Below are 72089 nucleotides of genomic sequence, written 5' to 3'. Positions count from 1 at the left end.
ATCTTATGGAACAGTGGGGACTGTGAAGCAACACAAACATAGGCACAACACATGCATACACACACATGCTAACATATGCAATATACACACACGTACACATGCATTTTGTGTTGTAGATATGTGTTGGTGGAGTATGGGCCTGAAGGCACACACTTAATGTGTTGTGAATTCTGTAATGGATGTATTGTAATGTTTATAAAATTGTATAACTGCCTTCATTTTGCCGGACCACAGGAAGAGTAGCTGTTGCCTTGGCAGCAACTAACAGGAATCTATAATAAATACACATAATAAAGATGTTGAATACTTATTGACTCAAGACATTTCAGCTTTTCATCTTTAATTAATTTGTAAAAATGTCAAAATAACATATTTCCACTGAAATCTTGAGCAATCACGGTTCATGTACATTTTTGATCAACTTTAATTTACTTGATTAAAATGCAAGATGAAATCAATAAGTGTTTTATTATACTCCATTAATATGTTCAAAGAACAAGACAGCTGTCTATTGGGGAGTTCCTTTTGACTGTTTAAAAGTGACATAAAAGGGTGACAACTCCATAGTTTACAGCAAAAAAATGATTATTGCTGCTGTCTATTATTTAATGTGACTATAAATCAAATGTAAAAAATAAATAAAAAATCAAAGCATTATATGAGGACTTTAGTCTCTTTTTAAGAGAATTGTGTTGCATGTTAAAATATGGCAATTCTTATTTGTTTTGTCAACATGCGACATCTATCAACTAGCCTATAAGGAATCTTCAAGAATGACCGAGAGAAAATGGTAGGTGTGTACCTCCAGTAAAAATAATAGCCAATATCTTAAAACACATTTATGTCTGGACATAACTGTTTGGTAAATGAATTGTACCATTGAATATGTGAGGTTATTCAGGTTAACCTTAATTGTGGGGTGGCAGGTAGCCTAGTGGTTAGAGAGTTGGACTAGTAACCGAAAGGCTGAGAGATCAAATCCCCGAGCTGACAAGGTTCTGCCCCTGAACAAGGCTGTTAACCCACTGTTCCTAGGCCGTCATTGAAAATAATAATTTGTTTTTAACTGACTTGCCTAGTTAAATAAAGAAAATTAAATAGAATGTATCCCAAGAAGTCCAGTAATACATAATACATTATGTTGAAAGGAAATAGATCCAATCCATCTCATCACCCCTGTCTTACCATTTCTGATTTCAATATTATCAGATAGTTTACAGGTAATTGTTAATCCCAAAAATATTCTGAATAATGGGATTATTTGAGTTTTGCACCTAACACATGATCACTTCCCTGATGCATAAGTAGGAGTATCCTATAGGTGTATGAGGACAAGTAAAGCATCAACTCCAGAATTTTCTTGGGGGGGGGGGACTTTTGACCGATAGTAGTATCTTTCGATTAGTGTCCACTATTTGTTTCCTCTTCAGCCATATTGGTCCTGGTTTAGCCTATATCCCAGGCCCAATGGTTGTTGGTGTAATGCCATTTTCATCCATTGGGGTAATGACTCTTTCATGTGTGATTTCAAGGCTCGATTTTTTGTTGACCCACATAATGATGGCAACTATAAGGATAATCGCGGCCATGACTCCAACAACAGCAATGAGCTTCCAGGAGGCCTTGACGTTGTCACATTTCATCTGCTTCTGCACCTTCATTGCGGTCTTGTGGAAGGACTTGCTCTTAACAAACAAACAAACAAAACCAACCAATCAAGTACCAAAGTCAAAATACACTGTTATGACAATGTAATGTATGTAATATAATGTAATGTATGTAATGTAATGTAGAATGTAATGTATGTAATATAATGTAATGTATGTAATGTAATGTAGAATGTAATGTATGTAATGTAATGTAGAATGTAATGTACATTACAATGTAATGTAACACCACTGTCTATCTTGAACAGCAAAAAGGACCTCAGGTTAGTGGCAGGCAGGCCAGAGTGAGGTCTGAACAGCTTTTGTGTGAAAACATTCACTCTAAAACATTTATCTGAATTGGAAGCGTATGTCTAAAACAAATTTGCAATCCCAGTCTCACCTTCAGTTCCCCAGCCCTTTCGTCAAGGTCCTGCACTTTCTCCTTGCGTTCCTCAGTCTTCTCCATGTTGTCCATCATGTTGACCTTCACCTCCTCTGCCTCCTCCTGAACCTGGCGCTGCTGGTTGTTATTCTCAGGCTGACAGAGATGGAGCATGAAATAAATCAAACTTTATTTAAAAAAACTGTTTTGTGGTGCAATATGTGGTATCCATTTTCAACCCAGTTCATATGAGTTTTCAACACAAAATACGCAGGATTGTTATGATATATATATATATATTGAAAACATTGCGATTTAACAGAACTGTATGACACAAGCGCTTGCGATGTTTTTAACATCATAAGAATCCTGTGTATTTTGTGTTGAAAAGTCATGTGAACTGGGTTGAAGCACATATGAACTGGATAATGCATTTACCGCACCACAACAACATGTTTACTGTAAACATAATGATGCCTCCTGCTTGTAACTGTCGCCCTTTTTTCAGGACAATCTCATAATTGAATCAAGACATTGATATCATCCTCAGAAATGTTGAACATCTCACTAAACCTGTAACCACTTGGAATAGAATAGCTAACATAGTTTAAATGTGCCTTGTAATTTAAGAGAACCTCTTTGACAGCCAGAAGAAGTGATAGAATGTGAGTTTCGCACCAGGGTGAAATTTCTCCTAGGTACAGATCTAGGATCAGCTTCCACTCCCTCGATCCTAACCTTTACCATTAGTGAGTGAAATGCAAGAAACTGACCCCAGATCAGCATCTATAAGGGCAAATTCACCCTACTTTTTTGTTTCTGACAAAAAAGATTACAGTGGTCAAGGTTGGAATTTTGCACTCTAAAAAAAGGAAGAACTGTAAACCAAGCAAATCACATTTTTATTTATCACATGCGCCGATTACATTGGGTGTAGACTTTACCGTAAATGCTTGTTTACGAGCCCTTTCCAACAATGCAGTTAAAACAATTATAACAAAAACAGTAACACAAGGAATAAAATACACAAGAATTAAGCTATATACCAGTACCAGATCAATGTGCAGGGGTACAATGTATTTGAGGTAGAAGTGTACATGAAGGCAGAGTAAAGTGACTAGGCATCAGGATAATAATAAAGAACAGAGTAGTATTAGCATATGATGACTGTCATCATTTTTTTTTTTACCTTTTTCTCCCCGATGAAACTCCCTAACAGGCTCAGAGAGGCAAAGGTCAAGTCATGCATCCTCTGAAACATGACCTGCCAAACCACGCTCCTTAACACCCACCAGCTTCACCCGGGAAGCCAGCCGCACCAATGTGTCAGATGAAACACCATTCAACTGACGACTGCCTGCAGGGGCCCGGCCCGCCACAAGGAGTCGCTAGAGCATGATGAGCCAAGTAAAGCCCCCCCTGGCCAAACCCAGACGATGCTGGGCCAATAGGGCCGTGCACAATTGAAACTCATGGTCACGGCAGGTTGTGACACAGCCTGGGAACGAACCTGGGTCTGTAGTTACACCTCAAGACCTGTGACGCAGTGCCTTAGACCGCTGAGCCACTCGGGAGGCCCTTCAGCTATCATTTTTATAAATGTATTTTACTACAGCAAAATAATGCGTGGGGTGGTATTTATTTATGTTTTTATTTAACTAAATATTAGGATAAAAAATACCCCCTTTCAAATATATTGTATCTATGTATTTGTAAAATCAATTCTACATTTGATTGAACTGTGTTGGTTCTGAACTCAAATTAATATTATCGTCAATATGTTGTCTGTGTTTAATTAACAGTAAGTAAATCTTATGATTACATTTGTGGTGTGGTAATGTGTCATCAACGACTTCCAGGTAGCCTAGGATATATGCTGGGGTGTTAATAAGCTAAAGTGGCTTCCTCTGTCCGTCTCCTCTCCATCATCTGCATAATGTCTGAAAACTAAAATGTAGGATAAAGCCAAAGATATCATGTGGAATTTCATGTTACCTATCCAATGAGTTCTTTGAACTCACTAGGCTACAGGCGAAGGGACGGGTGAGGAGAGGAACCCACTTTAGACTATTGAGATGCACCCCCAGATGAATGCTCAAAGTAGCATTTAGCCTAAAACACGCATTTTATCAATTGTAAATGGTGTTATCTAAATGTTCTATATTATCACAAAATATAAACTAGGCTCTATGCATCCTCTTTGATCTCAAACGTAATTTCACAGAACATTATTCTGTCAACAAAGGCAAAGAGAAAGTGTAAGTAGCCCACGCATCTGAAGTTAAACTCAAAATTACAATAAGTTGGAAGGCCACATAAAACATTGTCACTTCTCCTTTTTCATTAATGTTGTAATGTTAATAGCTTACCATGTTTCTGCACGATTTTATTGTTATCCCGAGAATGAAAAACCTCTCTTTAAGTCAGTGCAAAGTCCAGTAGAAATTGCATTCTAGTCAGGAGGGATCATGCAGGCCTTCGCGACTTACTCACCCAGCCTCGTTCGTGATAGTGAACTGTTCTGCACATTATTTTGACAACATCTTTTATATGTGGCCTGCCTTGTCACTAAAGGAAGAGGAGGGAAACACTCCTCTCTGGTTGACCTTTCATAGGTAGTGTTCTATTGCAGCTTGAAAGAATCTCTGGGGAAAATGAAGTTCATCCATTCTATTATTTTCTATTGTACCGTTATTCTATTCTAATATTTAATATCTAATATTCTATTCTATTCTAAGTTATTCAATTATATTACTGTCAAATGCTATCGCATATAGCCTACACTTTATAGTCTGAATTGCAAGGTTTATTGCTGAATTTTTTTTCTTCTATTTGTTGAAAAAAGAAATTGAATTGTATTATTGTGTACTTGTTTGACATTTTACTGCATTGTCAGGAGCTAGTAACATAAGCATTTCGCTCCATCCACTATAACATCTGCTAAACTGTGTACATGACAAATACACTTTTATTTGATTTACTATTGCAGTAATCAAAGACCCAGGGGCCAATTATGAAATGGAAGGATCTCAATAAGGTAGCCTAAAAATACTTTTATAATTCAATGAGAATTATGCCAACAAATAAGACGCTTGTATACATCACACAGAAAGGGGATTCACAGAGTGTTTACACTACAAGCGGCACTTGCCGAGCCACACTAGCCTCGCCATCATGTGGGTGCTAAAACAAGCTACCAAGCAAGCTAGGTACTGCTATGTATCAACAGTCATTGTCAGACAATCCAGTTGGGGTTGGAAGCTATGGTGAGCTTCAATTGGTCATGTCACATCACGGATTTGAAAAAAGTTCTGCTTTCCCCAACTGTTCCGCTCCCTCGCCCATGCTGACATTGTTCAACGGCCCCCTTGCCCACTTCACTTCTCTCTTTCCTTCCATTGAAAGTGAATGGCTTCCGATGTTTCACCATGCGATGTCGCTTCCTAGTGTAATCGCACGTCTGAGCAGGGGAACGCAACCTTTAACTTATGATGTGGTTAGCTGATACGTAAGAAATGTGCCCAACATGGGTGCGCGAACAGCCCAACCAAAACGAACAAAAACGTAACACAATTGTCATATTTGCTCTTACTGTTCGACTGGGAAGCATGCGACAGGGTTAATACCTATTCTACAGTTTTAATTTAATAGTTAGGAAAATAATAGCCTACAGTACATTTATATAGGCAAACAAATAGGCCTATAACTACTGTACATACAGTGCATTAGGAAAGTATTCAGACCCCTTGACTTTCCACATTGTTTTACGTTACAGCCTTATTCTAAAATTGATTAAATAATTTTTTCTCCTCATCAATCTACACACAATAGCCCATAAGGACAAAGCAAAAACTGGTATTTTTACATTTTTGATAAAATAAACTGAAACGTCAAATTTATATAAGTATTCAGACCCTTTACTACTTTGTTGAAGCACCTTTGGCAGCGATTACAGCCTCGAGTCCTCGAGGCTACAAGTAATCACTACAAGCTTGGCACACCTGTATTTGGGGATTTTCTCCCATTCTTCTCTGCGGATTCTCTCAAGCTCTATCAAGTTGGATTGGGAGCGTCACTGCACAGCTATTTTCAGGTCTCTCCAATGCTCACTTTGGCCTGGCAACCAGCTCTAGGAAGAGTCTTGGATCCAAACGTCTTCCATTTATGAAGGATGGAGGTATCTCCCAAGTGTCACGGCGATCTAAGGCACTGCATCACAGTGCTAGAGGCGTCACTACAAACCCTGGTTTGATGCCAGGCTGTGTCGCAGCCGGCCACGACCGGGAGACCCATGAGGCGGCGCACAATTGGCCCAGCATCGTCCGGGTTAGGGGAGGGTTTGGCCAGCCGTGATGTCCTTGTCCCATCGCACTCTAGCGACTACTTGTGGCAGGCCGGGCGCATGCACGATGACTACAGTCGCCAGCTGTTTTGTGTTTCCTCCGACACATTGGTCCGGCTGTCTTCCCGGGTTAAGCGAGCAGTGTGTCAAGAAACAGTGCGGCATGGAGGGGTCGTGTTTCAGAGGACGCATGGCTCTCGACCTTCGCCTCTCCCAAGTCCTTACGGGAGTTGAAACGACGGGACAAAACTGTAACTACCTATTAGACACCACGAAAAGGGGTAAAGAGTAAGTAAAAATAAATAAAATGATGGAGGCCAATGTGTTCTTGGGGACCTTCAATGATGCAGAAATGTTTTGATACCTTTCCCCAGATCTGTGCCTTGACACAATTCTGTCTCGGAGCTCTATGGACAATTCCTTCAACCTCATGGCTTGGTTTTTGCTCTGACATGCGCTGTCAACTGTGGGACCTTATATAGACATGTGTGTGCCTTTCCAAATCATGTCCAATCAATTGAATTTACCACAGGTGGACTCCAATCAAGTTGTAGAAACATCTCAAGGATGATCAATGGAAACAGGATGCACCTGAGATTTAGACTCTCATATCAAAGGGTCTGAATACTTATGTAAATAGGTTTTTTATTTTTCATACATTAAAAAAAAATTATAACCTGTTTTTGCTATGTCATTATGGGGTATTGTGTGTAGATTGACGAGGAAAATATTGTATTTAATCCATTTAAGAATAAGGATGTAACGTAACAAGTCAAGGGGTCTGATTACTTTCTGAATGCACTGTATACATTAACATTTTGCTAACCCATAATGCAATTTCTCATCGACGCACAAATAGGAGGAGAAGAGTGCTCAAGCTTATGGCTGAGTTGTTAGTAAAGGAAGTAGAACCCAATCCTGCCAATTGTCTCACCCTGATCCGAGACTGATTTAGTTCTTTGTTCATAAACAAATCTTTATTTCTTGCCAACAAACATTGCCAATTTAGGAAACTACTGTATTTTTCAAATATAAGGTTAAATACAGTTGAAGTTGGAAGTTTACATGCACCTTAGCCAAATACATTTAAACTCAGTTTTTCACAATCCCTGACATTTAATCCTCGTAAAAAATCCCTGTCTTATGTCAGTTAGGATCACCACTTTATTTTAAGAATGTGAAATGTCAGAATAATGGTAGAGAGAATGATTTATTTAAGCTTTTATTTCTTTCATCACATTCCCAGTGGGTCAGAAGTTTACATACACTCAATTAGTGTTTGGTAGCATTGCCTTGAAATTGTTTAACTTGAGTCAAAAGCTTCCCACAATAAGTTGGGTGAATTTTGGCCCATTCCTCCTGACAGAGCTGGTGTAACTGAGTCAGGTTTGTAGGCCTCCTTGCTCGCACACGCTTTTTCAGTTCTGCCAACACATTTTCTATAGAATTGAGGTCAGGGCTTTGTGACTTTGTTGTCCTTAAGCCATTTTGCCACAACTTTGGAAGTATGCTTGGGGTCATTATCCATTTGGAAGACCCATATGCGACCAAGCTTTAACTTCCTGACTGATGTCTTGAGATATTGCTTCAATATATCCACATAATTTTCCTGCCTCATGATGCCATCTATTTTGTGAAGTGCACCAGCCCCTCCTGCAGCAAAGCACCCCCACAACCTGATGCTGCCACCCCAGTGCTTCAAGTTTGGGATGGTGTTCTTTGGCTTGCAATCCTCCCCCTTTTTCCTCCAAACATAACGATGGTCATTATGGCCAAACAGTTCTATTTTTGTTTCATCAGACCAGAGGACATTTCTCTAAAAAGTATGATCTTTGTCCCCATGTGAGGTTGCAAACCGTAGTCTGGCTTTTTGATGGCGGTTTTGTAGCAGTGGCTTCTTCCTTGCTGAGTGGCCTTTCAGGTTATGTCGATATAGGACTCGTTTTACTGTCGATGTAGATACTTTTGTACCGGTTTCCTCCAGCATCTTCACAGGGTCCTTTGCTGTTGTTCTGGGACTGATTTGCACTTTTCACACAAAAGTACGTTCATCTCTAGGAGACAGAACGCGTCTCCTTCCTGGCAGTATGATGGCTGCGTGATCCCATGGTGTTTATTGTTGCATACCATTGTTTGTACAGATTAACGTGATACCTTCAGGCGTTTGGAAATTGCTCCCAAGGTTGAACCAGACTTGTGGAGGTCTCCAACATTTTTTCTGAGGTGTTGGCTGATTTCTTTTGATTTTCCCATGATGTCAAGCAAAGAGGCACTGAGTTCGAAGGTAGGCCTTGAAATACATCTGCAGGTACACCTCCAATTGACTCAAATTATTTCAATTAGCCTATCAGAAGCTTCTAAAGCCATGCCATCATTTTCTGGAATTTTCTAAGCTGTTTAAAGGCACAGTCGACTTAGTGTATTGTATGTAAACTTCTGACCCACTAGAATTGTGATACAGTGAATTAGAAGTGAAATAATCTGTCTGTAAACAATTGTCGGAAAAATTACTTGTGTCATGCACAAAGTAGATGTCCTAACCGACTTGCCAAAACTATAGTTTGTTAACAAGACATTTGTGGAGTGGTTGAAAAATGAGTTTTAATGACTCCAACCTAAGTGTATGTAAACTTCCGACTTCAACTGTATATATTAAAAAACTCAAGGAAGTGGTCCAGGTCGTGAGGCAGCAAAGCATCCCCAAATCATCACACTAGCACCACCATGCTTGACCATCAGTATGAGGTTCTTACTGTGGAATGCAGTGTTTGGTTTTTGCCAGACGTAATGGGACCCACGTCGTCCAAAATTGACTCAAGTTTGCCAAAAAAGCACCTGGAAGAACCTGGATGATCATCAAGACTCTTGGAAGAAAGTTCTATGAACAGATATAACTTTCCACAGTAAGAACCTCATTCCAACGGTAAAGTGTGCTGGTAATGTGATGGTTCGGGGATGCTTTGCTGCCTCAGAAAATGGGCAACTTGCCTTAATAGAAGGAACCACGAATTCTGCTCTGTATCATATAATTGTGCAGGAGAATATCAGGCCATCCGTCTGTGAGCTGGAGCTGAAGCGCAGCTAGGTCATGCAGCAAGACAATGATCCAAAACACACAAGTCTACATGAAATAGTTAAAAGCAAGTGAAGTTTTGGAATGGCCTAGTCAAAGTCCAGACCTAATCCCAAATGAGAATTTGTGGCAGGACTTGAAACAAGCAGTTCATGCTTGAAAATCCACAAATGTTGCTGAGTTAAAGCAGTTATGCATGCAAGAGTGGACCAAAATTCCTCCACAGTGATGTGAGAGACTGATTAACAACTACAAGAAGCATTTGGTTGCAGTCATTGCAGCTAAAGGTTGTACAACCGGTTATTGAGTGTAAGGGGGCAATTTCACACTGGGAAATTGGGTGTTGCATAACATTGTTAAAGAAATAAATAAAACATTTATCACTTTTTTGGAAACTCAGGTTCCCTTTATCTAATATTAGGTTTTGGTTGAAGATCAGATAACATTCAGTATCAAAAATATGCAAAAATAGAGAATCAGAATGGGGGCAAATAATTTTTCACGGCACTGTATACACTACATGACCAAAAGTATGTGGACACCTGCTGATTCCAAAATTATTGGTATTAATATGGAGTTGGTTCCCCCTTTCCTGCTATAACAGCCTCCGCTCTTCTGGGAAGGATTTCCACTAGATGTTGGAACATTGCTTTGGGGACTTGATTCCATTCAGCCACAAGCATTAGGTTGGGCACTGATGTTGGGTGATCAAGCCTGGCTCGCAGTCGGCGTTCCAATTCATCCCTAAGTTGTTCGATGGGGTTGAGGTCAGGGCTCTGTTCATGTCAGTCAAGTTCTTGCACAATCTCGATAAACCATTTCTGTATGGACCTCACTTTGTGCACGGGGGCATTGTCATGCTGAAACAGGAAAGGGCCTTACCCAAACGGTTGCCACAAAAATGGAAGCATAGCATCGTCTAGAATGTAATTGTATGCTGTAGCATTAAGAGTTCCCTTCACTGGAACTAAGGGGCCTAGCCCAAACCATTTAAAACAGCCCTAGACCATGATTCCTCCTCCACCAAACTTTACAGTTGGCACTATGCATTTGGGCAGGTAGCGTTCTCCTGGCATCTGCCAAACCCAGTTTCATCCGTCAGAATGCCAGATGGTGAAGCGTGATTGATCACTCCAGAGAACGTGTTTCCACTGCTCCAGAGTCAAATGTCAGCGAGCTTTACACCACTGCAGCTGACGCTTGGCATTGCACATGGTGATCTTAGGCTTTTGTGCGGCTGCTCGACCATGGAAACCCATTTCATGAAGCTCCCGATGAACAATTCTCGCACTCGGCGGTCGATTTTATACGCCTGTCAGCAACGGGTGTGGCTGAAATAGCCAAATCCACATCCTATTGTATAGATAGATAGATAGATAGATAGATAGATAGATAGATAGATAGATAGATAGATAGATAGATAGATAGATAGATAGATAGATAGATAGATAGATAGATAGATAGATAGATAGATAGATAGATAGATAGATAGATAGATAGATAGATAGATATAGATAGATAGATATAGATAGAGCAGAATTAGGCCGATACCCACTAATTATCAAAATCCAGAAAAGAGCCGTTAAATTCTACAACCACCTAAAAGGAAGCGATTCCCAAACCTTCCATAACAAAGCCATCACCTACAGAGAGATGAACCTGGAGAAGAGTCCCCTAAGCAAGCTGGTCCTAGGGCTCTGTTCACAAACACAAACACACCCCACAGAGCCCCAGGACAACAGCACAATTAGACCCAACCAAATCATGAGAAAACAAAAAGATAATTACTTGACACATTGGAAAGAATTAACAAAAAAACAGAGCAAACTAGAATGCTATTTGGCCCTAAACAGAGAGTACACAGTGGCAGAATACCTGACCACTGTGACTGACCCAAACTTAAGGAAAGCTTTGACTATGTACAGACTCAGTGAGCATAGCCTTGCTATTGAGAAAGGCCGCCGTAGGCAGACATGGCTCTCAAGAGAAGACAGGCTATGTGCTCACTGCCCACAAAATGAGGTGGAAACTGAGCTGCACTTCCTAACCTCCTGCCCAATGTATGACCATATTAGAGAGACATATTTCCCTCAGATTACACAGATCCACAAAGAATTCGAAAACAAATCCAATTTTGATAAACTCCCATATCTACTGGGTGAAATTCCACAGTGTGCCATCACAGCAGCAAGATTTGTGACCTGTTGCCACAAGAAAAGGGCAACCAGTGAAGAACAAACACCATTGTAAATACAACCCATATTTATGCTTATTTATTTTAACTTGTGTGCTTTAACCATTTGTACATTGTTACAACACTGTATATATATAATATGACATTTGTAATGTCTTTTTTGTTTTGAAACTTCTGTATGTGTAATGTTTACTGTTAATTTGTATTGTTTATTTCACTTTTGTATATTATCTACCTCACTTGCTTTGGCAATGTTAACACATGTTTCCCATGCCAATAAAGCCCCTTGAATTGAATTGAATTGAATTGAATTGATAGATAGATAGATAGATAGATAGATAGATAGATAGATAGATAGATAGATAGATAGATAGATAGATAGATAGATAGATAGATAGATAGATAGATAGATAGATAGATAGATAGATAAACAGAGAGTACACAGTGGCAGAATACCTGACCACTGTGACTGACCCAAACTTAAGGAAAGCTTTGACTATGTACAGACTCAGTGAGCATAGCCTTGCTATTGAGAAAGGCCGCCGTAGGCAGACATGGCTCTCAAGAGAAGACAGGCTATGTGCACACTGCCCACAAAATGAGGTGGAAACTGAGCTGCACTTCCTAACCTCCTGCCCAATGTATGACCATATTAGAGAGACATATTTCCCTCAGATTACACAGATCCACAAAGAATTCGAAAACAAATCCAATTTTGATAAACTCCCATATCTACTGGGTGAAATTCCACAGTGTGCCATCACAGCAGCAAGATTTGTGACCTGTTGCCACAAGAAAAGGGCAACCAGTGAAGAACAAACACCATTGTAAATACAACCCATATTTATGCTTATTTATTTTAACTTGTGTGCTTTAACCATTTGTACATTGTTACAACACTGTATATATATAATATGACATTTGTAATGTCTTTTTTGTTTTGAAACTTCTGTATGTGTAATGTTTACTGTTAATTTGTATTGTTTATTTCACTTTTGTATATTATCTACCTCACTTGCTTTGGCAATGTTAACACATGTTTCCCATGCCAATAAAGCCCCTTGAATTGAATTGAATTGATAGATAGATAGATAGATAGATAGATAGATAGATAGATAGATAGATAGATAGATAGATAGATAGATAGATAGATAGATAGATAGATAGATAGATAGATAGATAGATAGATAGATAGATAGATAGATAGATAGATAGCCTCATCACTAGCTACCAATAAGCCATTTTAGGCTAATAATAATGTAGATAGCTTGTCTATCTTAGCTAGCATGCCTGCTGGCAAGGTTGGTAGACTTTAGAAAAGCCAGCAATTACTAAGGGCTCTTCCACTTATGATCCGGATCCTGGAGCGTTTGGTACCCTGATACGCGCTGTAGAGCATGTGTGTAGCGCAAATGAGCCCTGGCTGAAACAAATCCTGGTCCTGCTTGAGTAGCGGGCCAAAGTTCCAGAACCAGAGTACCCGGTATTGTGACACGGCAGCGCGAGTTACGTGGACAATTTTTTTGCCCGTTGTAAACAAGCTTGCTCGCTAACGTCATGTAGAATGTGCGTCTTTCTAAATCATTCCCGTGAAATTGTTATTTTCAGGTCTTATGAAAGCGAAACTTATTCTGTAGAACTCGAACAAACGCTCCAGGAAACCGAACCAGGGTACCGCATTTCATATGTGCAAACCCCCTAAATGAACTGAGTAAAACTCACATTCCTTTCAATCTTTTACCCAGATTTCAGCAGAGATGCAGAGAAGCATATTTAGTTTCTTTAAAAAAAGTACGGTCAGGAGGATACAGACTGCTCAAGAGGTATGCTTAGATATACAGAAAAATAAACATATTTTTTACATAGATTATGGCTCCAGATTGAAGGAAAGATCTGTTGCTAAATTCTCCACCTTCCGGACAGGGACCTAGCCCATCCCTCAGCCACCCTGTTATGGGATTTTTGTGAATAATGACTAAAATATGTATACATTTGACTTAGAATTAAACAGAATGAGAACGCTACAGAATACTACTATGTTACTGTATGAATGAATCTTATTATAATCATAATGCTGAATGTAATGTGTTCCTTGTTAGAAAGAATGGGTTTATCTTCAGACAGGCTTGAATGACGTGTCTACCCAGGGAGGGGAAAGACCTTGGGTTGGTGGCAGATTATTTAACAGGTGGCAGACAGTGATGAGAACGCTAACTATACTGCCATTGTATCCGAGAGGAGGATGGACATTAAAACCTATGACATCATCTTTATTATATAACCTGATGTAAATTGTAATATGATCAGTACTCTCGAGAATAAACGCTATTGATTGATTGATTTTAAGACTGGTTTCTGTCCATTTTATGCTGATAAGTATCTTACAAATTCTTATATATGGGCAGAGTGTATTATTGAATTGGTTGATAAACATATAGCAATTAAATTCCTTTAACACACCCTCACGTACTTTGTGCCCCCTCAGATTTTTGGGTTGCGTGACGCCCATGTTTGCATTCATTATGCTACCTTCCCTTGTGGTTCCATCACTGTATATTACTACTCACCACAGGACAAAATGCTGCCCCGGTAGTATGTAGTTTAGGATAAATCAATTAACTCTCTGGGAGCGATGATGTTCTACAGCTGACCAACTTCATCACACAACAGCCCTGCAGACAGAGAGAGATCAACTAAGCCATTGATTCCCATTGGATCACATGCCAATAAAGCCCTCTTATATAACCTAATAATTATAAAACTTGCTTTTCTTTTTCATCAATAATAGGGAATGTGACAATGGCGATATGGCTAAAGCACAGAATATAGGCGCAATGTGTTTTTATGCCCATTTAAAGGTTAATTACTGAAAGAAGGCTCATACTTACAGATAGCCATGAAACTCCTCAGATTACCTTCTCTATACCTTGACGTCTTTCTGCAATAAGACACCTCAAGATAGTGGAAAACCCATAGAAGCAGAAGAAACATTCTGGTGCAGGTGCAGTTTTGCACACACAATAAAAGCTTAGGAGGAAATGAAAGTAAAAGTGGTTTAAGACATGGTGTGTGGTATACATCCCCTTCATAGTTTGTCTTCCTTTTAACTGCATTTATTTCCAATCAATTAACTTTGAGCCAATATGAGGTGATAGACTGTGAAAATACTTTATCACCCACCAATTTCTTGGCTGTCCTCTACTCATTCTCATCCAGACTGTGGTATGAAATGAGGGTCTTCTGGAGTCTGGCTGTCCAAGCACTGGGGTCTTGCAAGCTTCTCATTTTGACCCTATTCAAAACAATGTCAAACATCAACCCACTGGGCACGAACTTGTTTCAACGTAAGTTGTCAATGTATTGTGACGTGGAACCTACTTGGGAAATGCTTTGGATTTGAAAAACTGTTTTGAGGGTGGAACTTCAACCACAGGATTGTGTCATCATGGTAACTACATTTCCACAAAGACCAACCTTGCATTCAAAATGTTACATTTGTACCTTTTACAAAACAACGTCAGATCTTCAATGTTATATCCACTATCAGAAAAAAGTATCCTACTGGAGAATTGATAAACTCAGCAAAAAAAGAAACTGCCCTTTTTCAGGACCCTGTCTTTCAAAGATAATTCGTAAAAATCCTAATAACTTCACAGATCTTCATTGTAAAGAGATTAAACACTGTATTTAGTGATACATTTCAAGGATATTTATCTTCTGCTTGGATAGTTCCATCTGTGCCACTGTTTTTAGTGGTCTACAAATTAATAATTTATATATTGGGTTCACATCTCCATCTTAACCAAAAATCTAAGTTAATTAAAGAATAGGACTAAATCAAATGAAACTTTATTTAAAGTGCATTTAGAGTTTGATGTTCTTTTACCTGGATTTTTGGTTGAGATGGAGACGTGAATCCAACATATCAATTATACTGTACATTTGTAGACAAACTGGATTTAAAGGCAGAGTAAGTCAGTGAAACAGATGGAACTATCCAAGCAGAAGATAAATCTTCAAATGTTGATATTTGGTTGCGTTGCATACTAGGTTTGGTTTGCTCCTACCAGAACTCGGCTAGACGAAGTGAACGTTTATGCCCATTTTCGCCTAAAATGACATACCCAAATCTAACTGCCTGTAGCTCAGGCCCTGAAGCAAGGGTATGCATTTTCTTGGTACTATTTAAAAGGAAACACTTTGAAGTTTGTGGAAATGTGAAAGGAATGTAGGAGAATATAACACATTAGATCTGGTAAAAGATAATACAAAGAAAAAACCAACTATTTAAAAAATAAAAATTATACCATCATCTTTGAAATGGAAGAGAAAGGCCATAGTGTATTATTCCAGCCCAGGTGCAATTTAGATTTTGGCCACTAGTTGGCAGCATTGTATGTGCAAAGTTTTAGACTGATCCAATGAACCATTGCATTTCGTTCAAAATGTTGCATTAAGCCTACCCAAATGTGCCTAATTTGTTTATTAATAACTTTCCGTGTTCAAAACTGTGCAGTTTTTAAAAGACCTTCACTTGAAAAACTAGAAAAAAGTGGCAGTAGTACTGTTGGTCCCTCTTGAGACGCCGTAGTCAGAATTTATCTGAATAAATCTTTAATTAATGTTGATGTTTTTGCTGAGGTGCACTACTTCTCAAGTGAAAAAATGTGCATGAAATAGTAATCTCTTGATGAATGACAACAAACAAAAGAGAATTCATACTGTGGACCAATCACCGATGAAGGGGCGTTCATTTCGGCTACTGAACTTCCGCTTGCCGCAAGAAAAAAAAATGGGGTACAGGAACAGCCAGAAAACACTTGCTGGAGACCAAAACGAACAAAAACGTCACAAAATGTCATAATATACGCACAAATTGTTTCGGATGGGAAGCATGCGGATGCCTACTCACCCCACCTCGTTTGTGATGGTGAACTGTTCTGCACATTATTTTGACAACATCCTTTATTTAGCCAGCCTTTATTTAGCCAGACACTAAAGGAAGAGGAGGGCAACATTCCTCCCTGGTTGACCTTTCATAGGTAGTGTTCTATTGCAGCTTGAAAGAATCTCTTGGGAAAAGCAGTTTCCCAAAAATAAGGTTTTCTATTGTACAGTTATTCTAATCTATTATAGAGCTATTATATTATTATATTCAAATGCTACAGCATGTAGCCTACAGTTTATAGTCTGAATCACAAGGTTTATTCATGAAAAATGACTTTTTCCATGGCGACCTATGATATACAGCATTCACATGATCGTTTTCTATTTGTGTGTTCAAATGATTTACTGTTGCAGTAATCAGAGACCCAGGGGCCAATTTATGAAATGAACGGACCTCAATAAGGTAGCCTAAAAATAATTTTATAATTAAATTATATTTATGCCAACAAATAATACGGTTGTTTACATCATACATAAAGGTGATTCACCGAGCGTTTACACTACACAAGCGGCACTGGCCTACCCACGCTAGCCTCGCCCTCATGTGGGTGCTAAAACAATCGAGCAAGCAGCTTGGTAGTGCTACGTATCAACAGCTATTGTCAGCCAATCCAGTAGGGGTTGGAAGCTACGGTGAGCTTCAATTGGTCACTCGTGTAGCGATATCACGGAGGATTTGAATAAAGTTCAGCTTTCCCCAACTCTCGCACTGTTCAGCTCCCTAGCACATACTCGTGCTGCTCAAAGGTGTCCCGCCCCCCGTTTCTCTCGCTGTCTTTCCATTGAAAGTGAATGATTTCTGATGTTTCAGTGTTATACTGCTTCCTAGTATAAACACACTGTTATAAGATACCACCCTAACGCATGAGAAAAAACAATCCCCTTTTATAAAAAACCATTGCGTGCATATCATCGCATTTGCGTAATGGCATAAAGCATTAGAGGATAGGCACTTACAGAAGTTGCACACATGAGGAACATTTTTAGTAGCTTAGTGTCTGGGGAAAATGTGGACTTTTATGAACGCATGAGAAAAAACAATCACCTTTTATAAAAAACCATTGCATGCATATCATCGCCCAGTGGCGATTTTAGCATGTAAATCTTGATGGGGCAAATAAAATAAAAAAAGTATTATAATAATTATGCATGCCAGCAAAGCCACTACACAACACAACACTAAACAATACATTAATTGCACTATAACGTTGACAAACGGTGCCAACAAACTTATGGCTTGCATACAGCTGTCCCAACAGCAGAGTCCCAACAGCAGTCCCAACACCTTACCACTGCTTAAACCTGGCTATCAGTGGATCCGTGTCTGGCAGCGAAACAGTTAATTCAGCCTCATTTACTGACTTTTCAAAAAACATAGCTCATATGGCTGACTTGTTTATACAAATGTGGTTTCTACTGACAATTGAGAAGTACAAACTATGGCATAAGGAAACGACGAGTGGATAAGAGGCAATCCGTAATTCTGATTAAGACATTAATGAGCGAGCTAGGACGGACATTGTCAATCTAACTATTTGTTCAGCACTTTTGAAATGTGAACCGACAGAACTCAGAACATTGGGCCGTTCTTACAATATTCTCCCTGTACACCAAGTCAGAACCGTAGGATAAATAACAGGGCCATATGAGCAAACAATGAACCCTTTTACAATATTCAATGCTTACATTTTCTCTAAAACAGGCTACAAGCTACATGTGCATGTGCACCACCAAGTCAGAACAGTAGACGGAATTAAGAGGGTTAATGGACCAAATTATTAGGGTGAGGCAAATGGGCTACTAACATCTTACTACACAACATACACTTCCTTCCAAACCACTCATTGTTGAACTTGCGATTTCCAACTTGTTGTGTAATGTTTATGTCCAATGGCCGATGAGCACCGATACGATTTATCTATAATTTCTCTTCATTATTTATCTTCATATGACAAGGATTGAAAAGGATTTCCCAGTAGATTGTCGACTTGATTCATGATGACTGCTAGCTAAGATTTTGAAAGTATGATGTTAACATGATCAGTCCAATCAAAACTACTGTACATACAGATGAAGTCGGAAGTTTACATACACTTAGGTTGGAGTCATTAATTAAAACTCGTTTTTCAACCACTGCACAAATTTCTTGTTAACAAACTATAGTTTTGGCAAGTCGGTTAGCACATCTGCTTTGTGCATGACACAGGTAATTTTTCCAACAATTGTTTACACACAGATCATTTCACTTATAATTCCAGTGGGTCAGAAGTTTACATACACTAAGTTGACTGTGCCTTCAAACAACTTGGAAGATTCCAGAAAATTATGTCATGGCTGTAGAAGCTTCTGATAGGCTAATTGACATAATTTGAGTCAATTGGAGGTGTACCTGTGGATGTATTTCAAGGCCTACCTTCAAACTCTAAGCCTCTTTGCTTGACATCATGGGAAAATCAAAAGAAATCAGCCAAGACCTCAGGAAAAAAATTGTCTGGTTCATCCTTAGGAGCAATTTCCAAACGTCTGAAGGTACCACGTTCATCTGTACAAACAATGGTACGCAAGTATAAACACCATGGGACCACGCAGCCGTCATACTGCTCAGGAAGGAGACGCATTCTGTCTCCTAGAGATGAACGTACTTTGGTGCGAAAAGTGCAAATACATCCCAGAACAACAGCAAAGGAGCTTGTGAAGATGCTGGAGGAAACAGGTACAAAAGTATCTATATCCACAGTAAAACGAGTCCTGTATCGACATAACCTGAAAGGCCACTTAAATCCGCCATAAAAAAAGCCAGACTGCGGTTTGCAACTGCACATGGGGACAAAGATTGTACTTTATGGAGAAATGTCCTCTGGTTTGATGAAACAAAAATAGAACTGTTTGGCCATAATGACCATCGTTACGTTTGGAGGAAAAAGGGGGAAGCTTGCAAGCCGAAGAACACCATCCCAATTGTGAAGAACGGGGTTGGCAGCATTTTGCTGCAGGAGGGGCTGGTGCACTTCACAAAATAGATGGCATCATGAGGCAGGAAAATTATGTGGATATATTGAAGCAACATCTCAAGACATCAGTCAGGAAGTTAAAGCTTGGTCGCAAATGGGTCTTCCAAATGGACAATGACCCCAAGCATACTTCCAAAGTTGTGGAAAAATGGCTTAAGGACAACAAAGTCAAGGTATTGGAGTGGCCATCACAAAGCCCTGACCTCAATCCCATAGAAAATTTGTGGGCAGAACTGAAAAAGCTTGTGCGAGCAAGGAGGCCTACAAACCTGACTCAGTTACGCCAGCTCTGTCAGGAGGAATGGGACAAAATTCACCCAACTTATTGTGAGAAGCTTCTGGAAGGCTACCCGTTTGACCCAAGTTAAACAATTTAAAGGCAATGCTACTGTGAGGTTCTGAGTTATACACTATAGCCCTTACTATATCACATGTGATTGAATATTAGCAACTGTTGGCCTGGGCGCCTGGGTGTCTGTGTGTGTGTGCTGGAAGTAACAGTTAGCCCCAGATAAGTGTGCTGGGAAGCTGTGGCTAGCCTTGAGCAAGAACAGTGGGCTTTGTATGCAGGTGCGAATAGCTCAGACAATGTTGCAGAGCTGTCTGACCTCAGTCTCTGGGGTGAGGGAGCGTAATCTACACAGCAACAGCGCCGGGACACCAAAGAGCGCAAAGAGGCTAGGACTAGCCTGAGCGCCGGCGATAGGCTGGGTGAGTCTAAACCACGCCCAGTCTCTACTCTGACAGGCCGGCTCGGAAGCGGGAACTATCTCTGTCAGAGTATATTATAATATCTTTGTCAGGAACAAGTCAGTTCTCTGTCTTATCCTCCGCGATGATGCATTGAACCCGTATATACGAAAATTGCATTTACCATTTATTGCTTAGTTAATAAAAAATACATAGCATACAATCGGTGACTCATTGTCATACTTATCCTTGTACCAGATTGAATTGACGCAACCCTAACACTACCAAATACTAATTGAGTGTATGTAAACTTCTGACCCACTGGGAATGTGATGAAAGAAATAAAAGCTGAAATAAATCATTCTCTCTACCATTATTCTGACATTTCACATTCTTAAAATAAAGTGGTGATCCTACCTGACCTAAGACAGGGAATATTTACTAGGATTAAATGTCAAGAATTGTGAAAAACTGAGTTTAAATGTATTTGGCTAAGTTGTATGTAAACTTCCGACTTCAACTGTATAACGTGATTTGACGTAATTGTATCTGTGGCCAATGACCTTGAGCCTTATTGGATGGGCACTTCTAACGTATCTCTATGTGTCACAGCATTCATCGGAAGAAGAAGAGGAATCATCAGACCAAAATGCAGCGGGTTACGTGTTCATTTTATTCGTTTAACTGACTGAACACTGAATACAAAATAACAAAAAGAATAGCCGAAACAGTTCTGCAAGGTGCAACCAACACTAAACAGAAAATAACCACCCACAACTAACAGTGGGAAAACAGGATACCTAAGTATGGTTCTCAATCAGAGACAACGATAGACAGCTGCGTCTGATTGGGAACCATACCAGGCCAAAACATAGAAATACAAAACCTAGACATACAAACATAGAATGCCCACCCACATCACACCCTGACTAAACAAAAAATAGAAACATACAAAGCAATCTACGGTCAAGGCGTGACACTATGTCAGCACCCAAAGGGCTCAAATTTTCGAGGTCTCCCGTTACTAACAATGACATAGTTTCCCCATGAGTGACAGAACACTGAGCCAATCACGGTGCAAAACGCTCTGTATTTTCTGCTCGCTTGCCCCACCACCAAAGAAAGCATTGAGCAGGGCTGAAACACCTGCATTTTGAAGCTGCCTTACTCAAGAAAACAAAAAAGAGACCATGTTTGTGTGCGGCTTTATTAATTCAATTATATATATATTTTTGGCATTGTTTTCAAACTGATATGTGACACGTATTAATGCCAAAATAACATGCAAAACCGGCAAGCCCTCCCCCAAAAACATTTTTGCTAGAAATGTGGGGCTCATAACAGATATGGATCTGCCCCACCTGCCCTGAATGACAGGTTGCCACTGTCCATGCCATTCTACGTTATTTTACATGACTGGAGACATTGGCAGAAACTTTTTAACACAGCACAAATTATCAAAATGGCAGGCTACAATGACATGACAAACTGAGAATCTGAGATCAATAAAAATGACCTTGTCTTTAACCCATCAATAGCCTAGGCCTAGTTGTCTGTGTAACCGATGTGAAATCGCTAACGTATCTAGTTAGCGGGTTGCGCCCTAATAGCGTTTCAAACGTCACTCGCTCTGAGACCTTTGAGTAGTTGTTCCCCTTGCTCTGCAATGGCCGTGGGTTTTGTGGCGCGATGGGTCACGATGCTTCGAGGTTGGCTGTTGTCTATGTGTGCAGAGGGTCCCTGGTTCGAGCCAAGGTAGGGGCGAGGAGATGGACGGAAGCTATACTGTTACATCTGGAGACACATATTGTAGGATACAATATGAGCAGAAAATTATAGTACTAAAATTGCTTTCCAGTTTCAATGGCTCAGCCAATGATGCACAGCTCACTCGCTGGTGATGGGCGATGCGCTTGTGCCAAAAGCCTCTCTCGCGCTTGTTTTACTACTTCTTATGGCTGGGGGCAGTATTGAGTAGCTTGGATGAATAAGGTGCCCAGAGTAAACTGCCTGCTACTCATGCCCAGTTGCTAATATATGCATATTATTAGTAGATTTGGATGGAAAACACTCTGAAGTTTCTAAAACTGTTTGAATGAAGTCTGTGAGTATAACAGAACTCATATGGCAGGCAAAAGCCTGAGATAAAAATCCAACCAAGAAGGGGGAAATCTGAGGTCTGTAGGTTTTCAACTCTTTGCCTATCGAAGATACAGTGGGATATTGGTCATATTGCACTTCCTAAGGCTTCCACTAGATGTCAACAGTCTTTAGAACCTTGTTTGATGCTTCTACTGTGAAGGACGGGGGAATGATGAGGGCTCTTTGAGTCAGGGCTCTGGCAGAGTGCCATTAGCTGACCAGGCACGTTCACGTGAGACAGTTAGCTTGCGTTCCATTGCATTTCTGAAGACAAAGGAATTCTCCGGTTGGAACATTATTGAAGATTTATGTTAAAAACATCCTAAAGATTGATTCTATACTTCGTTTGACATGTTTCTACGAACTGTAATATGACTTTTCGTCTGAACTTTCGCATGGACTTGCCCGCACGTCGTGAGTTTGGATTGTGTACTGAACGCGCGAACGAAAAGGAGGTATTTGGAGATAAATGATGGACTTTATGGAACAAATCAAACATTTATTGTGGAACTGGGATTCCTGTGAGTGCATTCTGATGAAGATCATCAAAGGTAAGTGAATATTTATAATGCTATTCTGACATCTGTTGACTCCACAACATGGCGGATATCTTCATGGCTTGTTTGGGCTCTGAGCGCTGTACTCAGATTTTAGCAAGGTGTGCTTTTTGCGTAAAGTTCTTTTGAAATCTGACACAGCGGTTGCATTAAGGAGAGGTTTATCTAAAGTTCCATGTATAATACTTGTACCTTTTATCAATGTTAATTATGAGTATTTCTGTAAATTGATGTGGCTCTCTGCAAAATCACCGGATGTTTTGGAGGCAAAACATTACTGAACATAACGCGCCAATGTAAACTGAGATTTTTGGATATAAATATGAACTTTAACGAACATAACATACATGTATTGTGTAACATGAAGTCCTATGAGTGTCATCTGATGAAGATCATCAAAGGTTAGTGATTAATTTTATCTCTATTTCTGCTTTTTGTGACTCTCTGGCTGTTTTTCTGTGAATAGGTGCTGACCTAACATAATGATATGTTGTGCTTTCGTCGTAAAGCCTTTTTGAAATCGGACACTGTGGTGGGATTAACAAGAAGTGTATCTTTAAAATGGTGTAAAATACTTGTATATCTGAGGAATTTTAATTATGAGATTTCTGTTGTTTTGAATTTGGAGCCCTGCACTTTCACTGGCTGTTGTCATATCGATCCCGTTAACGGGATCCCAGCCATAAGAAGTTATTAAACAATATTTGGAAGTTGATCAAATACAGATTTGCAGTGCTGTTCCCGACTGTAGGCTATTCCTTGTTATTGGGCTACAATCCACAGCTAGGCTATTTTTTAAAGATTATCCATTGATGCTCTGTGGGTAAATTATAGGCCTTCTTGTGATGTAGTAAGCTATTCTGAGTGATTTAATTTATTTCTGAACAGACAGCAGTAATACTATAACTTTGGCAAATGTATTTAAATTGATCAGGCTTGCTGCAGTTTTTTCAGAATCATTCGCGCTATTCTATAAGGAAATAAATGATGACGTGCAACGCTGGAGAGATGAGAGTTGCAGGCTCATGTCTATTAGAGCAGAGAGATCATAGAAAGCTAATCTCATTCAAGTTATGTGAGAGATACTGGCTCGCATTGGTCTCAAACATAGGTTACAATGTTACGCAAACCATAAACCCGGGCTGGCCCAAACCAAATCAACTCTTAGAATATAAGGCCCAGGCTGAAAATCACATTGTTTTTTGTGGGAGCAGGAGAATTAAGCAAGAAGCAACTCGAATGAATTTTGATTGCTTTTGTTAAAATGTTTACATTGTCAAAAATGTATCAGGGGTGCTGCAGTTCCTTCATAACCTTTCTTGTGATTCTATAAGGAAATACATGATGAAGTGCAACGCCTGGAGAGATGAGAGTTGCTGTGGATTGTAGCCCAATAACAAGGAATAGTCTGCAGTCGGGAAAGTGTTGCAAATCCGTCAGTGAAAAAACAGCATGCAGACATAACAGGCCTTTCGCAATTTTTAAAATACAAATTCAAGGGAAAACACAGGTTGGAAAGCAAATGGCTCCTGCTGAAAATAGAAGACTCTAGGCTGTTGGCTACCAAAATATTTGATCAACTTCCAAATATTGTTTTACAAAGTAAAACAAGAGAGACAGAGGCTTTTGGCACAAGCGCATCGCCCATCACCAGCGAGTGAGCTATGCATCACTGGGTGAGTCAGTGAAACTGGAAAGCAATTTTAGGACTATCATTTCATCCTCATACTGTAACCTACAATATGTGTCTCCACACAACTAGGCCTAGGCTATTGATGGATTAAAGACAAGGTCGTTTTTATTGATCTCAGATTCTCAGTTTGTCAGTGTCAAAGTAGCCTACCATTTCGATCATGTGTGCAGTACTGAAAAAGATTCTGCCAAAGTCTCCAGTCATGTAAAATAACGTAGAAGTTTATGAAAGTCAATTTTTACCCAGACACTAGGCTACTAAAAATGTTCCTCATATGTGCAACTTCTGTAAGTGCCTATCCTCTAATGCTTTATGCCATTACGCAAATGCGATGATATGCATGCATTTTTTTTATGACAAATGTGTTTTTTATTTTCTCATGTGTTCAGGTACCTCAGAACTCCCTAGGTCACCCCCTCTCACTTTTTGTTCCGGGGCCTCCTGATTTACAAAATAAGCACTGCTAACAACACTATCATGAATCTAGGAAATCATTTTGGTGGGTTAGAGTGCAGTGTTATTTAGTATTGAAGGGGAATTGAAACACTAGGATTTAAAACGCCAGCTAACTGTAAATCGCCATATTGGCATTTTTGCGTCACTGGCAGGAGAGAACATTTTGGAACTCACAAAAAATGGCTGAATTTACCGAGAGAATCTCCGAGTCTGAGTTTATGAGGTACAAATCTGTCGTTCTGCCCCTGAACAAGGCAGTGAACCCACTGTTCCTAGGCCATCATTGAAAATAAGAATTTGTTCTTAACTGACTTGCCTAGTTAAATAAAGGTAAAAAAATAAAATAATAAAATACACTTATGAAGACGTTCATGTTTGAGCCGATCATTGCCCCAGATCAGAGAGTTCGATCTCGTAGAAGTAACAACACAGCTATCACGCCTAAAACATCTCAGCCATGGAGGATCGGCATAGCAGTGACACAAACTGGTGTGAGTGCGGATGCTTCCAGATAATGGCTAGGGAGTATGAGTGTGTGTGTTGTAGAGAGATGGTGGTGATACAGCACAAAATCCCAGTGTATGTATTACATCCAGTCAGAGGTTCTGTTAGTCTGTCTGGATGGCGATGTATTGGACATGTCACTAATCCTTATGGATTTCCTGGCAGAATAGGTTACTCGACCAGTCAGCAGCCGATATGCCAGTGAAATAATTGCTGAAATGTACCTTGATTATAAATTGTTTAAAGCTAACTTCAGTAGTGGGTAGGTGCTTAATATATATCATCAGTAACTTATAACGATATTTATAACAAGCGCTGTTTGGCGCGAGGGTAACGCATTAACCTTTTGATTAGATGACTAACGTTAACGTTCGAACGTTCGAATCGCAGACAGCATCGTGATTCATGAAATCTCATTCTAACCATTAATGGGGCGCGCTCATTATAAATACATTGTGATTTAGTTTCAGTATCAGACTAACTTTTCTTATGATTTTGTTTGCAGAGCATACAGACTGACAGTTTATCGCCAGTTCACCCTATGGGTACAAGGGAGAATTGGACAAGGTGTACGGCATGTCATCCCTGTGTGTGTTGTCTCTTCCATAAGGCGCGCGCATATGCAGAATTAAGTGGCATTTATTTGATTTGAAAACTAGTTAATTTAAATCTAGACTGCTGTAATTTTTTCAAGCCATAGGCCTTATTTAAAAAATAGAATTAGTTAGATTGGCCACTATAACAACTGTTTCAAGTCTAACCAGAGAAACTTGCTTTGAAGATAAAACTACCTTCAACACTCACTAATCCCCTGCCCCTGTTGCTAGAGTAGTGACTTCAACTAACTTTGGCTGCCATCTATTGGAAAGGAATGGTAACTACACTGGGCAGCTAGTTGGCAGAGTCAAAGGAGGCTTCAATAATATATGCCATTTAGCATATGCCTTTATCCAAAGCAAACTGGGTACGTGGTAGTGGAAACAGATCATAGAAACAGGATTACAAAAATACATATGTTACATATACTATAAAAATGGCACATCACTCAGACAGTTAGTGAATACACAGCACGCAGCACAGTAAACAATCAATCAAATTAATTTTACAAAGCCCTTTTTACATCAAAATATTAACCACAGTGGTTATAGAGGGTGCAACACTTCAACATCTCAGGAGCAAATGTCAGTTGGCTTTTCGTAGCTGAGCATTCATAGGTCGAGGCAGCAGGTCCGAGAGAGCGAGAGCGAGTCAAAACAGCAGGTCCAGGACAAGGTAGCACATCCGTTGAAACTGGTAAAAAAATCTGTTGAAAAACAATTCCACTCCGATTCCCTCTATGGATTGGTCTATCTTTGAATTCGCTGTTGAATGGCCTGCTCCTTCTCTCCATTTTCAGAACACCAGCCCGCTCTCCCAAAGTGACCGCCACTCTCTCTCTCTCTTTGGGCACTCAGGAGAGTCCGCTGGTCCTAGAGCCAGGTATAAGTTACAGAAATCATTTTAGGTCATTTCTCTCTCTATATGTCTACATCTGACATAATATAGTACTTACCATTGGCACATTGGTCAACAATGCCATGTAGAATCTCAGACAGGAAACACCATGTCTTCTCCTTGATGGGTTTCACCACAAACACCCTGGCAGCCATCTTGAACTTTTGCTTGAAACTGAGCACTCCCTCCTTTCTTGTAGCCTTCTGTCTGTCCACTGAATAATTGTGGTCCAAGTCTGCCACTTGGGAGTCTTGCGGCCATCCCCTGCTGGCTGAACTTGTTCCTCTTGGGCACGTATTTAGTGTACACTCTTGAGTTCAACTGTCTGAACACACTTCGTCACCTACAAAATGAAATATCTAATTTATGTAACTAGAGATAAATAAGTACTTTTCTTTTAGCACCTGGACGCTCCCACCAGTAGTGGCGGCACAGTACCACAGGTGGTGCGTTAATGCCCTCACCCATGGCAGTACCTGAGACGCAGGGAATACATTAGACACCTGGGTCACTGACTTGAATCATCATAATTATATAGTTCTTATTTTACTATAAAATATTTGACAGTACCTCTGGCTTCCGATGGTCACCAGCTGTTTCCTCACACCTATATGACTGCAGTTATTGCACTTTTACTGCAGTTTCAAAACTGCAATCTTTTTTTGTAAGGGCTCCTTTGTTTGTGATGTCTCTGTAACGGATGTGAAATGGCTAGCTAGTTAGCGGTGGTGCGCGCTATTAGCCTTTCAATCGGTACTGTTACATCTCCATGGTGATGTGGCAAAACCATTTATTTTCAGGGATGAACTGATGACACCTGCTCGACATTGAACAACTCCTTCAGCTTGCTATCAAAGACTATGTATTTCGGATCTTGCGCACAGTCTTCGATAGTATCTCTTGGCTCGCACTGTGATGATTGTGATTCTGAGCTCTCAGGTTCATACAGCGAGTCCTGGTCTTCACTCATCTCCCTCTCCGTAGAGACAGGACTTGGTTGTATACTGATGGTCGTAAGCGCAATCTAGCTGGGCCCCGAGCTCTTCAGTGATGGTCCCGGTGGACCTCTTCTCCACCGCAGCAGAGGAACACTGGCACCCAGGGGTCAGTTTGGCATGCTGTACTAACCGTTCTTTCCTGTTGGTAGAAAGAATTAAGGCATCTATTAGGCTATAGTTATATTCAAGAATCACTGCATATACTGTATATTGTCCATTTTATATACAAAATGGCCTCAGGGATAACAGATTGTGTCTTGAAATAAACAATAGCCTGAGAAATACCATGGATTTGAATGTAACTCATTCAGTGTAGCTAGATGAGGTGGAGGTATCAAAGCGTTCCAAAAACAAATCTCAGTAAAATGTATTACGTGATTATCTGAGGTGGAAGCTAGCTACAGTAGCTACCTAATAACAGGGCTACTGTTTTGCAATTACCTCGCTAACGTTAGTTGCTGGGGAGTGTTGCATAAAACACTTCCGACGCAATTAGCTAGTTACCTTCAACTAGAGTTGCAACAAAGTTGTCCATTGTCTAACGCTAGCCTAGTCAATAACAGTCATGACTCATGATTGGTTAACGTTACCTCACACGGAACCCAAACCGGTTGCGCGCGTGCGCCATCGTGCATAAATGTATTTTGTCCCCCCACACCAAACGCGATGACGACACGGAGGTTAAAATATCAAAACAAACTCTGAACTAATTTTGATGGGTTCATCACACTGTTTAGATTCTATATCACTGATAGAGTGAACATTATTCAGTGACTTAAAAAACATATCTGTGGATTCCTGACAGTACTAGAGCTATACAATTTTCTGTAAAAATTGCTACAGTATTTAGCGATTAATTTTTGGTCATCTGTAATAACACCATCAATGTTTAATTTATGGATAGTGTTATTTTTAGAATGAAATTTCTCAAGTCTAAAGAAATAGGATGAATTCTGTTCTCCCTCCTCAATCCATTTTTTCCTAGATCTAATAAAGGCTCCTTCTGCTTTTAATCTATATATATTATCCAGTTTATTTTGTAACTCAATTAGTTCCATCTTCTCCCCCGAGAGGCCGGCTGGGGACATCTGAGAAAGGGAAGTTATCTTAATGATCACCTTTTCCTCCTCAGCTCTTCTGGTCTTAGCAAGATTACTACCATATTTTCTAAGGTATTTGGACACCTCAAATTTAAAGAGCTCCCAGTTCTTGCAATAAGATTTTTCTTCACAAGCCCTTTCCCAAAAGTGTGAGAGCAGATCTTTAACCTCAAATTTAACTATATCATTATTTAATAATGAGCTATTTAGCATCCAGTAGGATGCTCTGCCAAGGTTAGTATCAGGGGTAAATATTTTGATATCAATGTAAATTGCCCTATGGTCTGTGAGGGGAGTAGTACAGATATTTGTAGTAACACACTCACTATCAATACATTTGGATATAAGCCAAAACTCTATTCTGGATTGTCTGGAACCTGTTTTGTTACTCCAAGTGAATGATCTGTCAGCCGGAAACCTCTCTCTCCATATATCAGTAAGATCAAACTTTTCCATAAAAAGTATTAAACCCAAATTCTGATTGGTTGGTCTACCTGGGGGCCATCTATCAGTTGAATTATCTATAGTAATGTTAAAGTCCCCTCCTATCAATAATAACGAATTGGGAAATTTAGATAACCAATGAAGTATATGTTTCTCTATAGATTCAAGCAACTCATCATTCTCGTGTTTGGTGTTGTACCCGTAGAAGTTTACAGTAATGAGCGTAATGTCATTGTAACTGATCACAAGACAAATAAAGTGACCAAAGGGGTCACATTCCGAGTGTAGAATATTACCACCAAAGGTATTTTTCATTGTAGTGACACCATATATATATATATATATATATAGAATCTAAACAGTGTGATGAACCCATCAAAGTTGAAGAGATTATAGAGTCTATCAAACATCTAAAGGACAATAAATCACCAGGTGTTGATGGAATTACATCAGAATTTTACAAATTATTTTCTGAACAAGTAGCTCCCTTCCTATTTGAAGTCTTTTTAGAGAGTATTAAAAACAATGTTCTCCCTCCTACAATGAGTCAGGGGTTAATAACACTGATACATAAGCCTAAAAAAGAAGTTCTGCTCATTGATAACTGGCGTCCAATTTGTCTTCTTAATAATGACTATAAGATTTAGCCTTACTACTTGCAAAAAGAATTAAAGAAGTCCTGGATGCAATCATTGATGAAACACAGTCTGGCTTCATGACGAACAGACATATTTCTAACAATGTCAGACTAGTATTACACATACTTGACTACTCAGACCTAATAACTGAGGATAGCTTCATATTATTTTTAGATTTTTATAAAGCATTTGACACAGTAGAGCATCAGTTTCTCTTCCACTCCCTTGAGAGACTTGGCTTTGGGGATTTTTTCTGTAAGGCTATTAAGACACTCTATGCAAATGGTAACAGCTCTATCAAATTGAAATATGGCACCTCACCTAGATTTGAGTTAAAGAGAGGAATTAGGCAAGGTTGTCCTATCTCCCCATACTTGTTTTTATTAATCACCCAACTTCTTGCAAATTCTTTAAATAATAGTCCTGTACAAGGTATTTCCATAGCTGGTAAAGAAATTATTATAAGCCAGCTGGCTGATGATACTACACTTTTTCTGAAAGACGCTAACCAAATTCCCATATCGATCAATGTGATACAATCCTTTTTTTTTTTAAAGCGTCTGGTCTATATCTTAACATTAATAAGTGTGAACTCATAGCTGTCAAAGATTGTGTGACACCTTCATATTATGGTATTCCAGTAAAAGAAGAACTTACATATTTAGGCATAACCATTACAAAGGATCAGAAGTCTAGAGGCTTACTACATTTTAACCCTCTTATTAACAATACCCAGAAGAAGCTAAATCAATGGCTACAGAGGGACTTATCTTTAAAAGGTAGAGTCCTAATAACCAAGGCCGAAGGTATCTCTAGACTAACATATGGCGCTCTATCTTTATATCTTGACAGTAAAATAAGCAAGGAGATAGACCAGATGCTTTTCAACTTTCTTTGGAGAAACTGTACCCATTACATTAGGAAAACTGTTGTAATGAACACTTATGAGAATGGTGGACTGAATTTTCTGGACTTTACTACTTTAAATAATACTTTTAAGATCAATTGGAATAAACAATTCCTAAGAAGACCCACTTCTATCTGGAATTTTATTCCTCATCATGTCTTCTCTACTTTTGGTGGCCTTAACTTCAGGTTGTTTTGCAATTATAATATTGACAAAATTCCAGTGAAACTTTCTGCTTTTCATCGGCAGGTTTTCTTGTCATGGTCCTTAATTTATAAACACAATTTTTCTCCACACAGATATTATATATGGAATAATCGGGAAATATTGTATAAAAATACTTCTTTGTTTTTAGAATATTGGTTCCGAAATAATATCCTATTGATGAGCCAACTGGTAAATGCAGAGGGTCTTTTACTCAGTTATAAGGAATTCTTATCACTTTACAAGGTCCCTGTATCACCTAAAGAATTTGCAATTGTTTTAGATTCCATTCCCTCAGGTGTTGCTCTGTTATTCAGGAACGTGTCAAGACCTGACCCTCAGAGCCTACCTTCTATTGACCCTGTTGACTCATCAGTAGGAAAGATTTGTTTCTCTTTTGGTCCATTCAAAAACAGAGCGATACGAACCTTGTTTCAGCAGGATGTTGTTGGATTGGAATGGATTTATTGATAATATCTGTTGGAAAAAAGTTTGGATGTTGCCACACACATACCTACTTGTTAACAAAATTAAGGAAGTTTCCTTTAAAATTATTCATAAATACTATCCTGCCAACCACTATATGAAGAAGTTTAAGGAAAACATCAACTCAAATTGCTCCTTTTGTATTGACCACCCAGAAACAGTGTTGCATCTTTTTTGGCATTGTATTCATGTAAGAAAACTGTGGCAAGACATCAGTAGATTTATAATTGAACACATTTATGAAGATTTTACACTATTGTGGAGAGATGTACTGCTTGGATTCTTTACATACGATAGAAATAAGCTGAAACATTATGTAATTAATTTCATTATTCTTTTGGCCAAATTTCATATACACAAATGTAAATTTACAAACAAAAAAACAAATTTTCTTACCCTACAAAAATAAATTGAACTGTATTTTAAGACAGTTAAATTCTCTACTAACAAAAAATCTGTTAGAATTGTAAGTGTATGTATGTCCCTTAAGGTCCTTGTGTAATTGTAATGTGATATTGTACCCCCTAGCTCGATTGTCCATTGTATATAATCTATATATACTTGTGTTCCCTCATGTACTTTCTGTATTGATTTGTTGTTAATAATAAAATTTAAATAATAACAATAAAAATAAAAATAAATGTAAAAAATATATATATAAAAAAATATATATACACTGCTCAAAAAAATAAAGGGAACACTTAAACAACACAATGTAACTCCAAGTCAATCACACTTCTGTGAAATCAAACTGTCCACTTAGGAAGCAACACTGATTGACAATAAATTTCACATGCTGTTGTGCAAATGGAATAGACAAAAGGTGGAAATTATAGGCAATTAGCAAGACACCCCCAATAAAGGAATGGTTCTGCAGGTGGTGACCACAGACCACTTCTCATTTCCTATGCTTCCTGGCTGATGTTTTGGTTACTTTTGAATGCTGGCGGTGCTTTCACTCTAGTGGTAGCATGAGACGGAGTCTACAACCCACACAAGTGGCTCAGGTAGTGCAGTTCATCCAGGATGGCACATCAATGCGAACTGTGGCAAAAAGGTTTGCTGTGTCTGTCAGCGTAGTGTCCAGAGCATGGAGGCGCTACCAGGAGACAGGCCAGTACATCAGGAGACGTGGAGGAGGCCGTAGGAGGGCAACAACCCAGCAGCAGGACCGCTACCTCCGCCTTTGTGCAAGGAGGTGCACTGCCAGAGCCCTGCAAAATGACCTCCAGCAGGCCACAAATGTGCATGTGTCTGCTCAAACGGTCAGAAACAGACTCCATGAGGGTGGTATGAGGGCCCGACGTCCACAGGTGGGGGTTGTGCTTACAGCCCAACACCGTGCAGGACGTTTGGCATTTGCCAGAGAACACCAAGATTGGCAAATTCGCCACTGGCGCCCTGTGCTCTTCACAGATGAAAGCAGGTTCACACTGAGCACATGAGCACATGTGACAGAGTCTGGAGACGCCGTGGAGAACGTTCTGCTGCCTGCAATATCCTCCAGCATGACCGGTTTGGCGGTGGGTCAGTCATGGTGTGGGGTGGCATTTCTTTGTGGGGCCGCACAGCCCTCCATGTGCTCGCCAGAGGTAGCCTGACTGCCATTAGGTACCGAGATGAGATCCTCAGACCCCTTGTGAGACCATATGCTGACACATGCACATTTGTGGCCTGCTGGAGGTCATTTTGCAGGGCTCTGGCAGTGCTCCTCCTTGCACAAAGGCGGAGGTAGCGGTCCTGCTGCTGGGTTGTTGCCCTCCTACGGCCTCCTCCACGTCTCCTGATGTACTGGCCTGTCTCCTGGTAGCGCCTCCATGCTCTGGACACTACGCTGACAGACACAGCAAACCTTCTTGCCACAGCTCGCATTGATGTGCCATCCTGGATGAGCTGCACTACCTGAGCCACTTGTGTGGGTTGTAGACTCCGTCTCATGCTACCACTAGAGTGAAAGCACCGCCAGCATTCAAAAGTGACCAAAACATCAGCCAGGAAGCATAGGAACTGAGAAGTGGTCTGTGGTCACCACCTGCAGAATCACTCCTTTATTGGGGGTGTCTTGCTAATTGCCTATAATTTCCACCTTTTGTCTATTCCATTTGCACAACAGCATGTGAAATTTATTGTCAATCAGTGTTGCTTCCTAAGTGGACAGTTTGATTTCACAGAAGTGTGATTGACTTGGAGTTACATTGTGTTGTTTAAGTGTTCCCTTTATTTTTTTGAGCAGTGTATATATAACTCTGAACCAATTACATTAATTTGGGGACAGGTCGAAAAGCATTAAACCTTTATGGCAATTTAGCTAGCTAGCTTGCACTTGCTAGCTAATTTGTCCTGGGATATAAACATTGAGTTGTTATTTTACCTGAAATGCACAAGGTCCTCTACTCCGCCAATTAATCCACACATAAAACGGTCAACCGAATCGTTTCTATTCATCTCTCCTCCTAGGCCTTTTCTTCTCTTGACTTTATATTGTGATTGGCAACTTTCATAAATTAGGTGCATTACCGCCACCGACCTCATTCGTCTTTCAGTCACCCAGAGTACCTGTTTCTATAAACCAATGAGGAGATGGGAGAGGCAGGACTTGCAGCGTGATCTGCGTCAGAAATTTAACTGACTTCTATTTTAGCCCTTGGCGCGCGCGAGCAGTGCGGGTGCAATAATTGAATAATATAGATTTCTACATTTATTTTGCAACACTCGCATTTAGTCAGCCTGTCAGGCTCCATTACCCGGGTCGCCTCCTCCGTTCAATTCGGCTTTGGCTTGACTCCGAAGTCAGCGATGTTGATGATGGTCGGTCAGTAACCCTTATACCCTAACCCTCAACATTGAAAATTGAGGGGCAAGCAGAGGGCTTCAAGGTAGTGTTGCCACATCGAAAGTGCCCTTCATCGCAAAGTCTTCCTCCGCAAAGTGCTGGCTGCAGATCCTGCTAGCTCCAGCTGGCACATCCTTCCTCTTCAGGACATGGAACCACTTCTTCAAAAGTTGTGGGTCATTGGGCAGCCGATGGTAGCTTTTACCAAGGGATTTTTTTGGAGACAATTCGTACAGTCTGGCACTATACAGTTTGTTTGAATTACTACTTGTTGTTGTCCGCACCTAACCCCACTCTCTTCGATTCCCTCTCCGCACGAAAACTCAATACCACAGAATTTGCTGATTCCTGCCAGTGACGCACAGGTGTCAGTGGTTACTATGGCAATTTAAAATGGCGCTGACCATAGCTCAAATACACCTTGTCGACGATCAAAATACAAAATATAGAGATGTTGTGTTAAATGCACATGTTTGGTATTAGTGAATTGAATATATCTCTTTTCTAAGATTTACTTCCTAAAGTGTTTCTATTCTCCTTTAAAGCATAAACGTTTGTTAGTATCTTTCTCACTGGCTTTAGCCATGGAGGGATCAGGCCTGCCAAGACAGTTGCCTAGCAACAACTGCCACTATTCACTGGCTTCATATTTCACCTATTCACTTCTCATTGCACTTCTTTCAGTTTTCACAAGCAGCAACTGTAGTTTAGACAATAACCACAACCCCACAACTACAGACCACAAAACTGACCAAAACAACACAACTACATACCACAACTACTAACCACAACTACCGAACACAACTCCTGACCACAAGTATTATTTGCTGTTGTCACTATGACAATGAACATACCCTGAAGCACTGAATGGTCTGTGTTACCACCTTATTAATAGGCTTACAGCGTGCAGTAGGATGCTTTGATCAGTTGACTGACAGGTGAAGGCTACTGTAGAACTTTCCTTTAGTGTGGATGCTTTCCAACGTGTTACAGTTATGTATAATGTATTGTTATAGTTATCGTCCTTGGTGTGGACAGCCCTCAACGCTTAAATTGGTAAATGTCACCCTCTAACATGAATGTGGTATGAATAAAGCAGTGGTTCTCAACCACTGTTTGATTTGACAGAAATAACGACTGCAACATTGACACCCTACTAAAAAGGGATTTAATATTACCTACTATTTAGTTAAAATTATAATTTTGTAGGGGGGTGGTTGCATGTTTTTTTTTGTCACTCGGCTTGGCGCAGTGAACATCTGTGCCTCGAATACTCCCTATACAGTACCACTATTTGGGGATTTTTTCTCACGAGTTCCCGAATGCCCAGGGATGCTGTGTTGCCCTTTTTGACAGCAGTTACAGGCCTTATGAAACATTTAGTAGTTTTGTGTGTTATAGCCATCAGGCCTTACGCCATTGAGTAATGTAATGGTTATCATAGGCATTCAGGCCGTTTAGTGTGTACTATTCGTCTTACCAAAATAACTGTGTTTTGCTGTGAATTTATGGTTGCAGTAGTAGGATGGTTATTCAGTCCTTCCTCTCTGGTGACAACTTAATTTTGGCATAGTCGGCAGGATCCCCGATACACACAACCAACATGGATGATCCACAGCCCCAGTCTGTGGTCAATGAAGATGGGCATGATGATAATGTAGTGCCACAGCATCCTCATGCTAGGGCAAATTCTGTGAATTCAGCAGTGATGCCTTGTTTCATGGGGGCCCATGGGTCCCTATGTTTGATAGTAAGGAAGGAGAAGTACATTTTTCACATTTGTTTATTTAACCTTTATTTTACTAGGCATAATGATGATGAATTCTTTAGATGGAGAGGCCAATAGAGAGGTCATGCTGCTCCCAACATGTGAACGAGACACAAGACGTGTCTGAATACCCATACTAGCGTACTACATACTATACTTAATACGACTACTAATCGTCGCATACTATTTAGCATGTAATGTTTAGTAAAAAGTATGCTGTATGCCACGGCTGCAATGCAGTCACAGCTCCTGATTGTCTGTGTAGGTGGGGCGGGGCCGAGTGTGGGTGAATTTGTCCAAATTCAACAGACATGCATCTCATTAACCAGCCTGATAATAGCTCATTTCTAATTGTATTAATTTCTCTAAACTCTGAATAGAATAGGAGTGGAGCTATAGGCCTACCTATACCATAGTAGATCTATACCGTAGTAGACCATATAGACAATCTACCCTATTTAAAAACAGACTGAAGACAGAAACAGATCATTTGGTTCCATTTCAACATATGTATTAGTTAAACCAAAGTGCTGTAACATATCAATTAAATCAAATAGCTTAGTACACACACTAAAAGTTTTCAAATGTTCAAATCAAAAGGCTATTGCACAGAAAAACTTGGGCAGTTGGGTGCATCGCAAATTCAGAACAGCTGGACAGCAACATAAAAAACGAAAGCACTGATCATTGGGAACGAGATCAGAATGACTGCTAAGGCTTGATCCATAAATTAAATAATTCAATAGGTAACCTAGCCTACAAAACCAAAACAAAAGGCCTGATTCACATGACATCAATACCACAGCAACATCCCCAGTCCCAGGTGTCGACACATTCAGAAATCAAAAGATCATTTAGTTTAAATGCTCTGACGAATGCCAAGAGAACAAGAAACACTTTTCAGAGAGAAAACAAAAATCCACTTTGGGTAAAAATAAAATAAAAAATACTTCTGTTTTCAAAGATGCAGCCTACAATGCAATACTACTTAGCCTACATTTGAACACCACCGCAGAAGCTTTGGGCATCTTCCGAATTAAGTAGCCTAGTTTTGTTGATGGCTAGTTGAAGACTCGCAGTCCACCTCTTCCAATGCATTGTGGAAAAGTGTGCATCGAAATCTACTAGACGAAGAGACAAAATTAGTATAACATCCTGGTATTTAAACCATACTTGATTTTCGAAATGTTGCATACTATTAAACATACTATTTTCGCATACTGAGAATGTGTCATGCGTGATTGCATTTTTCCCCGCTATTCATTGATTTCAGTTGTGCTTCTTCCCCAGGCAATTAGGAGTCACAGCCGCCTCTCCCCCTCCATGGATGAGGCAGCCAGCTGACAAGGCTGCTGTGGTTCCCGCCAATGGTGGAGGTTGGACTATGGCTGGCAAAACAAGCGTCCAGATTCAGTCTTACGGGGTTCCGTGGCCAAGGTTGAAGGCTGATCTTGTCGGGGTACCATGCCGGAGCAGCTGCAGACTTTACTGGCACTAACCAGGATGTCATCGGACCCAGAGACTTTTTTTTTTTAAAGAACGGTCAATTCCGAGTCCCTCTGCTCCCGTTGTTCCCCTCCTAGCCCGACCGGGTGGCAAGACCCTCTGGAGCCAACGCTGATGGTTGGACTACTAGATCTTCCATACCATGATCCACCCACCACCATGCTTGAAAATAAGGAGGCAGTTACTCAGTGTTGTGTTGTATTTGCCCCAAACATAAGGCTTTGCATTTAAGCCAAAAAGTGTATTCCTTTGCTGTGTTTTTTGCAGTATTACTTTAGTGCCTTGTTGCATACACTATGTTTGTAAAACAATCTTTTTTTTCCTGAATATTTGTATTCTTTTCACTCTGTCATTTAGCTCATTATTGTTGAGTTACTACAATGTTGTTGATCCATCCTCAGTTTTCTCCTATCACAGCCATTGAACTCTGTAGCTATTTTAAATCACCAATGTCTTCATGGTAACATCCCTGAGCAATTTCATTCCTGTCCTGCAGCTCAGTTCAGAAGGACGACTGTATCTTTGTGTCTGGGTGGTTTAATACATATTCCACAGCATAATTATTAACTTGACCATGCTTAAAGAGAGATGCAATGTCGGATTTGTTGTTACCAATCTACCCATCTCTTTTACTCACGAGTTCACAATTTTTAATTGCATGTAGAGTGCCCAGTGGGTGGATGCTGTGTTGCCCTTTTTGACAGCCGTTACAGGCCTTAACATTGAGTAACTTTGTGTGTTATAGCCGTCAGGCCTTACTATACATTGAATAATCTAATGATGTGTTATCATAGTTGTTCTGGCCATTTTGTGTGTACTATTCATCTTACCAAAAACATTTTTTTTCTTATTGTACCCCCTTTTTCTCCCCAATTTCGTGATATCCAATTGCAATCCAACTATGATCTTGTGTCATCGCTGCAACTCCCCAATGGGCTCAGGAGAGGCAAATGTCAAGTCATGCATCCCCTGAAACATGACCCACCAAACCGTGCTTCTTAACACCCGCCTGCTTAACCTGGAAGCAAGCTACACCAACGTGTCAGAGGAAACATCGTTCAACTGACGATCGAAGTTAGCCTGCAGGCGCCTGGCCCACCACAAGGAGTCACTAGAGCGCGACTCTAGCGTAAACCCCCCCGGCCAAACCCTCCCCTAACCTGGACGATGCTGGGCCAATTGTGCGCCGTCCTATGGGACTCCCGGCCATGGCCGGTTGTGACACAGCCTGGGATAGAACCCGGGTCTGTAGTGACGCCTCAAGCACTGTGATGCAGTGCATTAGACCGTTGCACCACTCGGAAGGCCCCCAAAATAACTGTGTTTTGCTGTGAATTATGGTTGCATGCTAGCCAGTAATGAGGAGGGAAGTGATAGCAGGCTCTGTGTACCACAGTCTTTCATATGTGAAGCAGTTTGTTGCATCATATTGCTTAGTTTATCATTTGTGTCAACTTTGAATGAAATCTAAGCCACAGATTGTTAACTCCTTAATTTTATATTTGGCCTTTATAGACACAGACCCGAAGACATTCAAGCAGCACTTTGAGAGTAAGCATCCCAGTACTGGTTGATGTGCTGGCCTAAGTGGACCAAATGGACCTACTGCTGGGGTAAGAGTCTTCCATCATTCACACACAGTAGACAGTGTAAACCACCATGCTGTCAACAAAATGCTGTCCTCAATGCTTAAGTTGTATTGTGTTTGGCTCAATCTGTGGAAATGCTGTGATAAAATCACAACATTTAAGACGATGATTTAAGACAGACGATGACCACAATTTGAATGCTGCAACTGAGATGGAATAACATTGAGGGACACACACTGACACCGAGTATGACTGGACATGGGCCGGATATTTGTGACAACGACCATGTGATCTACTTGTTGTGTGTATGTTTATTTTATTTATTTATTTCGCCTTTATTTAACTAGGCAAGTCAGTTAAAGGCTGCAATCCCGTTAACGGGATCGATATGACAACAGCCAGTGAAAGTGCAGGGCGCCAAATTCAAACAACAGAAATCTCATTATTTAAATTCCTCGAGCATACAAGTATTTCACACCATTTTAAAGATAAACTTCTTGTTAATCCCACCAGTGTCCGATTTCAAAAAGGCTTTACAGCGAAAGCACCACAAATGATTATGCTAGGTCACCAACAAATCACAGAAAAACAGTCATTTTTCCAGCCAAAGACAGGAGTCACAAAAAGCAGAAATAGAGATAAAATTAATCACTAACCTTTGATGATCTTCATCAGATGACACTCATAGGACTTCATGTTACACAATACATATATGTTTTGTTCGATAAAGTTCATATTTATATCCAAAAACCTCAGTTTACATTGGCGCCATGTTCAGAAATGCCTCCAGAATATCCGGAGAAATTGCAGAGCCACATCAAATAACAGAAATACTCATCATAAACTTTGATGAAAGATACATGTTTTACATAGAATTAAAGATAAACTTGTTCTTAATGCAACCGCTGTGTCAGATTTCAAAAAAGCTTTACGGAAAAAGCACAATATTCAATAATCTGAGAACAGCGTTCAGCCACAAAAGCAAGCCATACAGTTACCCGCTAAATTGTGGAGTCAACAAAAAGTCATAAATAGCATTATAAATCCTCACTTACCTTTGCTGATCTTTGTCGGAATGCACTCCCAGGACTCCCACAATAAATTTGTTTTGTTCGGTAATGTCCATCATTTATGTCCAAATAGCTACTTTTGTTAGCGCGTTTGGTAAACAAATCCAAAGTCACGAAGCGCGTTCACTAAAAGCAGACGAAATGTCAAAAAGTTCCGTAACAGTCTGTAGAAACATGTCAAACGATGTATTGAATCAATCTTTAGGATGTTTTTAACATAAATCTTCAATAATGTTCCAACCGGAGAATTCCTTTGTCTTTAGAAATGCGATAGAACAGAGCTCGCTCTCAAATGAACGCGCATGGTCAGCTCATGGCAGACCTTACTCATTCCCCTCTCCTTCGGCCCCACTTCACAGTAAAAGCATCAGACAAGTTTCTAAAGACTGTTGACATCTAGTGGAAGCCGTATGAAGTGCAAACTGATCCATATCCCACTGTGTATTCGATAGACGATGAGTTGAAAACCTACAAACCTCAGATTTCCCACTTCCTGGTTGGATTTTTTTCTCAGGTTTTTGCCTGCCATATGAGTTCTGTTATACTCACAGACATCATTCAAACAGTTTTAGAAACTTCAGAGTGTTTTCTATCAAATACTAATAATAATATGCATATATTAGCAACTGGGACTGAGGAGCAGGTAGTTTACTCTGGGCACCTCTGGGATCCTTTTCATCCAAGCTACTCAATACTGCCCCTGCAGCCATAAGAAGTTAAGAAAAAATTCTTATTTACAATAAGAAGAAGACAGTGGCCTCCATCATTCTTAAATGGAAGAAGTTTGGAACCACCAAGACTCCTAGAGCTGGCCGCCTGGCCAAACTGAGCAATCAGGGGAGAAGGGCCTTGGTCAGGGAGGTGACCAAGAACCCGATGGTCTCTCTGACAGAGCTCCAGAGTTCCTCTGTGGAGATGGTTGTCCTTCTGGAAGGTTCTCCCATCTCTGCTGTACTCCACCAATCAGGCCTTTGTGGTAGAGTGGCCAGACAGAAGCCACTCCTCAGTAAAAGCCACATGACAGCCCCCTTGGAGTTTGCCAAAAGGCGCCTAAGGGAGACTCAGACCATAAGAAACAAGAATCTGTGGTCTGATGAAACCAACATTGAACTCTTTGGCCGGAATGCCAAGCGTCACTCACGTCTGGAGTAAACCTGGCACCATCCCTACGGTGAAGCATGGTGGTGGCAGCATCATGCTGTGGGGATGTTTTTCAGCGGCATGGACTTGGAGACTACTCAGGATCGAGGGAAAGAAGAACGGAGCAAAGTATAGAGAGATACTTGATAATAACCTGCTCCAGATTGTCCAGGACCTCAGACTGGGGCGAAGGTTCACCTTCCAACAGGACAACAATCCTAAGCACACAGCCAAGACAACGCAGAGGTGGCTTTGGGACCAGTATCTGAATGTCCTTGAGTGGCATAGCCAGAGCTCGGACTTGAACCCGATCGAACATCTCTGGAGAGACCTGAAAATAGCAGCAACGCTCCCCATCCAACCTGGCAGAGCTTGAGGATCTGCAGAAAAGAAGGTGTCAAGCTTGTATTGTTATACCCAAGAAGCCTCAAGGCTGTAATCGCTACCAAAGGTGCTTCAACAAAGTACTGAGGAAAGGGTCTGAATACTTATGTAAATGTGATACTTCATTTATGATTTTTTTTGCTTTGTCATTATGGGGTATTGTGTGTAGATTGATGAGGGGGAAAAACAAACAATTCAATCCATTTTTGAATGAGGCTGTAACAAAATGTGGAAAAGTAAAGGGCTGAATACTTTCCGAATTTACTGTATGTGTAACTGATGCACGCACACGTTAATGTTTTTAAATGTATGTAAATTGTAGTCTTTTTTTGTCTGGCTTTTTCATTATGTGTCAGACCCGAATAAGACTAGCTGTCGCCATTGGCGTTGTGTATCGGGGATCCTAATAAATAAAAATGTAATCCAAAACATATCAAAAACACTCACTAACTGAAATCATATGTGTACATTATACAATCAACTAGTGAGAGAGCCTCAAATATCACATGTGTTTGTATATACAGTATTTACTGTACACATGGTTGACAGTTGAGCCTCCCACAATGCAGGTGATGGCTGCAGGATTAAGTTGGTGAAGAGCAACTGCAAAACCTTGCAGTCGACTACAGTCAAAACTTCATGACCTTTGAACACATGATTTTTGTACAGGTAATGCAGTCGACATGTAAATCTGACCATTTTTGCCCCAGAATGCAACCCACTTTGAAAGGTGGTGACCAATGACGGTCAACAACTTGACAAAAGAGAACGCGGCCTTTGGCTACCGAAATGTTGACTTATGTTATTCTAATAAAAGTTTCCCAATTGTTAGGTTGTTATGAATGCACTGATATAAGTGTGTAACCTGTACAAGTGTGTTGTGAAAATGGAAATGTGTTTTTTGCAAATCCCTCTCCGCCTGAGACACCCTCAGAGAGTGGGGTCACAGCCAGGGATCAGCCATTATTGATGGTGATCCTGGCGCAATTAGGTTTAAAAGCCATGCTCAAGGGCAGTTCGACAGATTTTCCATCTAGTCTGCTTGTGAATTGAAACTAGCAAACTGTTGTTTATTGGGCCAAAGATCTAGCCGCTAGCCTAACTGCCGCCCTATAAGGATAACAGACGCTATCATGGCACAGATACAAAGACGAGCCCTCTATCTATCTGTTGTTCTCGTGCTTTTCTGCCCTCTCATTGGCTAGATCTCTCCTCCTCTGCCTGCATTCCATCTTTGAGGACATGCATTTCCATTGTGAGCGCGGTCACTTGACTATCTTGTCAATATAATAGACAATCAAGAAAAAAGTTGCATTCCCTGCTCTCACCTTAAATGCATCAACCAATGTTTGAGTGCTCGTCATCGTCCTCAACTGACAGATTGCTATAACGTAATGTGATTAGCTGATACATAAAATACATATCCAGGCATTGTAAGATTTGGCAGGCGTCAACAACACATGGTCAACGCATGGGCAAAGAAACGCGCCCAATATGCTGTGTGCAGTGAACAACCAAACAATAAAAAATCTGCCGAACACCAAAACAAACAAAAACGTCACACAATTCCGGCACAATATTTGCGTGAACTGTTTCGACTGGGAAGCACGCGATAGCCTTAATACTTAAGCTAATGGAGTGTTCCCATTTTGAACCATCTCGTGCGTCTGAAGGTACAAATTCCGCCTTCCCGGAGAGCAAATCAAGACCACCTATAGGCCTACCACTGGCCAATTAGATAGCTCAGATAATCGTGTCTGCGATTTAAGTTTCCCCATCAGCTGGAAGACGGTGTCCCTTTTCGTTCAGTCAGCGGATGGAGGAAGAGCTGAGAGAGAAACTAACCATCAGTTCAGTAAAATAAAAACGCTAATTATTTCAATTTATGCCTCACAAGTAATACAACAAATTATATATTACCAGTGCAATCATATAATCATATACCTCACGTTTTGAAATATTATGTAATAATGGTCTGAGAACAACATTGGCAGGGCAATTCAATAATAGCCAATATGCAGTGATAATGTATTGAGCCTATAGCCTACTGAACAAACCTAGATCATTGCTACATAACTGTTTTTAATAGGTTAACGTTGCAATAGGCTTATGCTTTTTATAATACGTATATATTTTTTTAAATTAGCTGTAGATCTTGGCCTGCATTTTGACTCACGGCTCAGAAATGGTTAGTGACCACTGGGCCACATTATATAGGCAAACTGCCTATGCCTACTGTATATTTACGTTAATATATTGGTAACCCATAATGCAATGTCTCATCGATGCACCAATAGGAGAAGAGTACTCGAGCCCGTTGTTCTCCGCCAATGGCTGAGTCGTTCGTAAGGAAGTTAGAATCCAATCCTGTCAATTGTCTCGCCCTGATCCGAGACTAATTTAGTTATTTTTTTCGTAAACAAATATGTAATTTTTGCCAACAAACATTGCCAAATACCGGTATAAAGTAATCTAGATATATTAAACAGACGTCTTGAACTGGTTTATAAGGGGGTCGGTTCTGAAATGTAATAACCTGCCTTTCTCCTGTCCGACAAGAGCTGCTTTCCACCTTATGCGCAGCGGTTAGCGAACTAATGAAGTCTTTACGGGACGGAACAGCGAACTGGACTTTTATCAAGGAATTTGTAGGGAACGCTTGATAAAGCCAAATATTCACAGCGGGCGTAGAGCTCCGGCCGAGGTAGGGTTTAATTACAATTTTCTAAACCTGCCGGCTAAAATGCTTGAACAGAGAGAGAGGCGTGTAGCACGTGCCCTTCGACATCGTTTTGATCGCATTGTGAACCAGAATCCGTGTTTACAGGAGACATTGAATATGGCGATTCTCCATTTTTCGGTTGCATGTAACTTTTTATCTATACACCTTTTTTAGAAGCACATACTGGCCGTGTTGGCAATAATAACAATAGTTGCGCAGAGTAACTCCATTCTTTGGTAAGTACAAAATGTAATGTGTCATTATTCAGCTTGAAAGCTGGTGAATGCCAAGTTGAATGGCTGCTTCCTGAGTTTAAAGGATAATCGCCATATTCAACGTCTCATGTAAACCCAGATTCTGGTTAAACTAATTTGTAGCTATAATATACAAAGTGTAACCAGTCGTACTATTGTAGAGTGTATTCAGTGTTTCCACAGTTGTATCTTTTCAATAGGCTAGCTATTATGTGCGTAACCCACATTTAGACACCTTTTTATTCATTATTAAATGTATAAATAAACCGGGTCTATCGGTACCTCTTCACTGAACACGATAGAGGGGGGCGAGGGTACATGAACAGGGTGGGATCATAGAGAATGATAGATGCCAAAAGGCTGTTTTAGCAAGGGCAGTGCCATTGAGGGCTTCCACCATTTTAATGTAGTCAACTGAGTGGGACTTTAAACTTTATGGCTTGATCCCTCCTCATCACCCTGTTGGAGTCATGTGCAACCGTGTCATCAGGATGGGTCCGCCAATCGTGAAGATAATTGACTACTTAAAAATTAATCTGCCAGTGTGCTCAGAGATGGCATAAAAGGAACTAGGGATGCTTCACTATCATTCTCTATGGGTGGGACCAAAGTTGGGTAAAGCTGAACTTTATGCAAATACTCCATGACATGACATCCGAGCGCTATTGACCAATCAAAGTTATAGCTTCCAGGCCTTACTGAATTTACTGTTGATACCTAGCACTACCTATTATGCTTGCTAACTTGTTAGAACCAACATGAGGGCAATGCTAGCATGGTTATCCACATTTTTGCTAATAGTTAACATGAACTGTACCAGCCAAGATCCGTAGAGCACGTTTGGGGCGATGAAACAACATAGTCCCATTTATTTATTTCAATCAGCGAAGTGGGCAGGGGGACCATTGGGCGACGCAAGCATAGCCCCTCACGGAGTGGCGGTCAAGTGGGACAGAATTTGGGATACGGATTCAAAAGTCCCTCAATCGGCCATTGGTGCCCATACAAATTAGCCCCAAGGTTGCCTTGTTCATTCTCTTAAATGAAATACCATGACTGCTTTCTCATTAGCTGGGAATGTTTGAAATGTCTGATAAAACATACTTTGGTGATGTCATTATCAAACTAGGGAAAGGGGATACCTAGTCAGTTGTACAACCGGAATGCATTCAACTGAAATGTGTTTTCTGCATTTAACCCAACCCATCTGAATCAGAGAGGTGCGGGGGGCTGCCTTAATCGACATCCACGTCTTTGGCGCCCGGGGAACAGTGGGGTTACGGTCTTGCTCAGATGCAGAACGACAGATTTTTACCTTGTCAGCTCAGGGATTCAATCCAGCAAACTACTACATTCCCCTTGAGAAGATATACCTTTTTGTCTGCAAGGTTTGCTATTAGCGTGCTAACACTCATTAAGACCGACAGGTAGAATAGCTAGTATTCACTGGTTGAAGTAACTTTTGAGTGTAATGGAGTTGACTGGCAGGCAATCTTTATGCGAATATACCACATTCATTGCGGCACGCTTGACCAATTGAAGCTCACTACAGCCCCTACTGGATTGGCAGTTGATACCTAGCACTAAATAGTTTGCTTGCTAGAGGGAAGCTACGGGCTGCGCCCCTGTTTCTGCGGTTATGGATCCAGGAACTGGCACGGCCACTCATTTTTTAGCATACAAATTTCAACAACATTCTGGTTATGGTGGTTCCAAACATTGAATAGCTACAAACATCTCAGGTATTGAACCATTCATTCAAAAGATGAAAAATCGCTTTACGAAAACTGCTATATATGGGGGGGAAAGTAAAGGATACAACACTGTACATACCAGAGTTACTGGGGGCAAACAAATTACTCATCCTATACAGCATTGCAGTCTGTAACGTTAACTCACAGAGCAGATACAAGTCAAGTGATCCAGTGGAGGCTCCTCAGAGGAGGAAGGGAGGAACTGCTTGGGCGGTATGTATATACCGGGGTATTTGGAAATGTCCACGGGATGGTTTTTCAATAGTCAATATCATTGAAACTATTTCTTAAGTTTTTAATACGTTTTAATATTTGTTGAAATTCAAGTAAATAACTGCAGTCAACTTGTGCTTAGGATATAAAGAAGATTGTGTTCTTATTTCACCTGTCACATTTTACATTATGAATCTTACTTAGTTCCCCAGCACAGTTGAGCCAGTCATGTGTTTGTATAAAATAGCACAAGAGAAAGCGGGAGCAGTCCAGCTGTGTATTTACAGGGGTTGCGTTTTATATTGAAAGTCAAGTGTTTTGATTCAATAGAGTGATCAGGGAAGTACAACTATAGTTTTCCTTCACAGAAAATACATTAGTGCAACACATTCGGCAGAAAATAGCTTCATTTTCATCAGATGGCAGAAGTGCAATACTATTTTGCTGGCAGCCGCACAAGTAAATTAACTTCAAATGAAAAAGCAAGGTATTTTTTGCAAAAACGATTCATGGCCATCATTATTTCTAATGTTTAGGCCTGTCATAGAAAAAATGTAGCCAGCTACGTTTCTTAATGTTTTGCTTAAAGTTAATCTAGCAATTTAGCGGAGAAAAATAGGCTGGCTACACAAGAAAAGTACTGCAGAAAATAAACCACACCGGTCGGAGAACTGTGTGCTGATAGATGAAAATTCACTAATGGCCATTCTGAGTGGAAAAGTACAACTGAAGCACAAAATTGGTCTGACGCCCAGCAGAAATGATAAAAATAACCATTTTAGATCTGCGTTTACAAAATGCAGCAAGATATTTCTTGTGTGTCATCTTTTTTTCCTGTGTGAAAAAACACTGGATGTGTTAACACGACCCCTAGTTTAACTTATCTAAGTAAGTGGCTGCATTAATAAGGTGATGGGGCATCATATTGTGTTAGCTTTCTGCCATGTTTGAGAACTCAAAGCCCTTTGGATTAGTTATTTGTACAGCTGCCACTGTTATCTTTATTTCCTTGTGTTTTCTCTTTACATTTTTTATTTTATTTAACTAGGCAAGACCTCTCCTCCCCTCAGTTCTCAGCCCATCTGCTACTCCCCCCTCTTCTCCTAGCAGGATGGTCCGTTGCCCTAGTGTCTCCAGACTCCACACAGACACAGCATGTAGACATGCTGCTGAAGAGACAGTACTGTTCTTCCTTCAGACTCAAAACTTTGCTCATTTGCACAATGTCTCTCATTCACATTCACTTGTAAATGTCCAAACTCACCAAAAACAACATTCGGTAACACCTACCTAAATGTATAACTTCATGAGCTGGATTGCCTGTCTTTGCAAGTAGTTTATTTTCCTTTGCACTCGCATATTTAGCTAGCAGCCTCAGGAAAATAGCTATTGTACTAATTTTGTTAGCATTCAGGTAATGGGCTTTTTTGCATTTTTTTGGCGCATGTGTACTAAAGTAATACCGTAAATCCCAGGTTGAGAGAAGGACGGTATGACTATGAAAATCTGGATACTGCCCAACCCTAAGAAAGACCATCCTACTCAGTTTTTTATATGTATATTTTTGTAGTGAAACATTAAATTGAACCTTTTGAGAGAACTATACTAAATATATTCACGTCACCAAATAACTGATTAAAAAACCCTGTTTTGCAATGACGGTCTACAGTAGCCTCAACAGCACTCTCTGGGGTAGCATCACCATTGTCTGTCCTCCTTTGGGAACATTGACTTCAATACAAGACCTAGGAGGCTAATGGTTCTCACCCCCTTCCATAGACCTACACTGTAATTATGACGACTTCCGGAGGACGTCCATCAACCTGTCAGCGCTCTTGCAGTAGTAACTGACATATTGTCCACCTAATCAAAGGATCAGATAATTTATCTAGTACTGAAAGCATAAGCTACAGCTAGCTTAACACTGCAGTGCAAAAAATGTGGTGAGTAGTTCACTCAGGGAGAGAGACAATAGTTGAACAGTTTTGAACAAATTAATTTCTTTAAAATTAAGGGGAAGCAGCAGAGGGAGAGAGCTATATTTAATTGTATTTTTTTTCACTTAGCCATCCAATGCAGCTAGCTTATTTAGCCTACTCAAACACCTGGCTCAAACAGAGAGGAATGCTATTTATGTTAGCTAGCTGGCTTAGGCTGTCCAACACTGAAACTCTTCCATGTCTTGGTAAGCTTTCAGTTTTATTAATTTATTGCCATCGGGGCACGGTGGTGTAACAGCTTGTTGTACTCTGTGATTGCAGCGGGTTGGGTTTATTAACGTGTTAATTCTAGCAGCCAAGTTTACTATGACGTTAGCTAATATGGTGACAACGGTGTAGGCTGTGTGTAGCGGTTAAGGCTGTCCCCGACTTAAAAATATATATAATAATCTTGGCCAACCGAGAGTTGTCTGTTCTTTCGACTAGGGTTGCACATTTTGGGGAATATTCAGAGGTGGAAACTTTCCATGGGAATTAATGCAAATATATGCAAATTAATATTAATACCATTTAAATGTACAGTTGAAGTCAGAAGTTTACATACACTTAGGTTGGAGTCATTAAAACTCGTTTTTCAACCACTCCGCAAATTTCTTGTTAACTATAGATTTGGCAATTCGGTTAGGACATCTACTGTGTGCATGACACAAGTAATTTTTCCAACAATTGTTTACAGACAGATTATTTCACTTATAATTCACTGTATCACAATTCCAGTGGGTCAGAAGTTTACATACACTAAGTTGACTGTGCATTTAAACAGCTTGGAAAATTCCAGAAAATGATGTCATGGCTTTAGAATTTTCTGATAGGCTAATTGACCTCATTTGAGTCAATTGGGGGTGTACCTGTGATGTTTTTCAAGGCCTACCTTCAAACTCAGTGCCTCTTTGCTTGACATCATGGGAAAATCAAAAGAAATCAGCCAAGATCTCAGGAAAAAAAATTGTAGATCTCCACAAGTCTGGTTCATCCTTGGGAGCATTCATCTCTAGGAGATCTGTCTCCTAGAGATGAATGTACGTTGGTGCAAAAAGTGCAAATCAATCCCAGAACAACAGCAAAGGACCTTGTGAAGATGCTGGAGGAAACAGGTACAAAAGTATCTATATCCACAGTAAAACGAGTCCTATATCGACATAACCTGAAAGGCCGCTCAGCAAGGAAGAAGCCACTGCTCCAAAACCGCCATCAAAAAGCCAGACTACAGTTTGCAACTGCACATGGGGACAAAGATTGTACTTTTTGGAGAAATGTCCTCTGGTCTGATGAAACAAAAATAGAACTGTTTGGTCATAATGACCATCGTTACATTTGGAGGAAAGAGGGGGAGGCTTGGAAACCGAAGAACACCATCCCAACCGTGAAGCACGTGGGTGGCAGCATCATGTTGTGGGGGTGCTTTCCTGCAGGATGGACTGGTGGCACTTCACAAAATAGATGGCATCATGAGGAAGGAAAATTATGTGGATATTTTGAAGCAACGTCTCAAACATCAGTCAGGAAGTTAAAGCTTGGTCGCAAATGGGTCTTCCAAATGGACAATGACCCCAAGCATACTTTCAAAGTTATGGCAAAATGGCTTAAGGACAACAAAGTCAAGGTATTGGAGTGGCCATCACAAAGCCCTGAGCTCAATCCTGAAGAAAATTTGTGGGCAGAAATGAAAAAGCGTGTGCAAGCGAGGAGGCCTACAAACCTGACTCCGTTACATCAGCTCTGTCAGGAGGAATGGGCCACAATTCACCCAACTTATTGTGGGAAGCTTGTGGAAGGCTACACACGTTTGACCCAAGTTGAACAATTTAAAGGCAATGCTACCAAATTCTAATTGAGTGTATGTAAACTTCTGACCCACTGGGAATGTGATGAAAGAAATTAAAGCTGAAATAAATCATTCTCTCTACTACTATTCTGACATTTCACATTCTTAAAATAAAGTGGTGATCCTAACTGACCTAAAACGGGGAATATTTACGAGGATTAAATGCCAGGAATTGTGAAACTGAGTTTAAATGCATTTGGCTAAGGTGTATGTAAACTTCTGACTTCAACTGTATGTCCACTCCAGAACATATTATTGGTGAACTACACGGTAATGTACGTTTTTATTTTTTTGTAATCCACTGAGTAATATAGTACACTTTTATCATAATTAGATTGTAATCCAGAGAGGTTCGAAAAAATATCTACATCCTCTGAGGCTGTGGAGGGATCCAAATTGTGGATTTAAAAGAACCTGCATCATCAGCGTACAGTGACACCGTACAATGACACCTGTTTTTCAGCCCTGGATTTCTTGCCCCTTGATTTTGTTGGATCTGATTTTTTTTTTTTTTTTAATAGCTAACATTTCGATTGCCATTCAAATATATATGGCGATAGTGGACAACCTTTGTTTTACTCCTCTTTGCAGTTTAATACTTCCTGAGAAGTAGCCATTATTTTCTATTTTACACCTAGGATTACTATACGTAACTTTCACCCATTGTGATTCAGACATTTATATATAAATTCCAATTGTACTTTATCAAAATTATTTTTCAAAGTCAGCTATGAATACTAGGCATGGTTTCCCAGATTTTTCATAGTGTTCTATTGTTTCCAGTACTTGTCTTTTTTTTAAATCTCCAATGTATCGTCCAAGTGAATCCAGGTGAAAGCTATGATCCCTTGATGTCACGTGTTAAATCCACTTCAATCAGTGTAGATGAATGTGAGACAGACCGGTTAAAGAAGGATTTTTAAGCCTTGAGACATGGATTGTGTATGTGTGCCATTCAGAGGGTGAATGGGCAAGACAAAAGATTTAAGGGGCCAATCCTTAAGAGATGAAGTGCCTTTGAACATGGTATGGTAGTAGGTGCCAGGCGCACCGGTTTGAGTGTGTCGAACTGCATCGTTGATAGGTTTTTCACACTCAACAGTTTCCTGTGTGTATCAAGAATGGTCCACCACCCAAAGGACATCAAATCAAATGTATTTATATAGCCCTTCTTACATCAGCTGATATCTCAAAGTGCTGTACAGAAACCCAGCCTATAACCCCAAACAGCAAGCAATGCAGGTGTAGAAGCCAATTTGACACAACTGTGGGAAGTAGAGGTCGACCGATAATGATTTTTCAACACCGATACCGATTTATTGGAGGACCAAAAAAGCCGATATCGATTAATCAGACTTTTTTTTGTGTGTGTGTGTATATATATGTGTATGTATAAATGTGTGTGTAATAATGACAATTACAACAATACTGAATGAACACTTTTGTTTAACTTTATAAGTACATAAAATCTATTTAGTCTCAAATAAATAATGAAACATGCTCAATTTGGTTTAAATAATGCAAAAACACAGTGTTGGAGAAGAAATTAAAAGTGCAATATGTGCCATGTAAAAAAAGCTAACGTTTAAATTCCTTGCTCAGAACATATGAAAAAGCTGGTGGTTCAATATTCCCAGTTCTTCAATTTTCCCAGTTAAGAATTTTTAGGTTGTAGTTATTATTGGACTATTTCTCTCTATACCATTTGTATTTCATAGAGCTTTGACTATTGGATGTTCTAATAGGCACAATAGGTATAGAGGTCGGCCGATTTCAAGTTTTCATAACAATCAGTAATCAACATTTTTGGACATCGATTGTGGCCGATTACATTGCACTCCACGAGGAGACTGAATGGCAGGCTGACTACCTGTTACGGGAGTGCAGCAAGAAGCCAAGGTAAGTTTAATGTTAGCTAGCAACTCATTTAAAAAAAAAAAACAATCTATCTTAACATAATCACTAGTTAACTACACATGGTAGAGGATATTACTAGTTTATCTAGCTTGTCCTGCATTGCATATAATCGATGCGGTGCCTGTTAATTTCTCATCAAATCATAGCCTACTTCGCCAAACGGGTGATTTAACAAGCGGATTCGTGAAAAAAGCACTGTCGTTATACCAATGTGTACCTAACCATAAACATCAATGCCTTTCTTTAAAATCAATACACAAGTATATATTTTTAAACCTGCATATTTAGTTAAAAGAAATTCATGTTAGCAGGCAATATTAACTAGGGAAATTGTGTCACTTCTCTTGCGTTCCGTGCAAGCAGAGTCAGGGTATATGCAGCAGCTTGGGCCGCCTGGCTTGTTGCGAACTATATGAAGACCATTTCTTCCTAACAAAGACCGTAATTCATTTGCCAAAATTGTACATAATTATGACATAACATTGAAGGTTGTGCAATGTAACAGCAATATTTTGACTACGGGATGCCACCCATTAGATAAAATATGGAACTGTTCCGTATTTCACTGAAAGAATAAACGTCTTGTTTTCGAAATTATAGTTTCCGGATTTGACCATATTAATGACCTTAGGCTCATATTTCTGTGTGTTATGTTATAATTAAATCTATGATTTGATATTTGATAGAGCAGTCTGACTGAGCGGTGGTAGGCAGCAGCAGGCTCGTAAGCATTCATTCAAACAGCACCTTCATGCATTTGCCAGCAGCTCTTTGCTGTGCTTCAAGCATTGAGCTGTTTATGACTTCAAGCCTATCAACTCCCGAGATTAGGCTGGTATAACTGATGTGAAATGGCTAGCTAGTTAGCGGGGTGCGCGCTAATAACGTTTCAATCGGGGACGTCACTCGCTCTGAGACCTTGAAGTAGTTGTTCCCCTTGCTCTGCAAGGGCCGCGACTTTTGTGGAGCGATGGGTAACGATGCTTCGAGGGTGGCTGTTGTCGACCTGTCCCTGGTTCGAGCCCAGGAAGGGGAGAGGAGAGGAACGGAAGCTATACTGTTACACTGGCAATTCTATCCAATAGACAAAGGTATATGAAATACAAATGGTATAGAGAGAAATATTTCTATAATAACTACAACCTAAAACTTCTTACCTGGGAATATTGAAGACTCGTGTTAAAAGGAACCACCAGCTTTCATATGTTCTGAACAAGGAACTTAAACGTTAGCTTTTTACATGGCACATATTGCACTTTTACTTTCTTCTCCAACACTTTATTTTTGCATTATTTAAACCAAATTGAACATGTTTCATTATTTATTTGAGGCTAAATTGATTTTATTGATGTATTAAGTTCAAATAAGTGTTCATTCAGTATTGTTGTAATTGTCATTATTACAAATACATTTTAAAAATCGGCCGATTACTACAAGCATGGCACACCTATATTTGGGGAGTGTCTCCCAATCTTTTCTGTAGATCCTATCAAGCGCTGTCAGGTTGGATGGGGAGCGTTTCTGCACAGCTATTTTCAGGTGTCTCCAGACAGATGTCCAGACACAGCGCAAACTGGCAATAACCAGAATGGAAAGAGTGGGAGAAAGACGACTCACAAGTCCTCAATTGGCAGAGTTGCAAAGAAAAAGCCATATCTCAGACTGGCCAATAAAATGAAAAGATTAAGATGGGCAAAAGAACACCGACACTGGACAGAGGAACTCTGCTTAGAAGGCCAGCATCCCTGAGTCGCCTCTTCACTGTTGACGTTGAGACTGGTGTTTTGCGGGTACTAATGAAGCTGCCAGTTGAGGACTTGTGAGGCTTAATGTACTTGTCCTCTTGCTCAGTTGTGCACCGGGGCCTCCTACTCTTTCTATTCTGGTTACAGCCTGTTTGCGCTGTTCTGTGAAGGGATTAGTACACAGCATTGTACGAGTTCTTCAGTTTCTTGGCAATTTTTCGCATGGAATAGTCTTAATTTCTGAGAACAAGAATAGACTGACGAGTTTCAGAAGAAAGTTATTTGTTCGGGCCATTTTAAGCCTGTAATCGAACCCACATGCTGATACTCCAGATACTCAACTAGTCTAAAGAAGGCCAGTTTTATTGCTTCTTTAATTAGCACAACAGTTTTCAGCTGTGCTAACATAATTGCAAAAGGGTTTTCTAATGATCAATTATCCTTTTAAAATGATAAACTTGGATTAGCTAACACAACGTGCCTTTGGAACACAGGAGTGATGGTTGCTGATAATGGGCCTCTGTACGCCTATGTAGATATTCCATTAAAAAAAATCTGCCGTTTCCAGCTACAATAGTCATTTACAACATTAATGATATCTACACTGTATTTTGATGGACAAAAGATGTAATTTTCTTTCAAAAACAAGGACATTTCTAAGTGACCCCAAACTTTTGAACGGTAGTGTAGGTAGAGTTAGTGACTATGCATAGATAATAAACTGAGCATAGCAGTGGTGTAAAAGAGGGGGGCAGATAGTCTGCGTAGCTATTTGATTAGGTGTTCAGGAGTCTTAGGGCTGGGTGGTAGTATCTGTTAAGTATTTTGGACCCAGACTTGGCACTCCGGTACCGCTTGCCGTGCGGTAGCAGAGAGAACAGTCTATGACTAGGGGGGCTGGAGTCTTTGACAATTTTTAGGGGCTTTCCTCTGACACCGCCTGGTATATAGGTCCTGGATGGCAGGAAGCTTGGCCCCAGTGATGTACTGGGCCATACTCACTGCCCTCTGTAGTGCCTTGCGGTCAGAGGCCGAACAATTGCCGTAACAGGCAGGGATGCACCCAGTCAGAATGCTCCCGCTGGTGCAGCTGTAGGTCTTTTTGAGAATCTGGGGGCCCTCAGTCTCCTGAGGGGGAATAGGCTTTGTCGTGCCCTCTTCACGACTGTCTTGGTGTGTTTGGACCAAGATAGTTTGTTGTTGATGTGGACACCAAGGAACTTTAAGCTCTCAACCTTTTCCACTACAGCCCGATGAGAATGGGGGTGTGCTCGGCCCTCCTTTTCCTGTAGTCCATAATCATCTCCTTTTGTCTTGATCACGTTGAGGGAGAGGTTGTTGCCCTTGCACCATACGGTCAGGTCTCTGACCTCCCCTATAGGCTGTCACATCGTTGTCAGTGATCAGGCCTACCACTGTATGAGTGAACAGGGAGTACAGGAGTGGACTGAGCACGCACCCCTGAGGGGCCCCCGTGTTGCGGATCAGTGTGGCGGCTGTTGTTACCTACCCTTACCACTTGGGGGCGGCCCGCCAGGATCCAGTTGCAGAGGAAGGTGTTTAGTCCCAGGGTCCTTAGCTTAGTGATGAGCTTTGAGGGCACTATGGTGTCTTTGTACTTTTCTCCGTTCATGATGTCAAGTTTCCTCCAGACATGACAATTGACATTCAGGCCAAATAGTTCAGCCTTGGTTTCATCAGACCAGAGAATCTTGTTTCTCATGGTCTGAGAATCCTTTAGGTGCCTTTTGGCAAACTCCAAGTGGGCTGTCATGAGCCTTTTACTGAGGAGTGGCTTCCGTCTGGCCACTCTACCATAAAGGCCTGATTGGTGGAGTGCTACAAAGATGGTTGTCCTTCTGGAAGGTTCTCTCAGCTCCACAGAGGTATTCTGGAGCTCTGTCAGATTGACCATTGGATTCTTGGTCACCTCCCTGAGGCACTTCTCCCCCGATTGCTCAGTTTGGCTGGGCGGCCAGCTCTAGGAAGAGTCTTGGTGGTTCCAAACTTCTTCCATTTAAGAATGATGGAGGCCACTGTGTTCTTGGGAACCTTCAATGCTGCAGACATTTTTTGGTACCTTTCCCCAGATCTGTGCCTGAACACAATCCTGTCTCGGAGCTCAACGGATAATTCCTTCGACCTCATGGCTTGGTTTTTGCTCTGACATGCACTGTCAACTGTGGGACCTTATATAGACACGTGTGTGTGTCTTTCCAAATCATATCCAATCAATTTAATTTACCACAGTTGGACTCCAATCAAGTTGTAGAAACATCTCAAGGATGATCAATGGAAACAGGATGCACCTGAGCTCAATTTCGAGTCTCATAGCAAAGGCTCTGAACACTTACGAAAATAAGGTATTTTGGTTTTGAAATGTTATTACATTTGCTAAAATTTCTAAACCTGTTTTTCACTTTGTCGTAATGGAGTATTGTGTGTAGATTGAGAGGGGGAAGAAACTATTTTAATACATTTCAGAATAAGGCTGTAACATAAAATGTTGAAAATGTCAAGTGATCGGAATACTTTCCGAGTGCACTGTATAGTTGATTTTATTCAAACAGTGTGTCTATATATGGAAAAATACATGTTTAAAAATTTTGACCAATCGATTGGTCAAAAGAACCAACGACTCTCGGTCGACCAAGATTCGGGGACAGCCCGAACTTGTTATGTCTATACGTGACGGCGAGCTTCGTAGGGCTATTTATGTTTGGTGTTTGTTTTGGTCATGCTTGTATATTCGATCTGTCAAACCACAAAACATAGCTTGTGCGTGCAGTGAGTCAGTTTACTTGTTGCAGCAATCAAGGATCATTTGTGGGTAAGGTAACGATGGCTATATGAAGAGAATGTATCTCACTGCTTTGGGCAATAATACTGAATTTATTTGGTATTGGCCACTAGGTTCCCTGCAAGAATAAGATTTAAATCTGATCTTATTTTAGACATTTTAAAATGTAGATTTGTGACATTTTGGATTACATGAAGTTGACTATCCAGCTATCATAATGTCTTAGATTCAATCACTGGGCATATCTTGGTTAATCAGCCATGCTGTGTTGGCCATACAATTGTCTGAACTGGAATTTGACCCAGGTACCACTCTTGTTCCCTTTCTGCTCCCTGTACTGGTCCCTCAGCCCATGTGATGATGTTGTCATCTGTTCCGGCTGTTCCAAGAGGTGGTCAGCAGATACCCGGCACCATGTCGGTGGGTCTGGTGGATCCATGCCCCCCGCTTTCCCAGTTGTACCATGAACAACTGTCCACAGGGTGCAGAGAGACTAGCAAGAAGACTGCTGCGGCAGGTGTAGGACCTCTGATGACCATGTCTCTCAGACCAGCAAAGAGCAAAGCTAGAAATGGTCATCTTGGGATGGACTCTGGTGGGAGAGAGCAACAGATCCCGGTGGAGCACAGGCAGAACGCTTTGGGCTCAGTCTCCAGTCTAAGAGGTCATGTCTATGGGACTGCTGGCTCTGCCGACTTCAGAAGAGCAGAGAGACCAGTGTCAGACCAGGTTTGGAATGTGTGTCTTGTTCTTAGTGTATGCTTATGTTTCTGCATGTGTGTCTTGTGTAAACTTGTGTGTTGTCATTTTCAGGTCCAAGGCTTTCAAAGACCCGGCAACAATGGCAATGTCTTGGTTAATCCAAAGCAACTAGGTAATGTACCATTGTTGATCTCAGTCTGTTGCATAGAAACAGCAGTGATGACACTACATAGTACAGACATCAGATGAGTCAAGGAGGCGAATCAGCGAATCTAAGCATTTCATATGAGCACTGCCAAGGTTTTAGAGATGCAGTTCCCATTTGGTCATTAGCCACCATGCGAAATCTCAAACAGTGCAACCAAATCCTTCAGCTACCCAAACCAAACAGCCTACCAGTCCCCACGCAGCCTCTCACCTATCTGTGACTGTGCGTTCTGTACACAGAGCCTACCTCCAGAGCCTCAGCCGGGGCCTCGCCTCCGCTTCAAGCCTGCCCGCCTGGCCCTGCTCCCCCGGCCGGCCCCACAGGTGAGCAGCTGGGCATCCTGGAGCGCTGCCTGGCACCCCACCAGGCAGAGATGAAGCGGCTGCTGACGGGTGCCCTGGGCACCCTGTGCCAACGGCTACAGGTGGTGGAGAGGAGGATGGAGGAGCTCTACGAGCAGGGAACCAAACACGGCAACAGCCTGGCCCTGCTCAACACCCAGGTGGGCCAGCTGGCGAGAAGGATGACTGCCACCACCAAACAGGACTTGTCACCTCTCCATGGTCTGGGTGAGTAGAGGCTGACGCGCTAAAGATTAGAAGGCACCACACTAAAAAGTGTGTGCACGCTCCCCTGTTACATTTTATAAAGTCATTTTTAAGTGTTTTTAAGATGAGTGTTACCGATTTATTGGAGGACCAAAAAAAACGATACCGATTTAATCGGACGATTTAAAAAAAAAAATATAATAATAATAATAATGACAATTACAACAATACTGAATTAACACTTATTTTAACTTAATATAATACATAAATAAAATCAATTTAGCCTCAAATAAATAATGAAACATGTTCAATTTGGTTTAAATAATGCAAAAACAAAGTGTTGGAGAAGAAAGTAAAAGTGCAATATGTGCCATGTAAAAAAGCTAACGTTTAAGTTCCTTGCTCAGAACATGAGAACATATGAAAGCTGGTGGTTCCTTTTAACATGAGTCTTCAATATTCCCAGGTAAGAAGTTTTAGGTTGTAGTTATTATTGGAATTATAGGACTATTTCTCTCTCTACGATTTGTATTTCATATACCTTTGACTATTGGATGTTCTTATAGGCACTTTAGTATTGCCAGTGTAACAGTATAGCTTCCGTCCCTCTCCTCGCTCCTACCTGGGCACGAACCAGGAACACATCGACAACAGCCACCCTCGAAGCATGCAGAGCAAGGGGAACAACTACTCCAAGTCTCAGAGCGAGTGACGTTTGAAACGCTATTAGCTAACTAGCTAGCCATTTCACATCGGTTACACCAGCCTAATCTCGGGAGTTGATAGGCTTGAAGTCATAAACAGCGCAATAGCTGCTGGCAAACGCACTAAAGTGCTGTTTGAATGAATGCTTATGAGCCTGCTGCTGCCTACCACCGCTCAGTCAGACTGCTCTATCAAATCATAGACTTAATTATAACATAACACACAGAAATACGAGCCTTTGGTCATTAAAATGGTCGAAACCGGAAACTATCATTTCGAAAACAAAACGTTTATTCTTTCAGTGAAATACGGAACCGTTCCATATTTTATCTAACGGATGGCATCCCTAAGTCTAAATACATTGTACAACCTTCAATGTTATGTCATAATTATGTACAATTCTGGCAAATTAATTACGGCCTTTGTTAGGAATAAATGGACTTCACACAGTTCGCAATGAGCCAGGCGGCCCAAACTGCTGCATATACCCTGACTGCTTGCACGGAACGCAAGAGAAGTGACACAATTTCCCTAATTATAAGAAATTCATGTTAGCAGGCAATATTAACTAAATATGCAGGTTTAAAATCTATACTTGTGTATTGATTTTAAAGAAAGGCATTGATGTTTATGGTTAGGTACATTGGTGCAACGACAGTGCTTTTTTCGCAAATGCGCTTGTTAAATCATCACCCTTTGTCGAAGTAGGCGCATCGATTATATGCAACGCAGGACAAGCTAGATAAACTAGTAATATCATCAACCATGTGTAGTTAACTAGTGATTATGTTAAGATTGATTGTTTTTTATAAGATAAGTTTAATGCTAGCTAGCAACTTACCTTGGCTTCTTGCTGCATTCGCGTAACAGGCAGGCTCCTCGTGGAGTGCAATGAGAAGCAGGTGGTTAGAGCGTTGGACTAGTTAACTGTAAAGTTGCAAGATTGAATCCCGGAGCTGACAAGGTAAAAATCTGTCGTTCTGCCCCTGAACAAGGCAGTTAACCCACTGTTCCTAGGACGTCATTGAAAATAAGAATGTGCTCTAATACTGACACACATAGGGTATGAAAGGCTAGGTTGTTGTCTGTGTGCTAGATGCTGCTGTGTTTAAGTACTTGATTGAATATTATTTTGTTGGTGAGTAATGTTTTGGTTTCTTGTGTTGGTACAGGAAAGGAACCAAGAGCGCTGAAAGAAGAAAAGTTGGACTTGACCAAGCCGTTACCACATGGTCCAAACCCTTCATGCAATATGGGCTGCTCTGGAACAGACAAGGGGAGCCTCACTGGATGTCAATGGAGGATGGCGACAACATTTTCACCTAGCCACAGTCCGGCCCGGCGCTGTGAACACAATGAGGGAATAGGTGGGGAAAGGAAAAGGACAGAGTTAGGGCACTTCTTATCCTCTGTCGGAAAAGAGGCGGTCACAGAGGGGTGCGTACAGGGAAACTACTCCCCCATGTCGGACTTTGAGGATCTGGACAAGGAGCTGGCTGACGAGAAGGGGCAGGACGCTCCCACCTGGTTGGTCAATTCTTCCCTGGTGGACACAGAGTCTAGTGACAGCCAGGAAGTGACCCTTTGTGCCTTCCGAGAAGGGGATAAATCTGGGGACACTCAAGTGAACAGGAGAGGGAGTATGGAGACACATCCACGCCCTCCTCATATACACGTCCCCACTCAATCACAAGGCCAATCCAAAAGCACTGAGGTCCCAACGTGTCCAATTCCAAGTAAGGGTCAGACTATGGCTGCATTTTCTGAGGTGGTCCAGTTGAGCCCTATAGGAGCTTGCTCTCTGTTGGCACATTCCGTTAAATTCGTAGGCTCATCTAGGTCCGAGCACACAGGTAGAATAACTCCTACTCCAACTTATTTCCAGCGAAGGATCACCAGCCCACCTCGCACTGACCACACGGCCTACACTCAGTCCTCCAAAGAGGCAGAGAAAGACCGGAAGCCTGAGAGGAAGAGGCGGAACAAGAGGGAATCGAAGGGACACCCGGTTGGTGAGTTCGACTCCACTGCCGCCATGTCCATCAAGGGTAGCTTCTCCGCCCAGGTACAGGACCAACCGCAGGCTGGTGTGGGCAGGGAGACAGCCGATGAGAGGCAGTGGAGTCAACAACACGAGAGGTTTGTGGAGAGTGTAAGGGTGTCATACGGCGGACAAGAAAATCAGACTCTTAGATTAACCGTACCTACTAATCAGCAACACTCTCCATTGTGCCATGCCCAATTTAAATCTCCAGACCGACTATCATCATCACCATCAGATTCAGTCTTTGTGCCGTATTCCCGGTCTCCACCATTGACTGGCTACATGGACCCTCAGAAGGACAAACAAGCCCTCCTGCCCTTCCATTCTACCAGCCCCTCTCTGGACACCTCCGTGGCCTCCAAGTTCCCCTCTCCCCGAAATGGCTCTTGTAAATCTCTCATCGTTGGTGTTCAATCCACCCACCACGAGTGCCAGGCCCTCCTGCTCCAGCTGTCGGACACAGCTAACCACCTCATAGCTGCCAGCCCCTCTCCGGAGCTCCCTTCACCCCCGGATGGTGGTCAAAGCAGACGGGGGAACCTCCCGCACTTCTTCAACTCCAAGCTCAAGCGCCACTGGGATAAGGACCGGCCCTCCTGTAAGAAGCGGCAGCTAAAAGGCATTAGAAGCACTGGTGGCGCTCTAGCCATGACTCTCCTGGAGCTGCAGGAGGAGACGTCGCAGCACCACTGGCAGCCACTGGTGATTCTGGGCAGCCCAGTCTTGCTTCTTTCCCCCCTGCAGCTGGCGTCCCTAGCCCAGACCTTCTCCCGCTGCTGCAGCAAACTCCTGAACGGAGACACCTCTACCCTGCAGCGTGGTCTCTCCCGCCTACTCCGCACCACTGGCCAGTTCCCCATGTCCCTCTTCAGCCAGATGGGCTTCTCTAAGATCTCCAAGGGGTGTCTGAGCACTGTGCTGGCCGCCTCCTCCCCAACCTCCTTCCGCCACTGGTTCAGACACAAGCGCCCCGCTCCCCTCATGAGACTGTCAGCCACAGAGGTGAAGGCTGTGGTGTGTCAGATCATGGAGTCGCGGAAGAAGTACATGCATCTTCCCCTGCTGCCCCTCAAGGACTACACTGGCCCTCCTGGCCTGGGCAATGACCACAGGTCAGTCTATAATGTGATATTGACTTGTGAAAATGGCTTGATGCTCTGAGATGAGGGATTTAGAGGTAGCGTTTTGAAGAAACTCATCTGATTTCTTGTTTGCATTTGTAGTTATGCTCGGCCTTGTTGTCAGGATACTTCCTCTAGCAGGAATTATAAACTGGGTGGTTCGAGCCCTGAATGCTAATTGGCTGATAGCCGTGGTATATCAGACTGAATACCACGGGTATGACAAAACATTTATTTTTACTGCTCTAATAACGTTGGTAACCAGTTTTATAATCGCAATAAGGCACCTTAGCCGTCAGTGGAGGCTGGTGACTTGAATAATTGAAGAGGATGGGAGACCCACGGTATAGGCGTCGAATGCACGGAGGCGGCAAAATGTGTCAAAATCGGCAGACTAATTATTTTAACCTAAAGCATTTAATAAAGACGTTTATAGTACAATATTATGGGGAATGAGAGCAGTGCTTGAATGAGGCATGAGTTGAGGTGTTCAGAGGCTTGACCAGTGCAGGACAGGATTTGACTGAGAAGACAAAAAAACAATAACACAAGAGACTACACAGTTAGACAAAAGAGCTAAGAATGAGTTAGTCTAAGCAAGGTAACATCATTGATGTGTAATGTGTTTTGTCTATGTGATTGACTCAACATACAGTAATGAGAGAAAATTGATAGGGGTACTCAGTGCTTGGAGGGGAAACATTCAATGTGCCAGTGGATGAGCGGGCACATGAGACGTGGCTTCAGTTAATGTCAGGAAAAGTTGACAATGGTAGTGGAGTGGAGTGGTCATCACCTCTTAATCAGGGAACAGGAGGGGACTTAGCTGTAAATACAAATAGCAGAAACATTATTTTACAGCTGCACAATCGTAGGTTTGGACAACGAGTTGTTCTATGAAGTTAAACTCAGACGTCTCAAAATTCATAGTCAAACGCAGATTAATCATCTCGCCCACTTGACAAATCAAAGTATCCCAAGAAACGTTCCTGAATAAAGCCCTGATCGTCCACATACCTGGCAATGACTGACAACTGCAAGCAGACTTGTGGTCCCAGAGTGGTTGGGCAATTTTTACCCCCTGGGACCTGGAGTTTTTCCTTATATATTAACCTAAGTAGGAAATCTCTGGACCCTGATAAGGTATGGCAGTGATTAATCAGTTGTAAAAAGGTTTTATATGGGCTATGATGCGACCAGTTTTTCCTCGTGGCCCTGGGGAGGATGAAAACCCTGTCAAACTGCAGCTACCTTACATGTGTTCATATACATTACATTTAGACTAGATTAGGATGGGTATTTCCTCTACCCTGACACATAGACAACAACTGATAGTCAATAGAACTCACAGGGCTGAGCTTTATGCGTGTTTGCATCATGCAGGCCTATTCAACTATAGACCTTATAGAAAATGGACTTACATCTGTCATCACTATGTTGATTGATTAATTCCAGTTAATCATTTTGGATTCAAAACGTATAGGCAGCCTAGCCAGCCCAATTTTGAATATAAACTAAATTTGATCACATTCACATTTTCTCCCGACACACAAATGGACTATAAATACATAACGCTACCAATTAGTTTACCCTGACCAGGTGGACACCATGGTGCTAGCCCAGACAGTGATGTTGAAGTTACTGTAGACCCTCTGGGCTCCCGAGTGGCGCAGCGGTCTAAGGCACTGCATCTCAATGCAAGAGGCGACACTACAGTCCCTGGTTTGAATCCAGGCTGTATCACATCCGGCCGTGATTGGGAGTCCCATAGGGCGGCACACAATTGGCCCAGTGTCGTCCAGGTTTTTAAGCCTTGAGACAATTGTGACATGGATTGTGTATGTGTGCCATTGAGGGTGAATGGGCAAGACGAAAGATTTGTGTCTTTGAACGGAGTATGGTAGTAGATGCCAGGCGCACCGGTTTGTGTCAAGAACTGCAACGCTGCTGGGTTTTTCATGCTCAACAGTTTCCCGCGTGTATCAAGAATGGTCCACCACCCAAAGGACATCCAGCCAACTTGACACAACTGCATTGGAGTCAACATGGGCCAGCATCTCTATGGAACGCTTTCGACACCTTGTAGAGTCCATGCCCCCAACGAATTGAGGCTGTTGAAAAGGGAAAAGGGGGGGTCAATATTAAGGTGTTTTTAATGTTTTGTACACTCTGTACATTGCATCCTTTACTGCTTTTGTCAGTGGCATCTCAAATATAAACACAATGTTGTAATCATAGCAGTGGGAAGATTTGTGGGGGTGCGGCGACTCTTTCGCCAACGGGGGGGCAGAATTTATTTTTTTCACCCACACTACAGGCTATATCATTATTTAATTTTGGGATTTATCTAGTAATGAAGATTGTTAATTCTGATTTTTGAGCAGGTGCTTCAGCACACCTACCTCCCGTGACTATGATTGTAACGGTGCACAACCTATGAATTTGATCAAAAATACTTTTTCTAACAGTTGAACTGTTTTTCTCCTTCCTGTCCTGCCCCAGCAGCACATCTCTCACCTCTCCACCCACACAGCGATGTAGGGTCAGACTCACCCCAGAGCGGGCCCTTTCCCAACCCAGAACCAGCCACGGGGACAACCCCAAGACCATGCGTCTGGATAACCAACCTGAGCCTGTACCCAGTCTTGCCATCGCTACTGCCAACGTCAAATACCCAGGTCTGCATGGGCATGGCTGCAGCCCATCCAGAGAGGTGAGCCTGCCATATACAGTAACTGTACACATCGAACACTATACTCTTAGACTGGGCTTTGTTTGGTTGTACTACACGAAGGCTTCTACTCAATATAGGTGTGGCTCTGATGCTGTGTATTATCCTTACAATTTATTGGGGCCATGCTCAACAAACATTCCAGCAGATTTTAGCGAAATCTCAGTTGCAGTCTCTGCAGTCTCGCCCTGGTCCTAAGGGGCCTGATGAATGTTGTGTGACAATGGGAACACCATTTCGGTGTTGACTAATGAGGATGCTCATCTTCTCCACGGAGAGAGATGCGTATCTTTTATTCCCTTTGAGCATCATTCTTTTTCAAAGAAGTACCTCTTCCCTTTTTGTACAAACTCTTGCAATCCAGCTAGTTGTACCTCTCCCATGTGACTTCTTTGCCATTAAAATACAAATATTTTCCGGTTCTGTGACCTTGTTCACTTTTTCTTTCTTTCTGTGGCTCTGCAGGGAGGTCTGTATGAGGCGAATGTGGGGGCCCAGCCAGGCCAGCGCTCCAAGAGGGTATCCCAGATCCGCATTCGGAAGACTGTTCCCAAACCAGACAACAACCTCACGCCCATGGGCCTACCCAAACCAAAGAGGTGAGGGGAAAAACCAGTAACTAACAAAACAATGGGAATATTGATTTTATAGGGGCTCGTGTGATCACACAGATTGCCAATAGTAAATACTTAAGTCAAGCTGGAAGACACATCTGAACAGGGCCGTTATGTCGAACTAATAGTTTGATCAACTGTCCTCCTGTGTCTCAACTGTGTTTGACATGTTTTTATTTGTGTGTACATTGCATCAGACTGAAGAAGAAGGAGTTCAGCTTGGAGGAGATTTATACCAACAAGAATTATAAATCACCCACTCCCAACAGGTCAGCCATCATCATTTGTATTATTCAAACTGTACCTTAAGTTGAACATGACAACGCACAGTTTATTGAAACACTTTGTCAGTCAGTAGGCTGTTTTTAAATGGGCATATCTACTGTAGTCTATACCTCTCATCGCTGCCCAGAGATCTCCTCTTGCAGCCACCTTGGCTCATGATATTAGACCTGATGCTTGCCTTACTTTATATGTACACGGTGGCCACATACACTGAGTGTTCGAAACATTAGGAACACCTTTTTCAATTAGTCAAGGGCTTGGTGATTTAGTTGACTAATTGAATCAGGTGTGCCATTTTAGGGCTACAACACATACACTGAGTGTACAAAACATTAGGCGCAGCTTCCTAATATTGAGTTTCACCCCCTTTTGCCTTCAGAACAGCCTCAATTTGTCAGGGCATGGACTCTACAAGGTGTCAAGCTTTCCTCATGGATGCTGGCCCCATGTTGACTCCAATGCTTCCCACAGTTGTCAAGTTGGCTAGATGTCCTTTTGGTGGTGGACCATTATTGATACACATGGGAAACTGTTGAGCATGAAAACCCAGCAGCATTGCAGTTCTTGACACACTCAAACTGTTGCACGTGGCACCTACTACCATACCCCGTTCAAAGGCACTTAAATCTTTTGTCTTGCCCATTCACCCTCTGAATGGCACACATACACCATCCTTGTCTCAATGCTTTAAAAAACGTATTTAACCTGTCTCCTCTCCATCTGCACTGATTTGAAGTGGATTTAACAAGTGACATCAATAAGGGATCATAGCTTTTACCTGGTCAGTCGGTCATGGTTTTGTATTGCCCCTTATGTGTCCTCTGCCAGTGCACTCACCCTTCTCTAAGGCACTGAAGAATCTCTCTTTGTCTTTCTCTCATTATGCTCAAAATGCAAATTTTATCCTTGATATTCTTTTATCATATGGTTCATATTTTCTTTAGTATATGGTTTATCATATTTTTTTACCATACCAGGAGCCTAGAGACCATCTTTGAAGAGCCCAAGGAGAAGAACGGATTGCTGGTCTGCATCGGCCACCAGAAGAGGAAGCGTGTGCTGGACTTCCCAGACTTCACACTGCCGCGCAAACGAAAAGCCAGAGCCAACCTGCTGCCCCTGCGCGCGAAGGGCCCCAGGGGCCGGGGCCGGAGGGGGAGGCCTGACGATTCCGACCTAGACATTATGCTCATCGAGAGGCTGAGCGAGCTGGAGGCCTTCTTCACCTGCCAAGGCCTGGAGGACTGAGCAGTCCCTCAATACCCCCTCCTTCACATCCAAATGCGCAGGCTGTGTCCCAAATGGCACCCTGTTCAGCATATAGTGCTCTACTTTTGACTCGAGCCCACCGGGTCAAAAGTAGTCTCATTTGTGACATGCTACACATGCATTGCACGCAGTTCCTCATTCTCAGTTTAAGTTTTGTTAGTCGCACTTGAAATACCCAGCCATTCACATTATTGTTTTATAACTGCTAGCATTTGAAGAGCTAGAAAAGAGCAAAGGCAAACCGCGCCACTGGCCAGCCCAGGCGCATTTGTTATTGTTTTTGTTTTGAGGAAATGAGCATTCTGCATCGTTAAAAATAAATATATTTGAACACACCGTGGTGTTCTATTGCGCATGCAGTGATGTCCGGGGGGGAAGCAGTGTTCGTTGTTTGAAGTAAAGTCTTTGTTGTTGTAATATCGCAAACGGACGTTGCACCTTCAGCGCTATGGATTCCAGCTTTAATGCCTTAGTGGAAGTTTAAACTTAATCCAGCAAATAAATGATTTTGTTAATAGACAATGAATAGTGGTTGAATGATAACTGTCTTCTTAGGAACTAATAATTTAAACTGAGAATTTGGAACACTGATACCTAAATGTGTGCGTTCGTTCACACACATGCACACACATGAAACTTTTGCATATGAACACTGTAGACTACACAAGCACATGGACGACAAGTTCACCAAACCATACCTGAGCACTTTCCTTCTTACCTTATTCAGACCATGTGACCTGTACTGGGAAAACTCTGGGTTATAGTTAAGGCCCAGAATCTTTGTTAGTCAGGTGGTCACATGGTCAGGAAAAACTCTTGTCCTTAACCATTTTACATTTGATTGGGGTGTTTGAGGAGTTCAAGTCATGTGCACTGAGTGGTCCGTGCTTCTAGTACAGTGTGGGCTGTGTTGTGTGCCTGTAGTTATTTTCCTAATTCCTATTGCTGCTATACCTCCTACCTAGTATATTGCTAAATTATATTATAAATGTTATCTTAAAGTTCAGAACATACGTTTTATTTTTTAAACCACGTGATCCATAGTCATATTCAGTGCATTGGGAAAGTATTCAGACCCCTTCCCTTTTTCAATATTTTGTTACGTTACAACCTTATTTTAAAATGTATTAAATGTTTTTCATCACACATCTACACACATTACCCCATAATGACACAGAAAAAAAACAGGTGTTTAGACATTTTTGGCAAAATTATAATATAAACTGCCTTAGATTGGAAGGCCTAACCTGGTTGCCAGATCTGTTTATACTTCTAGCGTTGTCATACCAAACAGTCTGGCCTTAGTGCAATCTCATTTTCACATTGCATAATGACTGTCAAGATATGTTTATGCTTTAGCAATATCCTTATCTGGGAACCAGGCTGTAACTATTTGTTGTAGTGTTTGCTTACCACTTGTGCATTTTGTTATGACAGCATTTGTTATGAAACACTAATTTCAGGTGAATAATTAGAGTTTTTGAACTGTGGTCAGTCCTCATTACATATCAGACAGGTCTTGGTGCGGATTGAAGTGGAAACGTTCAGCTCCGCAGCCACACACACATTGACATAATCCTCTCTTGAATTGTTCAGCACAAAATGAAAGTGTCATTATCTGACAGTGATCTAATGGGGTTAGTATTTAACGCCCAAATAATACTGTTCATACTTTTCTTAAGGTTTTTTATTTTTTCAATTCATTTTCTTTTGTATGGTTACTTTCTAAGAGAGCCCTCATGTGGATTGCGATCATTGTTTGTATACTTCTCTGCTACCCTGGACCTTTTTGCCAGTAGCTTTTCTTGTGTGGCAGAAGTCTTCACTTATTGACCCCCCCCCCCCCCCCCCCCCCCCCAAAGAGCCAGAGCCAGACCCTGTGAAGTGTTCTATTGCACATTCTCTCCCATCCTCTGACCTCTGCTCTTTAGGCCAAAGACTGAATTGTAGAAACAAATTATTTGAATTTAGCTGTAGCAGAGGATTATTTGTGTTTACACTGGTGTGCAGTGTAAGACGTGACACACTTTGGGATCCCATATGTCTGTGAAAAGATGAATTTTATATTGTGTTTTTCATGAAATCCCTCCTATTCCTTATTTCATCCTCTGTTAAAAGTGATGGGTGCTTACTGCGGAAATGTATCTCAGACTGAAGGTTAGTATTGTCAATTATTGTAATATATTTTTATGAATAAAATGGTATTGAAATGTGTCGTTTCTTAATTGGTTTAATGTGCTTAGAACTGATTTATTTGTTTGTCTGAAACCATTGCTCTGTTTGAGGAATCTAGAAGTGAGACCATTTCATCATGTATTGTAAGCAGTCTATGGACAAGGTATGACAGCAATCCATGCTTTACCTGGCTGCTGTTGTGGTACAAATCCAATGAAAATCAGTGCTACCTATATTAGCATTTTCACACGTCATGTCCAAAACATTCTAAAGTATGTTAAATTGATTGTGTAACTCAATGTGTAACAAATCATAGATTTGGACATGAAGTGTGAAAATGCTAATATGCAGTGCCTTCAGAAGGTATTCAGACCCCTTGACCTTGTCCACATTATTAGGTTCTAAAAGGTATTAAATAGTTTATGTTCCTCATCAATTTACACACCATACCCCATAATGACAAAGCAATAACTTTTTTTTTTAATTGTTTGCTAATTTATATAAAATAAAAATACATTTACATAAGTATTCAGACCCATTACCCAGTACTTTGTTGAAGCACCTTTGACAGCAATTATGGCCTCAGGTCTTCTTGGGTATGATGCTACAAGCTTGGCACCTGTATTTGGGGAGTTTCTCCCATTCTCTGTAGATCCTCTCAAGCTCTGTCAGGTTCCTCATAGCTATTTTCATCTCTCCAGAGATGTTCGATCGGGTTCAAGTCCGGGCTCTGGCTCAGCCACTCAAGGACATTCAGAGACTTGTCCCAGAGCCACTCCTGCGTTGTCTTGGCTGTGTGCTTAGGGTCGTTGACCTGTTGGAAGGTGAACCTTCGCCCCAGTCTGAAGTCCTGAGCGCTCTGGAGCAGGTTTTTATCAAGGATCTCTGTACTTTGCTCCGTTCATCTTTGCCTCGATCCTGACTAGTCTCCCAGTCCCTGCCGCTGAAAAACACCCCCACAGCATGATGCTGCCACCACCATGCTTCACTGCAAGAATGGTGCCAGGTTTACTCCAGACGTGACGCTTGGCATTGAGTTGAAACTTGGTTTCATCAGACCAGAGAATCTAACCTTTTGGCAAACTCCCTGACCAAGACCCTTCTCCCCCGATTGCACAGTTTGGCCGGGTGGCCAGCTCTAGGAAGAGGCTTGGTGGTCCCCGGATCTGTGCCTTGACACAATCCTGTCTCGGAGCTCTACGGACAATTCCTTTGACCTTGTTGGGGTTTGTTCCTTGTCAATCATTGGTGAAATTAGCATTATGACAATATCTTTAATTAAATCATTCAAAAACCTTTATTAATGTAATTGCAGACAGCATGTTTCTGAGTAAGTTCTGCAAAATAGAAAGGTCCCAAGTTGCTTTTATCAAGCCCAAAGTCCAGCCTTCGTGATGTCACTGCCTATGTCATTACCTTTTACACATGAGACCAAAACCTTACACAGCTATATAAACAAGGCTTTTAGTGTTATCTAAAAGCTTAGCAGTAAATGTCCAAGTTGATTTATAGTGGAATGTCTGACTAGTCTCCTATCTCTTACACTCCCCTGCAGAGTTCTGTCTTCACAGTCACACATTTCTCAGACAGTTTCTTCATAAGAGGCAGAGAGCCTAGAAAAGTACTGTGGAACAATATTAAACCTCAATGTATATATATTGTTAATCTGTAGTCTAGGACCCTATAAATGTAAGGAGGGAGGGGTCTTATAACCCCTCCCCTTCTGTTAATACAACATAAGCATAATCAATTATTCTAATACATCAAACATTTGGTACAGCCCCAATTGTGAACCTCTTAAATGTCCCCCTTTGAGACTAATTAGTCTCACAGCTTCAATCATAATATTTTCCTCTGAAATCAAATAGATTAGGCAAATCCCCTGGATCCATTTGATCCCAGGGATGGCCTGCTAAAGGGAGAAATAACTCCTGAGGTTCCTGGAATGCTGGTGGGGGTGGGGTGAGTCTCTATACTCCCATTCCTCCTGAGTCCTGGGAAGAACCACACCAGTTGAATAAACAATGGGATTAAGAGAAACCAGAAATGCACCAGTATCATTTTCAGCATGGTTTGTATCAGCTTCCACCAACACCATCATTCCAGCATGTTCATGAGCAGTTACAGTCATTTTCTTACAAATATAAACAGTAACCAAAATCACCAAACCTCCCACAAGTATAGGAATAAACAATGAAAACAGAGTCAACATAACTTTTCCCATCACATTTCCAAATGTAGCATTAAACCAGTCAC

General features: G+C 41.2%; 1 protein-coding gene across 2 annotated transcripts; it reads left to right on the top strand.

The window, feature by feature from the left end:
• The first annotated feature begins 44569 nt into the window (after nt 1-44569).
• On the top strand, nt 44570-69872 carry LOC120021702. 2 transcript variants are annotated; one of them, XM_038965543.1, is made up of 9 exons: nt 44570-44905; nt 57781-58160; nt 58245-58305; nt 58581-58910; nt 60767-62750; nt 65265-65472; nt 65956-66089; nt 66302-66373; nt 67367-69872. In XM_038965543.1, exons 2-9 carry the CDS (start codon nt 57789-57791, stop codon nt 67635-67637), a joined length of 3432 nt encoding a protein of 1143 aa, XP_038821471.1. In that variant the 5' UTR covers nt 44570-44905; nt 57781-57788; the 3' UTR covers nt 67638-69872. The 2 variants fall into 2 exon arrangements, with proteins under 2 accessions (XP_038821471.1, XP_038821470.1); XM_038965542.1 differs by having other exon boundaries at nt 65262-65472.
• The last annotated feature ends 2217 nt before the right edge of the window (nt 69873-72089 follow it).

The sequence above is a fragment of the Salvelinus namaycush genome, chromosome 26, assembly GCF_016432855.1.
Source record: "Salvelinus namaycush isolate Seneca chromosome 26, SaNama_1.0, whole genome shotgun sequence".
NCBI lineage: Eukaryota > Metazoa > Chordata > Actinopteri > Salmoniformes > Salmonidae > Salvelinus > Salvelinus namaycush.
Note: the sequence above shows the minus strand (reverse complement) of the source record. Positions and strands in the feature narration are given on the sequence as shown.

Excerpts from the sequence above, each read along its gene's own strand:
- LOC120021702 (XM_038965542.1), top strand. The coding sequence starts at position 57,789 with ATGATGTTGTCATCTGTTCCGGCTGTTCCAAGAGGTGGTCAGCAGATA. Across the intron at positions 58,161-58,244 it reads AGAGACCAGTGTCAGACCAG|GTCCAAGGCTTTCAAAGACC; the intron begins GTTTGGAATGTG and ends TGTCATTTTCAG. Across the intron at positions 58,306-58,580 it reads GGTTAATCCAAAGCAACTAG|AGCCTACCTCCAGAGCCTCA; the intron begins GTAATGTACCAT and ends TTCTGTACACAG.